Source organism: Prionailurus viverrinus, chromosome X (assembly GCF_022837055.1).
Source record: "Prionailurus viverrinus isolate Anna chromosome X, UM_Priviv_1.0, whole genome shotgun sequence".
NCBI classification, from domain to species: domain Eukaryota; kingdom Metazoa; phylum Chordata; class Mammalia; order Carnivora; family Felidae; genus Prionailurus; species Prionailurus viverrinus.
Window position 1 is genome coordinate 44,357,152 of NC_062579.1, and position 72,089 is coordinate 44,429,240.

Genomic DNA, 72,089 nt, shown 5'->3' on the forward strand with positions numbered 1-72,089 from the left:
CATGATTGTATAGTCAATTAATCTATGACAAAAGAAGCAAGAATATATAAAGGGGAAAAGACAGTCTCTTCAACAAATAGTGCTGGGAAAACTGGATGGCTATATGCAAAAGAATAAAATTGGACCATTTTTCTTATACCATACACAAAACAAATTAAAAATGGAATAAAGACCTAAATGTGAGACCTGTAACCATAAAACTCCTAGAAGACAACATAGGCAGTAATTTCTTGGACACCAGCTATAGAAACATTTTTCTAGATAAGTTTCCTCAAGCAAGGGAAACAAAAGTAAATTAAACTATTGGGACTATACCAAAATAAAAAGCTTTTGCATGGCAAAGGAAATCATCAATAAAGTGAAAAGGCAACCTATTGAATGGTAGGAGATATTTGCAAATGATATATCTGATAAGGGGTTAATATCCAAAATATATAAAAACTTACACAATTCCTCTCTCTCCATCTCTCTCTGCCTCTACTCCCCTCAAAATAAATAAATAAACATTTAAGAAATATAGGAGCACTTGTTTGGCTCAGTTGGTTAAGTGTCTGACTCTTAATTTCAGCTCAGGTCATTATCTCGAGGTTTGTGAGATTGAGCCCTGTGTTGGGCTCTGCACAGAGCCTACTAGGGATCCTCTCTCTCCCCCTCTCTCTGCCCTTCCCCTGCTCTAGATCTCTCTCTCTCTCTCAAAAATAAATAAATAAATATTAAAAAAGAACTTACACAACTCAACACCAAGAAAAAAACAATATGATTAAAAAATGGGCAGAGGACCTGAATAGACATTTTCCAAAGAAGACATACAGGTGGCCAACAGACCTATGAAAAGATGCTCAATATCACTAATTATCAGGGCAATGTAAATCAAAACTTCAATGAGATATCACCTCATACCTGTCAGAATGGCTAGTATCAAAAAGACAAGAAAAAAACAAGTGTTGGAGAGGAGGATGTGGAGAAAAAGGAATTCTTGTGCACTATTGGTGGGAATGCAAATTGGTGCAGCCACTGTGGAAAACAGTATAGAGATTCTTCAAAAAATTAAAAATAGAATTATATGATCCAGTAATTCTACTAGTGGGTATTTACCCAAAGAAAATGAAAACACTAATTCAAAAAAATACCTGTACCCCTATGTTTATTGCAGCATTATTTACAATAGCCAAGATGTGGAAGCAACCCAAGTGTCCATCAATAGATGAATGGAGATATATATTCTCACATCTTTTTTATTTTATTAAAAAATTTTAATGTTTATTTTTGAGAGAGAGAGACAGAGTGTGAGTGGGGGAGGGGCAGAGAGAGAGGGAGACACAAAATCTGAAGAAGGCTCCAGGCTCCACGCTGTCAGCACAGGGCCTGAACTCATGAACTGTGGGATCATAACCTGAGTTGAAGTTGTATGCTTAACTGACTGAGTCACCCAGGCACCGCTCACATCTTTTTTCTTTTAATGTTTTCTATTTATTTTTTAAAGAGATAGAGTATGAGAGGGGAAGGGGCAGAGAGAGAGGGGGCAGAGGATCCAAAGTGGGTTCTGTACTAACAACAGTGAGCCCGATATAGGGCTCCAACTCCTGAACCACGAGATCATGACCCGAGCCAAAGTTGGACGCTCAGCCAACTGAGCTATCCAGGCTCCCCTCACATCTTCTTTATATATATACCACATCTGTGAGTGTTCTGCAAGAGGAGGAAACATTTCTAATAAATTTTAACTTGATAAATGAGTGATGTCTTGCAATATGAGTAGTATGTGATGCAAAATGTCATATGATCACAACTGAGCTAATGGTCCGTCTCTCTTGCGTGTGCTCACTGTGGGGTTGTGGGTGATCATCTCCCATGCTTGGATGCTCAGCTCAGTTTCAGGCCATGGTGTTTGGCAGAAATCAGTGATTTTTCAGAAAGTTGGAAGGTGCCCACAACCGGCACTAGTGTATTTTTTGTCACTTCAAAGCACCTATGGACAGTCCTTTGCTTTTCCACATGAGTAAGCTTAGGAATGTTTTGCTTTATTCTAGGTCAGGCTGCCTGCAGATATAGACTCTTTCCTCTGCTGCCTTATTGCCAGTTACATTAAATACAGTATATGAAAAGAATTTATTAATACTGGACTGTAGTCAACATCCATGTGAGCATATACAATGGCTCCCATGCAGAAAAAGATTTCATTGAGCCAATAGACAGCAGTGATTCCATTAGTGATAGTGAAAGCTGTCTTATGCAATAACTCTCCTCTCTCTTGTCTCTCTCACACCAGCAATTAAGGTTTTCAAAGGTAAGTGCAGGTTAATTTGTTTTTCTTTATATTTTGTATTTTCTTTATTATTTTATATTATATTATAGTATTGTAATTATTTTTATATGAATATTTTTGGGTTGTGGAATAAATCATCTGAGTTTCCATTATTTCTTATGGGGAAATTCACCTTGATATACAAGTGCTTTGGATTAAAAGCATGCTTCTGGAAAAAATTATGCTTGCAAACCAAGGTTTTACTGCATAAATACAAGTATATAAAAAATATATATATATATATACACAGTATGTATATATATTTGCATGTTACATATATATATATTTGCATGTATATATGTACATATATCTCACATCTTCTTTATATATATCTTTATATATATATACATATAACATCTTATTTATACACACACACACACACACACACACACACACACATAATGGAATACTATGTAGCCATAAAAAGAATGAGATCTTGCCATTTGCAACAACATGGATAGACCTAGAGGGTATAATGCTAAGTGAAATAAGTCATTCAGGGAAATACAAATACTATATTTCACTCACCTGTGGAATTTAAGAAACAAAACACTTGAACAAACAAAAGAGACAAACAAACAAAAACCCCAGACTCTTAAATACAAAGAACAAACTGGAGGTTGCCAGAGGGAAGGTGGCTGAGAGGAAGGGTGGAATAGATAAAGGGGATTAAGAGTACACTTATCCCAATAAGCACTGAGTAATGTATAGAATTGTTGAATAATTACATTGTACACCTGAAACTAATATAACACTGCATGTTAATTATACTTCAATAAAAAACAAATGAAAAAAAAAAAAACCCTGGTAACTGCTGAGGTGTGTATGGTGGCAACCAGGTGGAATGGACAAGAATGACACTTCTTAAATTATAATTTTTATATGGTTTTGATTTTCAAATTTATGTTTATTATTTATTCAAAAAGAAATAAATTTAAAATATTCACAATAATAGGAAGAATTGCAAAGCAATTTGGAATTAAATTAGTAAAAACACAAAATTCTAAAGAGAAAACTTGAAATTCTTAATAAAGAACCCAGATAGGTGAATTGAACAAATGAGATATTTCATGTTCTTGGATAAGATGAGTTAATATTTTGACGATGTCAACTCCCTCAATTTAATCTATAAATTTAGTGTGATTCTAATAAAAATTCCAGGTGGATTTCTGAAGAGCTTGATAAACACTTTCTAAAAATTATGTGGAGATATAGCTAAGACAATACTAAAAGAAGACTACAATGGAGGTACTTGCCCTATTAGATGTTATGATATATTACAAAATATCAAAAATAAGTTAGTATTAGTAGAAGAACAGAAACAGATTTGTGTGTGTATGTTTCATAATATGTGACAAAGGTGGCACAGCAAATCAGTGAAAAAGTAAGAATTGTTGAAACATGGCTCATTGTGCAGAAAAAATAAAATTGCATCCTTACTTATCACTTCATATGATAGTGGATTCTAGATAGATTAAAACCTAAGGGTGAAAGGTAAAACCATAAAGTTAATGGGAAAAGAAGTAGGAGAATATCTTTGTGATCTGGGAGGAGGGAAATACTTTTTAAATCAAACCCCCAAACCAAAAACCATAGAGCAAAAATTTGATGGATTTGATTATATAACCATTTCTGTTCAAAAAAAAAGGTTAACAAGGACAAAGTTAAAATAGGGAGAGAATATTTGCAGTGTCTGAAACTGATAGGATACTAATAGCTAGACTATATAAGGAACTCTAGCAAATAGATAGGAAAGATAGGAATCTCAATGGAAAAATGGGCCAACTATACAAGCAGGCAATTTACAGAAGAGGCATTTAACACACATATAAAGAGATGCTAAAAAAATTCATTAGTAATCAGAGAAATGCAAACTAAAAATAAGATATTACTTTATACTTGTTATACTGGCAAAAACTAGAAATCTGGAAAATGTCAAGTGTTAGTAAGCATGTAGGGACACAGGAATCCTTGTACATCGATGGTAAAACTGTGGACTGGTGTAGCTCTCTCAGAGAACCATCTAGCAGTATGGATGTTCTTAGTCAAACTAAGTACATGCACACTTTATGATGCAATCATTCTGGTTCTGAGTGTATGTTCTAAAAGAAATTCTCATACAGGCCAATAAGGGGACATGCACAAGAGTGTTCATCACAGTATTATTTGTGGTATCAGGGAGCTGGAGGCAATCTTGCTGTCCATCACTGGGGGAATATTCAAGGAAAATAGGAAGGCACACTGTAGTTAGCATGAGCAAGTAGAGCAATGGATTGGATGTGTACACAGTCATATGGATAGACTTTAAAAACACAAAGCCAAATGAAAAAAATAAGAAACGAGATACCGTTTATATAAAATAAAAATGCACACATAAAGCTTCCTCCATAGTGGCACAACCTGATGTTATGTTCCTCTTGAGGTGATACCATATGAAACAAATGATTATTGCTGGAAATATTTAACCTGAATCTAATCATGTCAAAAGAGCAGATGAATTTAGAATGTGGGACATTCTGCAAGAAACTGCCTGGACTCTTCAAAAACATTAGTGGAATACAAAACGCACAAAATATAGGAGTACTATTCTATATTAAAAGAAGTTAAAGCAATACAACAACCAAACATAATGCATAAAATTTGGTTAGATCCTGGGATCAAAAATGATTAGATCTAAAAATATTTTGGCCACAATTTGAAAATTTGAATATAAGTTACCTTTGATGGTATTATTGAATTGTTGTTAAATTTTCTTAAGTATGATAAGGGTATTGTAGTTGAATAGGAGAATGTCCTTATTCTTGTAGATGTTGCCAAAGTATTTAGGGGTGAAGTGTTACATTGCCTGCAACTTTTAAATGGCTCATCAAAAAAGAAAATGTATACATACACATAAAAAGAGAAGTAGAGCAAGTCTGGAAAAATATTAAGGGTATATGGGTTTTCATTGTACTATTCTTTCAAGTGTTCTGAATTTTAAAAATGTGAAACATAAAAATTTGGGGGAATTACATGAACATAAAACAGCAATACATATTTTGCAAGAACACATATAAAGAAAAAATCTGCATAAAATACCATAGAATGGATGCCTACAGGCGGGAAATAAGAGTTTGAAGTAGAGATTAAGGTGAATTAAATAAAAACAAAACAACAAAAACCTCTCCGTAAAGTAGATCATATTCATTGACTACATAGAAAACACAGAAAAGCACAATAAAGACAACAAAATTCACCAATAATCTCATTTTCTCTGTCAGTAGTTCTCAAAATATGGTACTTGGACAAGCAGCAGCTGCAGATGATTCTCCTCTTCCTCCCCCTCTTTCTTCTTCATCATCATCATCATCACTTGGAAACTTGTTAGAAATTCAAATTCCTGGGCCCTACCAGACTTAGTGAAACAAAACCTGGACGTAGGGCCCAGCAATCGGTGTTCTGACAAGCCCTCCTAGATTTAACCATCATTAATTTTGTTATAGATACTTGTAGTCTTTCTAAAAAGATTATGTAATATTTCAGGCATACAAATAGGTATAGAGAATAACATAACACACACCCATGTACTTACTACCTGGATAAAATATTGGATAAACAATTGAAATCCTCTGTGTATCTCTCTCTCATTCTGTTCCTTTGTTTTCTTCTCTGGACCTAATCACAATTCTGCATTTGGTATTTAATTCCCTTGTCTTAAAAATATTGGTTATATATTTATATAATCTATAAATAACACACTGCATTGTTTTATAGATTAAAAAAAAACCAAACTATATATGGTCACCTGGCTGGCTTAGCTGGTAAAGAAAGCATCTGATTCTTGATCTCTTGCGGTGAAAAGTTCAAGCCCCATGGTGGGTGTAGAGATTACTTAAAAATTTATTTAAAAATCTACATATCCTTCTACAATTTGTATTTTATCTCAGCACTGTGTTTTTGAAATTTATCTGGGTTGAAATATGCATCTGTTTCATTTTTTTGCTGCTGTATAGCTGTACCACAATTTATTCATTCTGTTGGTGAACTTTTAGATTGATATTTCTTCTCTATTACAAACAGTTATGCAATGAATTTTCTTGCACATGCCTCCTTGTGCATATGCTTAAGAATTTCTCTAGGACAGGGGCACCTGGGTGGCTCAGTGGGTTAAGCATCCGACTTTAGCTCAGGTCATGATCTTGTGGTTCATGAGTTTGAGCCCAGAGTAGGGCTCTGTGCTGACAGCTCAGTGCCTGGAGGGTGCTTTGGGTTCTGTGTGTGTGTGTCTCTCTCTGCCCCTCCCCCACTCTCACCTGTCTCTGTCTCTCTCTTTCAAAAATAAACATTAAAAAAAAAAGAATTTCTCTAAGAGTCTAGAGGTTATATACATCATTACCAGTAGAATTCCTGGGTCCTAGGGCCCATCTTTAACTATTCCGGATAACTTGCTAATTGTTTTCCGAAGTAGTAACACCAATTTTCATTCTTATCAAAGATTTCATTGCATTTTCCCCTTATAGTTTGCACATTTGGGACTTTGTTGAAAAAGTGTTTCCCCAGTTGTGGGTGACAAAGATACTCTTCACTATCTTATGTGGAAATAAGTCAGGATCCAGTTTTATTTCTCTGTTTATGGTGAGCCAAATTTCCCAGTGCTATCTACTAAATTGTCCATTTTCGATTGATCTGTGGTGCAGGCCTATAAACTCACCCATTTCACATATATTTGCTGAAGTCTGCCTTGTACCAGTCTTGTGCTGGGTCTTGTTGAGGTCTTGAAGATATATGGCCCCTAGTCTCAGGAAGTGAGACTGCATTTCCATTTGTGCAGCCATATAAATGATTACAGTATTAAGAGATAAGTGCAGGGGCGCCTGGGTGGCGCAGTCGGTTAAGCCTCCGACTTCAGCCAGGTCATGATCTCGCGGTCCGTGAGTTCGAGCCCCGCGTCGGGCTCTGGGCTGATGGCTCGGAGCCTGGAGCCTGTTTCCGATTCTGTGTCTCCCTCTCTCTCTGCCCCTCCCCCGTTCATGCTCTGTCTCTCTCTGTCCCAAAAATAAATAAACATTGAAAAAAAAAATTAAAAAAAAAAAAAAAAGAGATAAGTGCAGAAAGGTGTTCTGAGTTTCTAACTCAGCTGTGAAAGTTCACAGAAGTGACCAGAGTTAGGTCTTAAACAGGAAGAATTTGCTAATGCAGGAGGAAGGGTCAAGGTGGTGAGGGCTGGTTTGGGGTGCAGAGTTTTGTGTGTCTCCAGGGTGAGAGGATAGAAGACACAATGAGTAGTGCATATGTAAGGGGTAGGAGTAGACAGAGGGAATCAATTTCTTCTTGGATACTTTTGAGGTGGAGGAATACACACCCGAGGTACTGGGGGCTTGGCCCCACACCCAAAGTTTAGGTTTGAGGAAAAGAAGGGGCTGCAATTAAATTATCACAAAGAAATCATTGTCAGACTAATATTTACTATTTTTAAGGGGAGACCTCATTCTCCAGCCAGGTCAGGAGCTTCTCAAGATAGTTTCTAAAGAAATCCTTATTTGTACCCACTTCCGAGATATACATTCATTCCTTTCTTCATTTGCCGCTCTGGGGCCAAAGATAAGGAGGGAGGAGGAGGAGGAGAAGAGGGCAAACGGGTGGGAGAGGCTTCCAGTTGTCCAGCTCCTGGGCCTGACCATGCATTTGAACTTCGGCAGAAAGCGCTGGGAGGGGCTGTCTCAGGGTTTGTCTGGGACCCTACAAGCCAGGAAGAAGTTGGGAACGGCTAACCAAGTCACTTTTAGGTGGGGAGCACTCGGCAAGACATGTGACCTAGGCGGCCATTTTCTCACACCCAGCCCGTCGCCATCTTCCTTTGTAGACAAAGGGACTGACCCCCACCCTTGTATGATGCGGTCATGGTGATTGCTTGGTTACTAAAATTCGGGAACACGCATATTTGGGCCCAGGCAGAGGTCATCGGACAAGCTCTTGGCTTACAAGTAGGTTATATGGCCACACTAGTCGACCCGGCCGCTCGGTCCCCCGCCTACCCCTTCTCGGCTTTTTTCTCACCGCACGGGGAAGCTGGGAGGCGGGACCAGCGCGCCTGCGGAGTAGGGATGGGCGAGCGCGAGCCGTCAATCCGAAGCAAGGCGGGCGGACCGGCGCCGTAAGGCTGGGATCCGGAAGTCGGAGCCTATCCGCGTTAGCTCAGCCTGCCGACCAACCGTATCGTGGTGCCATTCTCTTCTCTTTGATCCCCGCCGGAAGTGGAGGTAAGAGACGACTCTCCTCTTTTCTCGTTGTGAGCGCTCTCCCAGCCAGCCGCGCGTTAAGGCTCGTGTATTTGAGGTGGAAACTAGAGGCGTCCTCCACTCTGAAATAGAGAGGTAGAGAACCAGCTCTCATCCAGGGTAGAAGGGCCCAGGTGAGGGACAGGGATCACTCCGCACATGGGCATGTGCCCAAATGCACTCTTGCTGGGTAGAGGGGCACGGCCTCACCCCATCTAGGCAGATGTAGAGCCCTGGACATACTGTGTAGAAAGTCACAGACCTCACTTGTGTGGAGAAGCATCGAGTGCCCTCCTCTCTTCAGGATAGCGAGGCTCCATTCTGCACCCCTTCAGGGTAGACAGGTGTCTCCGTGTGGCGACATCGATCCCACGGTTATAGAGACATACCTCCCTCCCCCAAAAGCTGAGCGACTCGGGCCTTTACCGGCGCTAAGGCACACAGATCCGCCTTGATGCAACAGTTCCCCTTGGACAGAGGCTTTGGTGTATTACTACTCCCTTTGCACACGTCCACTCCCGCCTACCCTGGCTGGACCGCCAGTACAGGGGAGCTCAGAAACGTTTAATATACCGAGGTAGAAGAGCTGGGGGACTTCCCTGCCTAGCCCCCTTGTAACCAGTTGCAGAAGCCCCGCCCCCGCTACTGCAGAGATGTTAGATCACCCCTCCTCAGTGGTTTGAGGCATACCTCTCAGCCCTTAGAGAACACGCAGATCTTCCTCACCTTGGCTAGAGTGAGACCCCATTGTGGAAAATAAGACTTGACTCCTCCCCCCACCCCATAAGGAGGCACTGGTTTACCGAATTTGTAATGGCCCAGCTCCCCAAATGCCCTGCCGCGAAGAGAAACAGACCATAACCCAGGAATGCTGTCAGATCTGCCCCTGGTGCCTGCCTTCCCCCGTCCCCTGGTAGAGGGGCTCAGATTTGAGAGATCATCCCTCTCCTACTCTTCCCTCAAGGATTTAGAATCACCAAATGTAGCAAGGAGAGACCCCCAAGGGAGCAGAGAGGTGCAGCTCCCCCTCCCCGCAGTGTTGAGAGGCAATGACATCACCGATCATCCTACCTTTGATCCAGATGGGCTCCCCCCTTACCCAAGGTGGAGGAGCTCAGATCTCTTTCTCCATCCAGGGTAAAAACACAGACACCCCTGCCTGCCCAAAGTGTAAGGGCTGATCCACTGAACTTATAGCTGTGTCCCTACCCGCCACTCCTGTACGGAGAACTAGAGGTCCTATTCCCTTCAGTGTTAGCACAATGCTGACTTCAACCCATTTAAAAGATAAACACATCGTCCCCCATCCCACCTCCCATGGAAGGGTCCGGAATAGCTCACTACAGGCAAAGTGCAGACCCTATTCATGCAAAGCTGCATGATTCCCCCCCTTCATTAATGTGGCAACTAATGTCACCTTGTAGTGGAAACAGGCACATCATTTTCCCCTCACCCCAGCCCTCCGCAGGGCAAAGAGACCCAGGACTTCTCCCTGACCACTTACAAATATACAGCCCTTCACTTCTCTCCCATGCACCAGAGATGCACACAACCACTGTGCTGGTTTTCCCAGTTGCTCTGCACCCCATAGTAGAACAACAGAAGGCATCTCCTCACCCCCATTCACTAAGGAACTGATCCCAACCCATACATGCAGGTATAGATTCCCCGCCCCCAAGATTTTTCACTGACCTCTTGGCCTCAGTATAACATAAACACAGATTAAAAGTATTGTTCTGAGGTCCCTTTTCCCTAGGGTAGACTTCTGGTATCTCTCTTTTCCCCACTTCCAGGGTAGATCAGAACCCTCTACTTGAGAAAAGAGGTACTATTAATATCCTATACAGAAACAGGTCATCCTTGTATACCCTCTCCCCTCAGCATAGAGAAGTTTAGTACTAGGGTATATAATATTACAGGATGGAGGATTGAGGGCCAAGGACCCCATCTGATACATCGAGGCAGTGACTCCACCCAGGAAGAGGCGTTTAGGTATAGCCTCCTTTTGGGTAGTATGATGCTGCCTTCCCTGTGTAGATTCAGCTATACCAGGCCTCAACTCTATTATAGCCCCTTCTGGTTCCTCTAGTTGTTAGGACTTTCTTATCATGTTCTTTAACATTTCATTTTGCCTACAGGGGGCTCAGAAGGGAGCTTGTGGCATTGTAGTTCCCCTCTCTGTCTTCACATTGGTTCTTCTTCCATTCTGACAGGACGAAAGCCTGCAGATTTGAACCTACCTGCTTTCAAGTCAGTTATCATGATGAAACATAGACACAGTGAGTTTCTTTTACTATCCCCTCTCAATGCTAAGCTTTAATGAATATTTGTAGTATTTCATGGCAACTTAAAAAATTATTATCTTTTAAAAATTTTAATTCCAGTAGAGCTAACATTGAGGGTTATATTAGTTTCAGGTGTACAATACAGTGATTTAACAATTCTATATATCACCCAGTGCTTACCAGGACAAGTACACTCCTTAATCCCCATCACCTATTTCACCCATGCCCCCAACCCACCTCCCCTCTGGTAACTATCAGTTTATTCTCTTAGTTAGGAGTCTGTTTCTTTTTTTTTTTTTTAGTGTTTATTTTTGAGAGAGAGACAGAGCAGGGGAGGGGCAGAGAGAGAGGGAGACGGAGGATCTGAAGCAGGCTCTGTGTTGTCAGTGCAGAGCCCAGTGCGGGGCTCAAACTCATGAACTGTGAGATCATGACCTGAGCTGACGTCAGACGTTCAACCAACTGAGCCACCCAGGTGCCCCAAGAGTCTATTTCTTGGTTTGTCTCTTTTTTTTTTAACTTTGCTTATTTGTTTTGTTTCTGAAATTCTGCATAGGAGTGAAATCATATGGTATTTGTCTTTCTCTGACTTATTTTGCTTAGCATTATACTCTAGTTCCATCCATGTTTTTACAAATGGCAAGATTCCATTCTTTTTTATGGCTGAGTAATATTCCATTGTATATATACATTACATCTTTACCCATTCATCAGTTGATGGACACTTGGGCTGTTTGCACAATTTGGCTAGTGTATTGTAGATAATGCTGCTATAAACATTGGGGTGCAAGTATCCTTTCGAATTAGTGTTTTTGTATTTTTTGGGTAAATACTCTGAAATGTGATTATTGGATCATAGGGTAGTTCTGTTTTTAAAAAATGCTCAGTATGGCATGAGGGGATGAGCAAAATGGGTGAGGGGAGTGAGAGATACGGGCTTTCAGTTATGGAATAAATAAGTCATGGAATTAAAAGGTACAGTATATGGAATATAGTCAGTGGTACTGTAGTACCATTGTATGGTGACAGATGGTGGCTATGCTTGTGTTGAGCATAGCATAATGCATAGACAGACTTGTTTTGTGGAATCACTATGTTGTACACCTGAAACTAGTGTAACATTATGTGTCAAATATACCAAATTGTTTAGTCTTGTCTTTTATGTATGGTATCATTGTTGTCTTACCAACTTCTTGGAGGTAGTGTTCCCCTTATCCCCCATTCCCATTTTACAGTTGAGGAAACAGGCTCAACAAGGTTAAGTGACTTGATCTGAGGTGAATAGTAGTATATACCAGACAGTGGAGACAAATTGTTGTTCTTTCTGCCTTTGAGACTCTTTTCCTCCCTTTTTCCTCATTCTTCAACTGGATAATCCTTGCTTGTTTTTCAGATTTCAACTTACACATCACTTACTTTAGGAAGCTCTCCCATTAAGCTCCTCCCTTGGTTTCTACCATCTGCGCCCACAGGAACTGGAACTATTGATACTGTATGATCGAGTCTGTCTCCTACACTGTGCTGTTAATTTCTCACCCACATTTCGTTTATCTTTGTGTCCCAAGGACCCAGCATGACCAGGCATAGCTGTTTGGTACTTACTGTGTGCCAGGCACTAGAATGTCTCAGTGTGATAACTCAATTCTTCCTCCTACCACTATTCTTTTATAGCCTAGAGAGAGAAGACAAATGTGATGCATGGACTCTCCCTTATAAGAGGAAAGGCAAGAGCATTAAGGCAGGTTTGGTTCTGTGCTTCCTGCCTTTATCTTGCTGTAGTCCACATAGAAAATGACATTATAGACTGGACAAGAATTATGCAACCCAGTGACCCCATATTCTGTGTGAATGGTGGCCCTGCCTATGTGGGCTTGGTGAAAAAAAATTCAGTATATTTACTTTATATATCACACAAAAATTTCAACAAGAATCAGACTGTGGTTATGTGAATACCAAAAGTAAATAATTTTTTTCAACACAAGAAAAATGAACAAAATTAATTATACTTTTAAGAATATCAAATACCAGGGGCGCTTGGGTGGCTCAGTCGGTTGGGCGTCCGACTTCAGCTCAGGTCACGATCTCGCGGTCCGTGAGTTTGAGCCCCGCGTCGGGCTCTGGGCTGATGGCTCAGAGCCTGGAGCCTGCTTCCAATTCTGTGTCTCCCTCTCTCTCTGCCCCTCCCCTGTTCATGCTCTGTCTTTCTCTGTCTCAAAAATAAATAAACGTTAAAAAAAAAATTAAAAAAAAAAAGAATATCAAATACCAGATGATAATAAAATTATTGATACTGATGGAAAAGACAATAATTAGCTGGTTAAATGAAGTGGAGTGTATGCATACAAAAGAACCCTAGCAGTTTAAAAGAAATGAAGTATTATAATAAAAAATAAATGAAGTATTATATGGAAAGATTATATATAGAGAATATTGTATGGAAAAAAATTAGATGAAAAGATCTCCAATATTTATTTGTTAAATGAAAAAAGCAAGTTGTCAACAGGAAGACATACTATGTTATTGTCAGTGGGAGCAAATGGGGGGAAATAAGATTATATATATTTGCATTTGCATTGATAAAGTGGTTTCTTGTTGCAGTGAGGAGAGTGCAGTGGTTAGGGACAAGTGTGGAAGATCTTTCAAAATACACCTTTTTAGTTTGGAACCATATGACTTATTACCTGTTACAGAACAATCATATTGTTCTACCTGAGTGGGAAAAATGGTGAATATTAAACAAAACCTTTACATGTATTCACAAAACACAGACTTTGGTAAATTGCAGCTAAAGTAATGATCATACTAACTGGAATGACTGCAATGGAAGATAGGGGAGGTGCCTCATGGTGCAGCCACCCTCACTCTCAGTCATACCTTGGACCCAAATGGTAATGATAATGATTAAATCTGGGGAGGTTATTGAGGAGCCCTACAAGGAGTGGTTAAATACAATTTTAATTGTACATTTTTGAATGGTTATTAAAAAGGAGGATGTGTTTTGTCATTTAAAAGATTTATAGCTGCCAGGGCACCTGGGTGGCTCAGTCAGTTGAGTGTCTGACTTTGGCTAAGGTCATGAGCTCACAGCTCGTGAGTTCGAGCCCCGTGTTGGCCTCTGTGCTGACAGCTCAGAGCCTGGAGCCTGCTTCGGATTCTGTGTCTCCTCTCTCTGCCCCTAACCCACTCGCATTATGTCTCTGTCTCTCTCAAAAATAAATAAACATTAAAAGATTTATAGCTGCCTGTGGCTGGTGGCACAGGTATGTAATCCATTGTAATAGACAAATGTGTGCTGCGCAGGGAGGGAGGGTAGGGGTATGGCTGATGAATAAGGAACAGAGTGGAGACTTCACTTTGGAAGACTCTAGGGGGTGAACAAATGAGCTTGAAGATGACTGAGAGGGATGTTTGAGACTGCTATGTGAAGTCCAGTCAGTTACAGATGATGATCATAGGCATCACCACTGCAGTGGGTAGGCAGGTGACTTCATGGAGTGGGGATGTCGAGGAAGTGTGGAACCCATATTGGCAGGGGCCCTGGGGTCACCAAAGTTACCCAGGTTGATGATGGCAGGAGTCAGATTGAAAGTAAAGCTATGCGCCAGGTGTGTCAATAAATGAGGAAAAGTGACTCATAGGTGACAGGGATAGTAGCAGTCTCAAAAAGAGCAGGGTTTCCCCCCTCTTTTTTTTCATTTCTTTGTTTTAACAAGAAGGAGAAGTAGTTTTAGTTTGGCAATGGTGAGTCCAGAGGACACCTCCTCCACCTGTTGGCCCACAAAGTATTCGTGTACCTGAGGAAACAACAGCCACCTTTCCAGAGGTAGGAAGGTGAAGCAGGAGAGCTGAGTCTCCATTAAGGGAGAAGGTTGGGGAATTGTTTCCAAGGAGAGATGGAAGAATTAGGGTGAGAGATCTGCCTTTAAGTAGTGGTGGGTGGAAAAGTTGAGGCTTACAGAGACTTAAGAAAATTCTTCAGGGTCATGTAGCTAGGTAGCTGTTGAGCCAGAATGGAAACCTAGGTCTGGTTCTGGCTGTCTACAAAGTGATAGTTGTTTTCTCTCTGAAGCTGTTACAAGACAGGTTAACCATGGCTCCTTGAGTGCTGCGGTGCTGTGAGTGATGACTGTGTCCTTCCTTTCTTCTTCACTTTGCATTCTCTCTTCCTGCCTTCCTTCTCCCTTCTGAAGCAGATGTTTTCCCCGTCACTAAGTGATATATTTTCTTTTATTGTGTGCCTGTATCCAGCACAGGGCCCCAGTTTCTAGGGAAGTTAGGCAGATGGAAATTGTTGAGTAAAATGGCCAGTCCTGGTTCATTCCCAACCTCACATTCTTTTCATTGCAACATGAGTACTTTGAAAGAAAAGGAGACTTGAGGTCTGTTGTTGTTGTTGTTGTTGTTGTTGTTATTACAGGGAAATTTGATCCATTAACATTCATCATGGTAACTAATATGTTTGGTCTAATTTCTGCCATATTATTTTATATTTTTTGTTTGTTTCCTCTTAGTCTCTTATTTATTTACTTTTCAAGCTCAAAAAAATCCTCCACCAGTAATTAAGGTTATGGTAGTAATTGCATTCATGTTTATGTCAAACATAATTAAACTTGAATATCTCTGTCACTTTACCAAAATTAAATAATAACTATTTTTATCCTGCCCTTCCAAAGTAAGACATTAAGCATGCTTTCATGATTTTGCTTTTCCAACCCCTATTGCTTGATTCCAGGATTTTGTTGAAATGATTTGATACTTTGATGCTGAGCTATTTCCTTATGATATGCTTCCTGGACTTTAAAAATCTTTTCTAAATATGTGTTACAGTTCTTAGCTACATTAGTAGCGTTTTAAAAGATTTAATGGTTTTTCTGTTATTTTTTCAACTTAAAGCTTTAATAGATTTTCTGCCCACTATTTGTTTCCTTTAGCTTGAGATCTTTATCTGAGTTAATTTTTATTTTTACTGGTTTACTTCCTCAAGTATAGTTTACCCTTGAACAACTTGGGGGTTAGTGGCCTCAAGCCTCTATGCAGTCAAAAATCCACACATAACTTTTGATTCCCCCAGAACTTCACTACTAATAGCCTACTGTTGACCAGAAGCCTTACCAGTAACATAACAGTCAATTAACATGTATTTTGTTGAATGTGTTATAAACTGTATTCTTCCAATAAAGGAAGCTAGAGGAAAGAAAATGTTAAGAAAATCATAAGGAAGAGAAAACACATTTACAGTACTGCACTGTATTTATATAAAAAATCTGTATAAGTGGATCCATGGAGTTCAAACTTGTGTTGTTCAAGGGTCAGCTATAGTTTTACATGAATTCAGGTGCTACTAATCTTTGCACATCTGAAAATGTCTTTCACCTTCATGTAAAAGAAGGTTAGGTATAGGAATTCAGCTTGTGTCTTGTTTCAGAACTTTGTAATTGTTTTTCTGTCTTAAATGTTCAGAGTTGTAGATTTGAGAAGGCTGTCTGCTTCTCTTCACTTCTTTGGAAACTCCTGTTTTGAAGTTTATAAGATTTTCTCTTTATCCTTGGAGTTGAGAAATTTCATTAGAGTATGCCTATGATGTGTCTTTTTTGTTAATCTTGGTGCTTCATGAGTCTTTCTAATCTGAAACCTCAAGCCTATTTTCAATTTAAGGAACTTTCATCTATCATTTAAAAACAAATGCCTCTCATTTATACCTTTTTCTCATTCTGAAACTCCTGTTATTTAGATATTAGCTCTCCTGAGTCTATTCTCCATTTTGTATTTTTACCCATAATTTCCATTTCTTTAGAGTTTTGTTTTAAGCAAGCTCTTCCCTTGATCTTCCAGCTTGTTAGTTTGGTTGTTAATGATGTCTGTGCTGTTTTTCACTACATCTATTGAATTTTTATTTAATATTAAATTTTGGGAATTTTTTTTCTTACAGTTCTTTTGAAGTATCTTCTTGAATCTCCTTAAGAATTTACAATAGTATTAAATTCTCTGTTTCCTTTGTTAACTCTGCTTTGGTGTGAACCACCTTATGTGATTGGGGAGCCTCTCTCTGGTAATCCCAAGCTGCCCCTATATTTGTTTGTATATATCCTGACCTTCCAGAACTTCCCCCTTTAGGAATTCCTTTAGCTCCCTTGCAGGTGGTAAGAATTAGGAAGCCATTGTTTCTCAAGAGGCCAGCTGTGAAGAGGATGACAGATGGGACTTCTCATGAAGAGGGTGAGGCCTCTTAAGTTTTTGGGCTTTGTTTAGATGTGATTGAAGAAGGTGAGCTCTCGCTTCCTTATAGCCAACGGAGACCTCAGTTTGGCTAAATAGGGCAAGTCCTTTTGGAGGTAATGGCCAGAGCAGGATCAGCAGGAAGGAGCAGTTCTCTCCCTGTGTGCTGAGGGTATCTGCCTTGGCTTAGCCACCTGGGACTCCTCAGATTACCTTCCCATGCTGTCAGTGCCCAACTTCAGATTGGTGTGGCAATTGGTGAGTTGCCCCCAGCCAAAACTTAGGGGAGAGAGAGGAGTCACAAGCATGCATTCAGGTCACTTTTCACAGAATTCCCATAAGCATTATTTCAGTTTGCATTAAAATAATGCCTCAAATATTTTATCCATTACTTCCTCTGACCCTGTTGCTGCCATCTTCATGTCTTTCTTGTTCTGAGCCTGGACAGACATGGTATCTGAGTCCTCCTTAGGTTCCCAGTGTGACTTGACTTTGATTAAGGTATAAACAGATGTTGGGTAGGTGGATAATGGCTTTTTTTTTTCTTTTGTAGAAAATAAAAAACCAGGTAAAGGTTCCAAAGGCTGCAAGAAGGTAAGTTGGCTCCACCCTCAGGTAAGCTATACCCATTGTTGTGGGTAGTTCAGGACTGCCTGCCCTGGAAGAGGCCTACAAATGCCAGTAGATGTTGGATCATTCCAGATAGAGCACCACATTGGAATTAGAGGATCTGGCTTTTCCCCCCTCTCTGGTTGGCTGCAGTACAGAGTCAGCGTTTATTAAGTTTCCACCACAAGCCATGTACTGCTTTGTGCTTGAGTTACCCTGGTGTAGGGATTGCCATTGTCCCATTTTTAAGATGAGGAAACAGCCTTAGTGAGAAAGTTCCTAGGTTCAAGGTAGCACAGCTATAACTTGAGTATGTCTGGTTCCCAAGTCCCAATTGCTCTTGTTGAGGAGGGAGGCCAAAATATAATCTTTGGCTCTAGTACCTGGTCCTGCTAGGAAAGGTGTAGACAAGTAAGATGGTCCAGAGCAGTGTTCTTAAATTTTAGTGTGTTAAAGTTCTCACACTTTTTTAGTTTTGGGTAATTAACTGGAGGGCTGGTTAAAACACAGATTGCTAGCCTCCAGCCTTGAGTTTCTGATTCAGTAGGTTGTCATGGCCTTCCATAATTTACATTTATAACAAGTTCCCAGGTTATGTCACTGCTGTGGTCCAAGAACCACACTTTGAGAGCTACTTAGCATTTCTCTTGGCCTTTAATTGGGAAACTTTTCCATTTGTCTCCACCTTTCCTGGGGTTCCTCAGTCAACCCCCGCCTAGGAGAGGGAGGGTCTCTCTTGAGCCAGATGGGCAGACCTGTGGGAAAGGAGACTTTCTTTTTGCTTACTTTTGAGCAACCCTCTAGGATGGGTGATTTCCATGGATTCATTAGCTCTGTTTGATTGTTTCCTCTTGTGTGGTGACCAGCCTACAAAGCAGAATGGAAAGAAAGCAGCTTCCAAAGTAGCCTCTGCTCCCCAGTTTGTTCACTCCAATGATCATGCCAGTCGGGAGGCTGAATTAAAGAAGAAGAGGGTAAGCCCTTGACCTTGGGGGAGAGAGAGGGCCTGTCCTGACTGCCAGGTCCACAGAAGTGGTGAAGGGAAGGGCAAAGACCAGAGTTGTTAGGGTTGTTGAGGCTGTTTGCAGAATAAAGAAGAGAAGGTAGTCACTTTGATACTTGATTTAAGTGTCTCCATTTGCTCACCTCCCCATCCATTGTTGCCCTGCTGCTCCACTGAATCCTGTCAGCCTCACTGTCTGCTCATTCTCTGACATCACACTCATGGATAGTTTCCTTCTGTCATCTCATCTGAATTCTCAGGATTTGAGACCATGCTTTCTTTGAAACACCCTCCCTTTGACTTTCTTGTCATTTCACTCTCCTAGATGTCTTCCTTCCTCTTTTCCAGTCTCCTTGGCTGCTGCTTCATTTTCTTGCTCTTTAAATGATGGAGCATCCCAGGAGCTTGTCCTCTTTTCTCCCTCTGGTCTTAATTGGTTCCCTTTTCCCAGAACACGTTCTCAGCTTCACATGCCCTCTTTCCTTTGTTCTCTGCCACACTTTCCCTTCCTTCGTCTCTTGTTTCCTTTCTCTCAAGCCCCTTATCCCCTGCTGTTATATCTGTTTTCTCCCTGTATCCCTGTTCCTCCTACCTCTGCCATATCAACACTGTTTCTTCCCTCTGTCACCTGCTCCCTGTTATTCGAGGTCTCCTATCCCTCCCTTAGGCTACAGATCTAGTCAGCTGTAGTCCTGGTGTGTGTTCACTTGTTAGGTTGAAGAGATGAGGGAGAAGCAACAGGCTGCACGGGAGCAAGAGAGACACAGACGTAGGACCATCGAGAGCTATTGTCAGGATGCCCTGCAACGCCAGGAGGAGTTTGAGCACAAGGTAAGAGAGCAGCCTTTGCTTCTGGGTCAGACTGGTTTGGGTTTGCTCAGAAGCATCTTGAAAGGGAAAGAAGGAGGATGTGAGATTGTTGGAGGGGAAGTAGGGAATTAGTGCAGTGAAGATGGGAAACTGTGGAAAGGGAAGAAGGGAGGGATGAGAGGGAGGCAGATGGCCATTCAAGCCTTATCTGTGACTGGAAAACCCCTAAGCTGGAACCCAAATATGGGGTTGGGAGTAGGAGAAGGGAGACCTAAGACCAGGGGACAGTGGGGGAGAGAAGGTATAAGTGTGAAGGAAGTGTTAACAGAAAAGTGCGTGTGAGGGGGGTGCCATCTTCCTTCTTGGACTTCTTACTGCCCTTTTGGCACGTATTCTCATCTCACAGAATATGCACTTTCCAATTCAAAGTTCCTTTTCTAACATAAAGTGCATATTTTGCCTCTTCCATCCCATGTTCCCCCCACAGGTTGTTTTTCTCACTTATACCTCCCTCTCACATTCTTTCCTTACATACACAGATGCATACTCAGGTCTCTAGCTAGTACTTGAGCACATACTTACACACAGGCACATACATGCACCATGTAGCTCTATCCATTCTTCCAGTTCCCAGCTTTATTGGCTAGTCAGAGTTACTCTTTGGTGGGCTGGGATTCCCATGGCTCCCTCAGCCTGTCATGGTTTCCGAAGACCTGACTTTCACTCCCTCTTTCTTCCCTGGACCGTTCTCTCTCTGTTTTTTTCCCTTTAGGAGGAAGTTTTGCAGGAATTAAATATGTTTCCTCAATTGGATGATGAGGCTACAAGGAAGGCTTATTACAAGGAGTTCCGTAAGGTATTGGGACCCATTTCTTAAGGCTCTTTAGGGAGGGCACCAATCCTGTCCCATCTCTTCTCCATTTCTGTTTTTCCTGACTGAGATGGAGACCTTTTCTTTCCTGGGCCTTTGTGATTGATACCCAATGCTTTCCTTGCCTTCATCCTCTGTCCTCTGCTCTGAAGGTGGTGGAATTCTCTGATGTGATTCTGGAAGTCCTGGATGCCAGAGACCCATTGGGCTGTCGCTGTTTCCAAATGGAGGAGGCTGTCCTGCAGGCAGAAGGCAACAAGAAGCTGGTCCTGGTCTTGAACAAGATTGGTAGGTGTTGGGCAGAATTGGATAAGGCAGGGCAGGGACCAAACCTTGAAAGACTAGCTCCAACCAGACCCTGAGACTCAGCAACTCAAGGGTAGTTATAACAGTTTTGCAAAGAAGGAATTCTTATCCAGTTTTTAAAGCCGGGAATCCGAGAGGTAAAGTTAATTGTTGAAAGATACACACACACACACACACACACACACACACACCGTATAACAGAAGTTGGGAGAGTTCCTGTCTACCCTAAGCTGGAACCCAAAGACTAGGGCACAAGATCACATGGACTCAAGAGTCACTGAGATCTGAGTCTTATCTCAGTTGTACTGTCATTTTCACTAGGATCTTGGACAAGTCATGTCACCTGAGAGCTTCCATTTCTCTAGCTGTATAGTGGGCTGTGATTGTTCCAGCCTCATAGGGTTGTTGTGAGAATTCATGATAAAATGCTTGGTATATGCATGGTTAGTACTCCACAAATGGTAGCCATCTTCTCTTCAGAGTTATTCTTGACATTTGGCCCAACCTAGAATGATCCACAGAGAGGATGGGAAACACAATCTTCAGGAAGCCTTGCTTGGAAGGAAGGCATCTGGGACCAAACAGTTAATTTGCCCCTTTTCCCTAAGGGACAGAGGTCCCCTCAGGGAGGGCCAACTGGTCCCCTAGAGTAAATTGTCCTTTCTAATTCTAACCTGGGAACTGGACAGATACTGGTAGGGTGAGGGAGAGACATCTGTTGGCAGGAGGTGGGCCTAGCCTTGGTGTGGGTGGATGTATATTTGGAGTGAGCCATCAAAGTGATGTTCTCCTTACTAAGTCTTATGTTTTTCTATTTTCCCCAGACTTGGTCCCCAAAGAAGTTGTGGAGAAGTGGCTTGATTACCTTCGGAATGAGCTGCCAACGGTGGCTTTCAAGGCCAGCACACAGCATCAGGTCAAAAACCTGGTAAGCTGGAGCTAGGGGCATTTAGCCTCTTTCAGGGTAGCCTGGGGCCAGGGTTGGAGGGTCATAACTTGGACTATGGCTTCCAGCCCTTTAGTAATTGAACTGGGCCTCAACTTTGAGCTTTTTGCTTTACTAGATGACTTTTTAATATTTGTTTCACTTTACTCCTTTCTATATTTTAGATTTTTGGAAAGTCTTTTTTTCCCCATATATAAGGATAATACATACTGTCCCTAGAAAATTTGGAAAATATAGCTAACTATTTGTTAACTTTTTAAAAAAGTCTCCATTTTTCTGTTTAACACAAATCACACTACTTTCTAATTATATCATTAACACAGAAACACAGTTTTGTTGTAAAATGTTAAAGTATTATAGTAACATGGTTGCTTCTGAGGAGAGAAACTGAGTGTTGCGGGACATGTTTTCAGTTTTGCACTAGGTGCAGAATTTCCTAAAGTAGAAAAAATAAAAGCAATTATAGATAGGTTAAGTAACTTTTCACCAGTATCCTTAATTCCAATTTCCTTTATCCATACCCAGAGGTAACCACCATTGTTAGCTTGGTGGCTGTTTTTTCAGATGTTTTTCTTTGTTTTATATATATGTAGATGTATATATAGAGAGAAATAGAGAAGGAAGTGTTTGGAAGTGTCATTCATATGTGTCATCCTGGGGCTTGCTTTTTTTTGTGGCAAATTTTTTGTAGAGGTGTACTTTTCTTATGCTAAATAAAGTTAGTTTCTAATTTTTAATCATTCTAAGCAGTACTTTAACACACACCCTTGCCCATGTTATCTTGGCTGGTGGGTGAGTGTATAGGTTGGGTACTAAGAGGTGGAATGGCTAGGTCATATACTTTATGTATTTTACATTTTCCCAGACACTGACAAATTGCCTCTCTTCTAGTGGCTATACCAATTTATCTACCTACCACTGGGGTAGATGAATGTGTGAGGGCTTATTTCCCTACATCCTTTCCAACATTTGATATCATTAAACCTTTTAATCTTTACTCATTTGGGAGAAACCTGATATCTCATTTATAATTTTTGGCCTTCTTTATGGCAAAAAAACTTGGTGAGCATCCTTTTCTGACATCTCTCTTTCATTTGTATTCCACTTTAAGGATATATTTCCTTAACCTATTTCTTACTGATGGATATTTAGCTTAATTCCTATTTTGCATTGCTGTGTTGGATGAGTAAGGAAAGAGGAAGAGATGGAAGGGCATCAGGAGTAAGGAGTTGGAGGCTGGAGTGGCTTTGTCCTATGTGAGGGATCAAGGGAAAGTAGGCTATGGGCCAGGCACTATTTTGCCAGCACAGGCAGGGAAGGTAGTTTACCTGTTTTGTGGATGAGGGCACTGAGGCCCAGAGAAGGGGAACAAGATTTGATGCACACACACCTGTGAGAGGCAGAGCTGGAATTCAAACCTGGCTTGACTAGAGGCCAGGATGCCATCTTTCCCCTGCTGAAGGAGGCAAGAGATCTGTGTGTCTAGAGAGAGGGAGGGACAGAGAAGACTGAAGATGCAGTGACAGTGGAGAAAGAGGCCTTGTGCAAGCAGGCAAATGGCAGGTATTCAGGACCTGTGTGAGAAGCCCTCAGTTTCAGCCTTGGGGATCTTGGTGATCACAGGGAGGTGGCCCTGAAAGTTTCACTGAAAGCTGGAGATCTGGACTCAGACCACATTTCCCACCTGATGCCTCTTCTGTAATAACCCCTCATTTTCCAGAATCGTTGCACTGTACCAGTGGATCAAGCCTCTGAGTCACTGCTGAAAAGCAAAGCCTGCTTTGGAGCTGAAAACCTCATGAGGGTTTTGGGGAATTATTGCCGCCTTGGTGAAGTGCGCACCCATATTCGTGTGGGTGTTGTGGGTAAGGCCTAGAGGGAGGTCATGGGGCTCAGGCTCCTTCCTTGGGCAGGGGGTTTGCTGGGTGAAGGACTCTGGGAGCTTCACGTTACCCTTCTGGGGAAGAGAGGAGCAGTTCAGGAAGGGTTTTGTGATTTGTGATATGTATTGGTGAATGTAGAAGGCATACTCAGAATCACCACCATGCATTGAGTATTAGAGCTATGGACCAAATACACAGGGCTATGCTTGGTGTTGGTGCCATCTCATCCTACCAGAACTGTTGGGGGAGGGAGGGGTGAACATATCTCTTTTACAGATAAGAACACTGAGGCCCAGATAAGGGAAAGGGACTTGTGGGGATCAACCCTGTGTGAGGCAAGGTAGGCTGATGCTCAAACTTGGGCCTGTATGGAACCCAGGGCACTAAAGGAAGGATGATGGGGAGAGAATAGGGAAATTGAGAGAAAAAGAGATAGACTGTCAGGGAGAGGAAGTAAAGCCAAGAGAGAAAGACATTGGAGAGAGTTGGACACTGAGAAAAAGGTATAGATATACAGACCTGAATAGACCTAGAAAAAGAACTGGGAAATGGTGGGATTGGTGGGGAGTAGAAAGGAAAGATGGATTTAAATGACAGAGGCATGTAGAGAGAGGGAGATAATGAAAACAAAAAGATACCAGAAGCAACATAGAGACAGACATGTGCACAGAGACCTGCAGAAAGACACATAAGAGGGCTAGACACTCCATGCATCTAGAGAGACAGACCTCCATACCAAAGAAAGAATGAGAAAGTCAGATACAGGGATAGAGACTGAGAGGGAGGTACACATGGAAAGAGCCAGGAACAAAGAAGTAGACATGGAGGAACACACACACACACACACACACACACACACACACACACACACCTGTGAACACATGCAGGTCCACAAATACATGTACAGATTTATACTTGTGCAAACATATCCAGACCCAGAGGCAAAATATATGCAAACCAGGTTCTTCCTACACACTCATCCCAACTTTGCTCCCTGCAAAACGAATAGAGGCACAGAGAGACACGTGCCCATATACACTTAACCCTCAGACACAGTCACATATTCAGTCATAGAAGGAGACAAATATACAAACATGTCTATGATGAGATAGATGTATATTCATAGAGAAATAAAGATAGAGAGAGGGGTTAGGGATGTAGACAGGGAGACAGAAGAAGACATAGTGAAACACGTACAGAGGGATATACAGAGACAAGCCCATGGAGAGAAGGAACACCAAAAGAGACTGGGAGAAGTTAGCATAGAGGGAATTAAAAAGAGGCAGAATTGGTGGGGTAAGGACAACCAGAAAGGACAATGGCTAGAATGAGACATAAGGAGACAAATCAGCAGAGAAATAGGTGTTTAGATAGAGATACACAAAGAAAGACATATATGATAGAGAAAAAGACTGAGTGGGAGAAAGTAAAAATGGAAAAGTAAATAGTAACATTTAGAATGAGGACAACCGAGATATGCATGAGTGTGTGTGTGTGTGTGTGTGTGTGTGTGTGTGTGTGCATGTGTGTGTGTGTGTGCACGCACGCCTGTGCATGCGCGCACGCACACACACATTGATGTACAGACTTCTATGTATGAGGAGTACATATACATAGGCACATCCATGAGAGAGTGATCTGCGTATAAATTCTAGCACAGAGAGAAAGATAATGGTGAGAATGAGAGACCTGGTGAGGGAGTAGCACACAAAGACATCCACAGGCCTAGAGGTGCTCACAGATGCTTGAACAGAAAAACATGCACCACAGGCAGACAGTTGCACTGAGAGACTGACATCTGAGGAGGGCCCTCCCATTCCCCACCAGGTGAATTTACACCAGGACAGATGGTTCTCTGTTTCACGGACATGTCCTGATATCTACCTTCTGTTGGATCATGTTACAGAGGCCTTGCATTGAGCACCTTTCCCAAGCTGGTTGTAGGTGGGAGGTGAGTGTCACATCTAGAGAGTGACATGTTTACCCAGTATGGTCACAAATGGAGGAAAGGGTTAGGAAGGCCATGTTGGGGCTTGGCCAGGGCCTGGGATGGGAAGGCAGGAGGCCAGGCCCTGTTTTTGGCTTCCCCATGGCTTGGTCATTGTTCCTGCCTGGACACAGGCTGGCCCAAGTGTTCCTGAGGGCCTTTCCTGCCCTGAGCCATCTGTTGTTCCTTTATAGGCCTTCCCAATGTTGGGAAGAGCAGCCTGATCAATAGCCTGAAACGCAGCCGTGCATGCAGTGTGGGAGCTGTTCCTGGGGTCACCAAGTAAGCACCTGCCTGCTCCCTGACTCCACAGCTCCTTGACCCTACCATTCCTCCATCTCCCATGACTTCAGCCCCTGCCCCTTTCCTTTTCTTGGCCCAGTCTCTGATTCTTCCTCTGGGCATGGGAGTCTCACTAACAGCCCTTGGTGTGGGCCAGGTACTGAGCTGGATGCTTTCCCCCTTAGCTCCTTGAAGTCTCTTAGCAGCCATGCAAGATTGGGCTACAGATAAGCAACTCTATTTCTTTGATGAAGCAACAGAGACTCAGAGAGTCAGAAGCTTATCCATGGTTCTACAGCTTAGTCCTCACTGCCAGGGACTAGACTAGAATTAGTCCCAGGTTTGTAGGCTGCAGAGCCCCAGCCCCACATCTCTTCATCTTAATCTGTATGCTATCTTCCCTTCACCCCTCTCCCAGCTGTGTACCTGGGGCCTAGAGGATACCAGACACATCCCTGCTCATCAGTGTCTTGTGTTCTCTCTTCTCTCTTTTCTGTCCTAGGTTCATGCAGGAGGTCTATCTGGACAAGTTCATCAGGCTGCTGGATGCCCCAGGCATTGTCCCAGGACCAAACTCAGAGGTGGGCACCATCCTGCGCAACTGCATCCATGTACAGAAGTTGGCAGACCCTGTGACCCCAGTAGAGACCATCCTGCAGCGCTGTAACATGGAGGAGGTACAGAAGGCTCTAGCTCATACCCTGCCTCACTCCAAGGGCCCCTCAATTTTCCTCATTGTTTCTCTTCTTTCTTCACCAGATTTCCAGCTATTATGGCATCTCTGGGTTCCAGACCACTGAGCACTTTCTGACTGCAGTGGCTCACCGCCTGGGGAAGAAGAAGAAGGGAGGTGTATACAGTCAGGAACAGGCAGCCAAAGCTGTTTTGGCTGACTGGGTGAGGTGAGGAGGGGGCTAGGTGTCAGGGTGAAACCTGCTGAGAGTCATGCTCCACAAAGGGGTGCATCTGTGTTTAGTGATGGGCAGCATGACATCCTGGGTCCTAGGGCAGGGGAAGGCTGAGGCACCAGGTCATGTTCTGACCAGGAATTTATGGCCAGTGGTTATCCAGAAACTCAACTTGTTGTTCTGAAGCTACTGTGGGTTTTCTTGTTGTTCCTCATTGTTTCTGACTTGGGAACTCATCCTCTCTTTGGTCATTTGTTCTCTTAATGACATCACCGATTTCCTCCCACCTCCCAATGCAGTGGGAAGATCAGCTTCTATACACTGCCACCTGCCACCCACACTTTGCCTGCTCATCTCAGTGCTGAGATCATTAAGGAGATGACTGAAGTCTTTGACATTGAGGATACCGAGCAGGCCAATGAAGATACCATGGAATGTAAGTGGGGGCAAGTGGAATGGCCTGCCCAGCACTTTGTCTTGCCCTGGGTGGGAGCCACACAGACCCAACAACAAATCCCATGTTTGATCCCCGCCCCTGCCCTGGCCCTACTCTGGCTTTGAGAAAATTGTTTAACCAACTCTAAGCTTAATGTTTTCTCTCACAAGGTGGAGAGTTCTAATCTGGACCATGGGGGTGGTTGTGGTCTTTTGGTAGATAGGAAAAAAGTCAGCAAAGTACTATGTACACAGTGGGGTGCTCAGGAAATATGAGGGTCCTTTCCCTATCTCTTGGGACCTGGAATGGACTAAGACACTCCTATGCAAAACCCCTTCTCTCTTGTTGCCCTAGGCTTTGCCTCAGCCATTGCATGTCCATTTCTAGATTTTCATTCTTACCCCCATTGGCAGGGAGACATCTGAGTCACAGAAAGGTGATACTTGCTGAATGGTGCCCGGTCAATGGCAGGCAGAGGTGGCATTTAAAGTAGCTCTTCTGCCCTGTGGTCTAAGACAGTCCTAGCCCAGTGTAGCTAAGTGGTTAAAAAATGGATTGCCTGGATTCAAATCCAAGTTTTGTTTCTTGCTAGCTGTGTGATGCTGCATAAGTTACTTAATTTTTCCATGTCTCAATGACATCATCTGTAAAATGGGGACAGTGGCACTCACCCGATAAGTTGTTCGTGAAGACTTACTTAATATGTAAAAACACTTGGAGCAGTGCCTGGCTTATAGTACATGCTTGGTGAGTATTAGGTGTTATTAAGATGATCATTTGCTGGGGTTCAGAGGTGTGGCTTTCAGAAATTTCTGTAGGAAGTTTGTTCTTTTCAGAACTACTATTTGCAAACTTGGCTTATGGCTCCTCCCCCCATCTCTATCTCACCTAGGAAAGGTGCCCAGTGTTCTCTGGACCTGCCTGGGGTAGTGGAAAAAGCCCTAGCTGGCCTGCCTTCTGGTTTCTCTGTTTCTCTTGAGGGCCACTTGCTTTCCTTCTCTGGGCCTTTTAGTGTCCTTGGAGTTTAGATGAGGACAAGGAGACTTGCTTTCTCTAGAGTTTATTCTCCATGTGGCTTTAGGCATGTCCATTCCCTTTCAGAACTTTACTTCCCTCTTCTACCAAGTGGGCAGTTGGGGGAGAATTAGAGCTCACGTTCTTATGATGATGCTTGACCCTGGCTGCATGTGAGGGCAAAAGGGGCTCCATCACTGAGAATGTGCTTTGGCAAAATATTGAGGTCTGGGAAATTGAGGAGAGGGAGAAATTAATGGTGAGAGTTTCCTAGAGGAGTTGGTCCTAGTGTTGTATCTTGAAGAGTGAGTAGGGATTAGAGGAAAGGGATAGGGGCAAAGTTTAGAAGTAGGTGGGATAATGTGGGCCCAGGGCAATGGGTTACATTAATGGTTTTCAGTGGAGACCAACTCCAGGCAAGGGGCCAGAGCGAGGGGGAGAGAGGCCTGGTCCTAGGGAGGGAAACCCAGTGGCTGCCATTTACTGAGCAGTGTCTCAGACCAGTGCATTTCAGGCATCCTCTGCTGTGACAGCAGCCTTATGTCATAGACTTGTGGTATTCTCATTTTCCAGATGAGGAAGGTAAGGCTCCAAGAACAGCTCCCAGCAGGTGAATTTAATCCTCACATGCCTTTAATCCTTTGACATGTGTCCTCCCAGCAGGAATGAAAGAGTCTTCCTTTCCAACTCCCTTGGGCAGTGTCCACATATCCTTTCCACTGAGGCCTAATCAGTGGGGATCAGGGGGCTGGCCACAGGAAGGAGCTAGGGCCCTTGACAGTGGTTTTGGTTGTGTTAAAGGCTTGGCCACTGGAGAATCAGATGAACTGTTGGGTGATGTGGACCCGCTTGAAATGGAGATCAAGTGGCTCCATTCTCCGATGATGAAAATAGCAGATGCCATGGAAAATAAAACCACCGTGTATAAGGTACCCATCCTCTTTATTCATAGCAACCCTCTCCTCTACCCAGGGCTCTGGGAAGTGGTTGGTCCCTTCTGCTTGGCTCCCACAAGGTTTGCCTATAATGGTGGGGAGATGTAGGTCATTCATTCACTTCCTGTGGGCTCCCTGGATGTCAGGTGGTGTGCATCCTTTGCCAGGCAATGGCAGGTCCAAGGAAGAGGCATATTCTCTCAAGGAGCTTTGCCTGCCTGGCTCCAGCCTAGAGAATAAGTATCCCCATTTGGCCACCCAGTTGTTCAAGTTGAAAACCTGGTTATCCTTGACTCTTCTCTCCAACTAGCATCCAGTGTCCCATACAGTCAGTAAGTCCTATGGCCTCTCTCTCCTAAGTCTCTTGAGAAACTATCAGCTTCTTTTGATCCCTACCCATTCTATAACCCTAGTCTAAGCTTCTAACCTTTTCTCACTTGGACATATGTCCCATGGTTTCTAATGGCCCAGTCTGACCATGTCACCTCCCCTGTTACGGCTCCCCAGCACCTACATGATCAAGTCAATATGCCATGCTATGATTCCTGGAGGCTCTTTTCAGCTTCTTCTGCTAGTCCTCCTATCTCTGCCCTTTGAGAGGTCACAGTTTAGTGAGTTTTAGATACAGACATCTGTACTGTTATGGGAGACACAGTCTAGAGGTGGGGGCAGAGGTTGGGAAAGCATGGATCTGAGGGCTGTAACTATGCTACTTGTGAATCAAGGAAGTCTTGCTGGAGGCCTTGATGCTTGCGTCACCTCTTGGAGGCTGAGGAATTCTCTGGGCAAGTGGCAGGGGGTGGGGGGCAGCAGCCGATGGCTAGGAGCTCAGCCAGTGCTTATGCCGAGGCCCAAAAAGCAGATAGTGTGGTGTTTTAGGGAAATCGTTTGTGGTGCAGAGTGGTTGGAATGAGAATGGAGGCAAGGAAAGATGAATCTGGAATCAGATTACAGCAGTCCTTGAGTTTGACTTTAAGCCATGGGTATTAGGAAAACACTGAAAGTTGGTTATTTTTTTCTGTCAAAGCATTTTCCTTTTTTTCTGATTTTATTTAAAATATCTTTTCCTTACATTTATATTTCGACTAGGTAATATGTGTACATGGCATAAAATTTAAAAGGTACTAAAGGGTATGCAGTGAAAAGTTTCTCTGGCATCTGTCTCCCAGCCACCTTGTCCCCTCCTTGGTGACAGACTTGAATGTCCTTTCATAGCTATTCCGTCTTTATGCACACACATATATATGTGTAAGGAGATACAGAGATCTGTTTTAGTTCAAATAATAGCATAGTATTTATATTATTCCATATTTTGCTTATGTCACTTACAAAATCATCTTGTAGATTGTTTCACATGATTACTTAAAGAGCTGTCCTTTCTTTTTGATGGCTACATACCATCTGGAAGGGTTTCTTAAGCAAAGAAGTGGCGTGGTTAGGTTTGTGTACTATAGGTATCACTCTGGTGGCCAGAGTAAAAATCAGGTTAGAAAGAAAGGGAGCAGGGTAGAGGCAGGGGTTCAAGGAAGGAAACTGTCATCTGTATTCTATAAGAGATGATGAGGCCTGCACTGAGGTAGTGGCAGGAATCATGCCATTCTCATCCTCACACAATTTTAAACATTCCCCTGGTGCTTACAGAAAAACCAGTGTAAAGTTGTGTGTTTAAGGCCATCCTCTGGTAATACTTCTTAATGAGCCCATAAGCCCCAGGACATACCATTTTTCCTCAGGGACCTATAGTAGTTCCCCACTCTATGCTACAGGTTTCAGACTCAGGTTCAGGGAACCTGCGTAGGACCACTTCATTATACAACTCTGGGAGATACCATTTAGATGTGCTATATTGTGAATGGTGCCCCCGGCTGCAACCCCAGAATTGTGTAGTTTGGTAGTCTTGCCTTTTCTCCACTATAGGGAGGTGAGTAGTCATACATACATATAAGTGTGACTGCTAGGGTTCGTATTTATTCCACTATTTACTAGTTGTGTGACCTTAGGTGCCTTGTTTGTCATAGCATTGTTACAAGGATTAAATGAGTTAATACGTATATGTGTGTGTATATATATATACATACATGAAAAGATGTTCAATATCACTCATCATAGGGAAATAAAAATAAAAACCATAATGAGATATCACCTCACATTTGGCAGAGTGGCTAAAATTAACTCAGGGAACAACAGATGTTGGCGAGGATGTGGAAAAAGGGGGAACCCTTTTGCACTACTGGTGCGAATGCAAACTGTTGCAGCCACTCTGGAAAACAGTATGGAGATTCCTCAAAAAATTAAAAATAGAACTACCCTATGACCCAGCAATTGCACTGCTAGGTATTTATCCAAAGGATACAAAAATGCTGATTTGAAGGGACACATGTACCCTAATGTTTATAGCAGCACTATTGACAATAGCCAAATTATGGAAAGAACCCAAATTTTCATCAACCGATGAATAGATAAAGCCGATACAATGGAGTACTACTTGGCAAAGGAAAAGAATGAAATCTTGCCATTTGCAACAACATGGATGGAACTAGAGGGTATTATGTTAAGCGAAATAAGTCAATCAGAGAAAGACAAATATGATTTCAGTCATGTGGAAACAACAGGTGAACATAGGGAAAGAGAAGAAAAAATAAGATAAAAGCAGAGGGAGGCAAACCACAGGTGACTCAAATACAGAGAACAAACTGAGGATTGCTGGAAGGGAGGTGGGTGGGGAATGGGTTAAAGGGGTGATGGGCATTAAGGAGGGCACTTGTTGAGATGAGCACTGGGTGTCATATATAAGAGATGAACCGCTGGATTCTACTCCTTAAACCACGACTACACTGTATGTTAATTAACTTGAGTTAAAAAAAAAAAAAGGAATCATCATAATACCAATTGTCATTAATCAAGTAACTCATTTTTTAAATTTTATTCTTGTAAAAGCCATGCAAGCTACCCATTGTCTATCCCATTTGACAGATGATCAAACTGCAGCTGAGAGATTAACTGAAGCACCTTCTAGTTTGTGATAGAGCCAGACTTGGAGCTTAGTTCTACCTGTTCTTTTTTAAGTTTATGTATTTTGAGAGAGAGAACACAAGCAGGGAGGAACAGAGAGAGAGGGAGAGAGAGAATCCTAAGCAGGCTCTGCACTCTCAGTGCAGAACCCAACATGGGGCCCAAACTCACAAACCGTGAGATCTTGACCTGAACCGAAATCAAGAGTCAGATGTTTAACCCTCTGAGCCACCCAGGTACCTACCCCAGGATTCCTATTCTTAAGCAAATTTGTCCCTGCCTCCTCTGCAGAAGTCTTTGGAGGACCCAGACCTTACTGTTGCCCTCTCTCTCTCCAGATTGGAGATCTTACTGGGTATTGCACCAATCCAAACCGTCATCAGATGGGGTGGGCTAAACGCAATGTGGACCACCGCCCCAGGAATAATAGCACTGTGGACATCTGCCCTGTGGACCGCCGTCCAATGCTGCAGAGGATCATGGAGACAGACCCCCTGCAGCAGGGCCAGGCTCTGGCATTTGCCCTGAAGAATAAGAAGAAGATGCAGAAGCGTACTGGTGGGGGCACCTGACCATACCCCTCTTACCCATGCTCCAAAAATGCCCACTTAGGCCTTGATTAGGGGCTCTTGAGCGAACATTTACATGTGTCCAGCGCAAGGCTAACCCTGGTTAGGGGGCATAGGTTTGGAGGCTCACCTATTAGCACAGTGGTTGTCAAACTTTATAGCTTATTATTAGAATCACCTGGAAGGCTTGTTAAAACACAGATTACTGGAACCCACCCCCAGAGTTTCTGATTGAGTATATTGGCCATAGCATTTGAGAATTTGTGTTGCTAACTGGTTCCTGGTGGATGCTGATGTTGTGCCTCTGGGAACCACACTTGGAGAACCTAGTCTGTGTATCAAATAGCTACCATTTATGTATTAGCTGCTTTCTACGGAATTTACAGATTATATATAATGTTTACTTTATCAGTAGGCAATGTACTCAAAATCTGAAAGGTACAAAAGGATATACAGTGAAATGTTTCTCTCCTTCCAATATCCTAGACATCTAGGGCTTCTCACAGAGGTGACCAGTTAATTTCTTCTCATTCCTGAGATAGGTACACAGGCAAATAGCTGCATATTTTTTATTCTCTTTTTCTATGCAGATGCTAGTCAGCTGATCACACAGTTTTGCCATATCATGTTTCCATTTAATATGTAATGTAAATTCATAAAAGAACTTCCTCCATTTTAATGGTGGGCTGTTGTGTGGTTGGCCAATTTAGGTCTTCATGCTGTACTAATCTTCACTAACTCATTGCAAGCCTTATCCCGATTTGGTAAGTGAGGAAACAGGCCCAGAGACATTAAATGATATACTCAAGGTAAAACAACTAGGATTTGATGGAGCCAAGATGTAAACCTAGGATTTATTGACCCCATAAGCCCAGTTCTTTGCTCTTGGCCTGGTTTCACACTGAGTCCTGGGAATCCGGAGATGAAATACCCTTGAACTCCTGGTCTTATTATAAGGGAGTGAGGAAGAGATAAGAAAACAGACATTGGTCACAGAGAAAGAAGAGTGGGGAAACCTAACCCAGCCTGGTGAACCTAACCCAGATGGTGGTGGGGTAGGGATGATCAGAGAAGGCTTCCTGGAGGAGATGTTATCTGAGGGGAATCCTGAAGAACAGGCTGGAGGCTGGAGGATGGGAGGTGAGCATTCAGGCTCAAAGACCCTACTTTATGCTTCCCCTTTGCTGTGAGAGCTTTAACAGTAGTAGCAGAGTGCTAAGCTCAGCACAGTAAAAGAAAATTGCTGTTTTGATACTAGAAAGGAAAAAAAAATACCTGGAGCCCAGTGAGTTGACACTCTGAGATAGACCCTATGTTGGGGTGATCATTTCACAAGTAGATAAATGAGTCTACCTGTGAGCTTGTGCACTGACTGCCAACACCCCCCCACCCCCACCGCCCAGTTGTTTTGTATAGTGGTGGGGGTAAGTGAGCCAGTTTGGGAGTTTGATGTAGATCAAGATAGATATAGGCCAGCTCTGGCAGGCCCTCCTGCTGGCAAGCCACCCATTAAGTGAATGCTTGTATTTCTCCCTTCTGCAGATAAACTCGCCAGCAAGTTGTCTGATTCCATGATGTCTGTCCTCGACCTCTCTGGCAACGCTGATGACAGTGCTGGTGACTGATCGACTAATCTCACCCCCCTTTCCCCTCCAAGCACCAGTTCCAGTGGGATGATGGAATACAGATGAAATGGTGTGCTTCTCCCTGAAGCACCTGCATATTAAAAGAACTCCTCCCCCATCATGTCCCCTTCTCACTGTTCCCTCCATTTTTCAAGAAAAAAGAGTCCCAAGTTGCCGGAGCTGGCAAACCTAATACTCTTTATTTAACCCCTACTCTGTTTTTCAAGGGAAATAAAATTATCAGCAGATCCCTGATGCTAACAGTTTATCCCCACCCTGTAGGTTAGGATGGTTAGAAGACTGACCCTCACAAAACCCTCTTGAATAGCTAAATGTGCAACTATAGGTGAGGCTTTTGGTAACCTGGTGGTCCCTAGGAGGGTGATGATTTCTTTATCAGTCGGCAACATATTTCAGTGGCAAGCCATTCCTGTGGTGGGCTGTAGGCTATTCATCTTCCTCCCACCAAGTCTGCAGATCCTCTTCTGTATGGCAGTGACAGTAGGGGGAGAAGTGATGAGCCTTGTCTGTGGAAGGGTCTGGGGATAGGATAGAGAGAAGAAGAGAACACAAGCCTGGCTGTGGTAAACACTACCTTGTTTACATGAAGGGAAAACAGGATGCTTGTTGGTAGCATGGCTACATGGCGGGGGGGCAAGTCACACATTCGGGCATTTCTAGGCAGATTGGGTTGGAGGAATCCCCTGAAGTGAGACACTCTGGCTGGGCCCAACCCTTGCATGATCATTTCTCATCCGGCACCAGCTTTGAATTCTGAATTCCGTCATTCAAAGGGATCTGGTGCCATTAGCTGCTGTATTAGGGGTTCATTGGTTGAAGTCACTATACCCCATTAAAATATAATTAGCCACCTGCTCTGGGAAAGCCTACCCCATCAGACAAAGATAGTGTCAAGGGGCCCTCAGAAAGGGACTGGAGTAGATGGCAGCAGATAAACAATCTGACTTTACCAGAGTTTGGGCTGTGCACATGACATCTGTCCCAGCAATCTACTGGGAACAGATTTGAAGGGATTGGCTGTTACATCACTTCAGTCTTTGTCCTCTACTCCAAACTTCCACATCATCTTTGGATCCACAGCCACATCTTAGTCTTGCCTCATGCTGTCACCCCCTAATTTGCCATTCAAATCCTAAGAGCAGAATCACATGATGGACTGGCAAGCCCTTGGCTGCAGGCTGATTGGTGGGGAAGTGCAGACCACTCCTGCATTCTGGGGCAGCCAAAAAAGAGAATTAAGTACTACTTGAGCACACACTGCACCAAACCCTGGAAACCTCTTAACTCCTTTAATCCTCAGTACAGCTCTTCCAGTAAGGGGTTAGTCTCCCCATATGAAAGATAGGCTAAGGAAGTTGTTAGGATGTACCCAAGACAGTAAGTGCCAGGATTGGAACCCAGATATGATAAAAAACGCATGTAGGTTCTTTCCTCTGCATTGTGCTGCCTCCTTAACACTGATTAAATGCCTACTCATGTGCCAGCTTTAGATACATGCTTTTTTCAGTAAAATAAGAGTCTTACTAAAATTCTACTTCCAAGTCCCTTTGCATGGAGTACAACTTATTTCACAGTATCTTATCAAACTCTCCTGGCAGGTAAATAATGTTACAATGAAAAATTGGATCCCAGGATAGCTAAGGCCATTTTAAAACTTATATGGCATTTCATTGAACTTTGTGACATTTTCTAGAGGTGTCTGGGTGGCTCAGTTGGTTGAGCGTCTGACTCTTGATTTTGGCTCAGGTCGTGATCCCAGGGTCATGGGATTGAGCCGTGTCAGGCTCTGCACTGAGCGTGGAGCCTGCTTGAGATTCTCTCCCTTCTCCTATTCACCCCTCTCTCCCATTCACAGTCTCTTTCTAAAATTAACAAAAAATGAAAATGTTTTCTAGTACTCCTAAGAGATACTGGAAACTAAGCACTGGACATACGAGGTATCTCAATGAGTAAGAAGGAGCATGGGAGGAGCACCTGGCTGCCTCAGTTGGTAAAGCATGCGACTTAATCTTGGGGAGTTCAAGCCCCATGTTGGGTGCAGAGCTTAATTAAAAAAAAAGCATGGGGATGTGATTTGCCTAAATCAAACAGAAGAACTAAAGTAGTCATGTCGGGATAAGAATTTGGGACTCCAGATTCTCTACAATGTATCACAACCTAAAAAAAAAAAAAAAAGCTCTTTCTTGAGTCATTTCCCTCATTTAAAAAAATACTAAGATTTGATGTATATACAATAAAGTTCACCCTTTATAGTGTAAGTTATTTCACTTTGGACAAATGTATACAGTAGTGAACTACTAATACAATCATGACATGGAATAGTTCTATCACCCCTGAAACACTAGGGCCTTTTGTAGTTAACCCTTTTATTCCTACCTTCAGATTCTGGGAACCACTGATAATGTTTTCTGTCTCTATAGTTTTGCTTTCATGTGAATGTCATGTGAAAAGAATCCTACAACATGTAGGCTTATTTTATGCCTATAGATTTTTAAAATTGTATTTAAAAAGTTACATAGAATAAAACTCCTCTTGGTGTACATTTCTATAAGCTTTGACAAATGCAGAGTTGTGTAAACAACACAATCAAGGTGCAGAACAGTTCCATTATTTCCTGCCCTCCACCAACAAAGTCATTCCTGCTACTTATAGTAAAAACCTCTCTAACCCTAACTCCTGGCAACCTTGATTTGTTTATCCTTATAGTTTTATCCTTTGGAGAATGTCATACAAGTTGAATTATACTATATGTAGCCCTTCTTAAAGTTTAGTTTTGAGAGAGACAGCACGAGTGGGGGAGGGGCAGAGAGAGTGAGAGAATCTCAAGTAGGCTCCATGCTGTCGGCACAGAGACTGATGGCGGGTCTCAAAACCACGAAGCTGTGAGATCATGACCTGAGCTGAAACCAAGAATCCAATGCTTAGCCAACTGTGTCATCCAGGTGCTCCTACAGTATGTAACCTTTTGAGACTGGTTTCTTTCAATAAGCACAATACACCTGAGATTCATCCATGTTGTGGGGTTTATCAGTAGTTCCTTATATCCAAGCCATACTCCATTGTATGGATGTACCACGACTTGTTTATTCCCAAGTTGAAGGGACATTGGGTTTCCAGTTTTGGGTGATCACAAATAAAGTTGCCATAAACATTGGTATGCAATTTTTTGTGTTTTCATTTCTTGAGAGAATACTTAAGAGCTGGATTACTGGCATATGTGGGAAGTATGTGTTTAACATTCTCAGAAACCGCTACGCTGTTTCTCAAAGTAGCTGTACCGTTTTTCATTCCCATTAGTGTGTGAAAGTTTAAGTTGTTTTACATCCTTTCCAGCACTTGACATTGTCCGTTTTTTGACATTAGTTATTGTAGTAGGATGTAGTGGTATCTCATGATTTTGATTTGCATTTCTTTACTGACTAGTGAGTTGAGAATATTTTCATGTGCTTATTTGTCATCCATATATGTTCTTTGGCAAAGTGATCGAACCTCTTGCATATATATATATATATATATATATATATACACACACACACACACACACACACACACACACACATATATATATATATATATATATATATATATATACACACAGTGCTATTTCTTTATCATATATGCTTTGTAACATTTTTACCCAGCTTGTGGTTTTGCTTTTCATTCTCCAAAAATTTTTTTCCATTCCAAAACTCTTAAAAAAATTTTTTTAAACGTTTGTTCATTTTTTGATAGAGAGAGACAGAGTGTGAGTGGGAGAGGGGCAGAGAGAGAGGGAGACACAGAATCGGAAGCAGGCTCCAGGCTCTGAACTGACAGCACAGAGCCAGACGTGGGGCTTGAACTCATGGACCTGAGATCATGACCTGAACCGAAGTCGGATGCCCAACTGACTGAGCCACCCAGGCGCCCCCCAAAACTCTTTTAACAGATTTTTTTTATTTTTAAAATTGTGGTAAAATACATGTAACATAAAATTTACCACCTTAGCCACTTTTTCCCAATGAAATAAGTTTGCTTTATTTAAAAACAGTAACTTCCTTATGTTGGAGCACAAAATTCAATACTGATACAAATATGAATTTCTCAGGAGGTCAAGATATATGTCAAGCAAATTTTCTGAATTTCTTCTTTTTAAATTTTTTTACTGTTTTATTTATTTTTGAGAGTGACAGTGTGAGCAGGGGAGGGACAGAGAGAGGGCAACAGAAGATCTGAAGCAGGCTCTACACTGACAGTAGCAAGCCTAATGTGGGGCTTGAACTCACAAACTGAGATCATGACCTAAGCCAATGTCAGATGTTGAACCAACTGAGCCATTCAGGCTCCCCTCTGAAATTCTTTTAAAGGAAGAATTTTTAAGCCATATGAAACAATGTACATCAACAACATGTATAAATAAGCCACAGTTCAAATTTAAGCTGAATAATCAAACCATGTAAATGACCTCAACTACTATTTGCTAATATTTACAACACTGTACATATTTTCAATAAGTTAAGTGAATCATCTATCACTCTTCCCATCTCCCAGTCTCCTCAGGACATACATTTTTTTTTCACTAGATTTAATCCAAAAATTTGCTGAGGAGATTCAGGCATTAACTATAGCTGAGTTCAACAGAAATATAGAAAACCACAAAGATTTATTGAGCATTCACAAATGATTACAGCAATTCCTTAGAAACCCTCTATGTTGTCCCCTTCCTTCCTTCCTTCCTTCCTTCCTTCCTCCCTCCCTCCCTCCCCTCCCTCCCTCCCTCCCCTCCCTCTCTCTCTTTCTTCCTTCCTTTCTCTTTCTTTCTTTCTTTCTTTCTTTCTTTCTTTCTTTCTTTCTTTCTTCTTTTTAAATTTAAATCCAAGCTAGTTAACATATAGTGTAATAATAATTTCGGGAATAGAATTTAGTGATCCATCATTTACATATGAACCCAGTGCTCATCCCAACAATTGTCCTCCTTAATGCCTCTTGCCCACTTAGCTCATCCCCCCAACCCAACATCCCTCCAGCAACCCTCAGTTTGTTCTCTGATTTAAGAGTCTGTTTTGGTTTTTCTTCCTGTTTTTATCTTATTTTTGTTTCCCTTCCCTTATGTTCATTGTTTTGTATCTTAAATTCCACATATGAGTGAAATCATATGATATTTGTCTTTCCCTGACTATTTCGCTTAGCATAATACATTCTAGTTCCATCCATGTTGTTGCAAATGGCATGATTTCATTCTTTTTGATTGTCGAGTAATATTCCACTGTGTATGTGTATGTATATATATATATATATATATATATATATATATATATATACCATTTCTTTATCCATTCATCAGTCGATGGACATTTGGGCTCTCTCATACTTAGGCTATTATTGATAGTGCTGCTACAAACATTGGGGTTCATGTGCCCCTTCGAATCAGCATTTTTGTATTGGATAAATACCTAATAGTGCAATTGCTGGGTTGTAGGGTAGTTCTATTTTTAATTTTTTGAGGAACCTCCATACTGTTCTCCAGAGTGACTGCACCAATTTGCATTCCCACCAGCAGTGCAAAAGGGTTTCTCTTTATCTGCAGCCTCGTCAGTATCTTTTGTTTCCTGAGTTGTTAATGTTAGCCATTCTGACAAATGTGAGGTGGTTTCTCATTGTGGTTTTGATTTGTATTTCCCTGATGATGAGTGATGTTGAGCTTTTTTCATGTGTCTGTTAGCCATCTGGATGTCTTCTTTGGAGAAGTGTGTATTCATGTCTTTTGCCCATTTCTTCACTGGATTATTTGTTTTTGGGTGTTGAGTTTGATAAGTTCTTTGTAGATTTTGGATACTAACCCTTTATTTGACATGTCATTTGCAAATATCTTCTCCCATTCTGTCGGTTGCCTTTTAGTTTTGCTGGTTGTATCTTATGCTGTGCAGAAGCTTTTTATTTTGATGAGGTCCCAATAGTTCCTTTTTGCTTTTGTGTCTCTTGCCCTGGAGACATGTCAGGTAAGAAGTTGCTGTGTCCAAGGTCAAAGAGGTTGTTGCCTGTTTTCTCCTCTAGGAATTTGATGGCTTCCTGCCTTATATTTAGGTCTTTCATTCATTTCGAGTTCATTTTTGGGTATGGTGTAGGAAAGTGGTCCAGGTTCATTTTTCTGCATGCCACTGTCCAGTTTTCCTTGCACCATTTGCTGAAGAGACTGTCTTTATTCCTTTAGATACTCTTTCCTGCTTTGTCAAAGATGAGTTGGCCATATGTTTGTGGGACCATTCTGGGTTTTCTGTTCTGTTCCATTGATCTGAGTGTCTGTTCTTGTGCCAGTACCATACTGTCTTGCTGATTACAACTTTGTAATGCAGCTTCAATTCCAGGATTGTGATGCCCTAGCTTTGACTTTTTCAGGATTGCTTTGGCTATTCAGGGTCTTTTATGGCTCCATAGAAATTTTAGGATTGATTTTTCTAGCTCTGTGAAGAATTCTGGTGTTATTTTGACAGGGATTGCATTGAATATGTAGATTGCTTGGGTAATATTGACATTTTAATGATATTTGTTCTTCCAATCTATGAACATGGAATGTTTTTCCATTTTTTGTGTCTTCTTCAATTTCTTTCATAAGCTTTCTATAGTTGTCAGTGTATAGATTTTTCATCTCTTTGGTTAGGTTTATTCCTAGGTATTTTATGTTTTCTTGGTGCAGTTGTAAATGGGATCGATTCCTTGATTTTTCTTTCTGTTGCTTCATTATTGGTGTATATAAATGCAACCAATTTCTGTACATTGATTTTATATCCTGCCACATTGCTGACTTCATGGATCAGTTGGAGCAGTTTTTTGGTGGAGTCTTTTGGGTTTCCCACATAGAGTATCATGTCATCTGCGAAGAGAAAAATTTGACTTCCCCCTTGCCGATATGGATGCCTTTTAGTTCTTTGTGTTGTCTGATTGCTGAGGCAAGGACTTCCAACAGTATGTTGAATAACAGTGGTGAGAGTGGACATCCCTGTCGTGTTCCTTACCTTAGGGGGAAAGCTTTCAGTTTTTCTGCATTGGGGATGATATTAGTGGTGGGTCTTTTGTATATGGCTTTTAAGATCTTGAGGTATGATCCTTCTATCCCTACTTTCTTGAGGGTGTTTATCAAGGAGAATGCTTTATATCATCAAATGCTTTTTCTGCATCTATTGAGAGGATCATGTGGTTCTTATTTTTCTTTTATTAATGTGATGTATCTCATTGATTGGTTTGTGGATATCGAACCAGCCCTGCATCCCAGGAATAAATCTCATTTGATCGTGGTGAATAATTCTTTTAATGTATTTTTGGATCTGGTTGGCTAGTATCTTGTTGAGGATTTTTTCATCCATGTTCATTCATCAGGGAAATTAGTCTGTAGTTCTCCTTTTTAAGTTGGGCCTTTCTCTGGTTTTGGAATCAAGATAATGCTGGCCTCATAGAATGAGTTTGGAAGTTTTCCTTTCATTTCTGTCTTTTCAACAGCTTCAAAAGAATAGGTGGTAACCCTTCTTTAAATGTTTGGTAGAATTCTCCTAGAAAACCATCCAGCCCAGGACTCTTGTTGGGACATTTTTGATTACTGATTCAATTTATTTACTGGCTATGGATCTGTTCAAATTTTCTATTTCTCCTTGTTTTGGTTTTGGTAATTTATATGTTTCTAGGGATTTTTTCATTTCTTCCAGATTGCCCACTTTATTGGCATATAATTGTTCATAATATTCTGTCATTATTGTTTGTATTTCTGTGGTGTTGGTTGTGATCTCTCCTCTTTCATTTGTGATTTCACTTATTTGGTCCTTTCCTTTTTCTTTTTGATCAAACTGGCTAGGGGTTTATCAATTTTGTTAATTCTTTCAAAGAACCAGCTCCTGGTTTCCTTGATTTTTTTTCTACCTTTTTTTCCCTTAAATTTCAATGTCATTGATTTCTTCTCTAAACTTTATTACTTCCCTTCTTCTGCTGGCTTGGGGTTTTATTTGCTGTTCTTTTCCCAGCTCTTTAAGGTGTAAGGTTAGGTTGTGTATTTGAGACCTTTCTTCCTTTTTTAGGAAGGCCTGGATTGCTATATACTTCCCTCTTATGACTGCCTCTTTGCATCCCAGAGGTTTTGGGCTGTCGTGTTTTCATTTTAATTGGCTTCCATGTACTTTTTAATTTCCTCTTTAATTTCTTGGTTACCCATTCATTCTTTGGTAGGATGTTCTTTAATCTCCAAGATTAATGGTCTTTCCAAAATTTTTCTTGTGGTTGATATTGAGTTTCATAGCATTGTGATCTGAAAATATGCAAGGTATGATCTTGATCATTTTGTACTTGTTGAGGGCTGATTTGTGTCCCAGTATGTGATCTATTCTGGAGAATGTTCCATCTACACTTGAGAAGAATATGTATTCAGATGCTTTAGGATGAACTGTTCTGAATATTTCTGTTAAGTCCATCTAGTCAAGTTTGTCATTCAAAGCCATTGTTTCCTTATTGATTTCCTGCTTAGATAATCTGTCAGTTGCTCTACGTTGGGTGTTGAAGTCCCCTACTATTATGGTATCATTATCAATGGCTGTCTTTTGGTTTGTGATTCACTGACTTATATATTTGGTTATTTCATGTTGGGGGCATAAATATTTGTAATTGTTTGATCTTTTTGGTGGATACACCCCTTCATTGTGATATAATGCCCTTATTCATCGCTTGTTACAGTCTTTTTAAAAGGAATTACATTTATGTATGTATGTATGTATGTATTTATTTTCTTATTTAATGTTTCTTCATTTTTGAGACAGAGCGCACAAGTGGGTGAGGGGCAGAGAGAGAGGGGGACAGAGAATCCTAAGTAGGCTCTGTGCTAATAGCATGTAGCCCAATGCAGGGCTCAAACTCACGAGTTGTAAGATCATGAACTGGGCTGATGTTGGATGCTTAACTGACTGAGTCGTCCAGGTGCCCCTCTTGTTACAGTGTTTATTTTAAAATCTTATTTGTCTGATATAAGTATGGCTACTCCAGCTTTCTTTTGATGACCATTTGCATGATAGATGGTTCTCTACCCCCTTACTTTCAATCTGAAGGTGTCTCTAGGTCCAAAATGAGTCCTTTGTAAGTAGCATATGGATGGGTGTTGTTTTCTTACCCATTCCGATACCCTATGTCTTGTTTTTTTAATGTTTATTTGCTTTCGAGACAGAGAGATAGAGCGTGAGTGGGGGAGGGGCAGAGAGAGAGGGAGACACAGAACCTGAAACAGGCTCCAGGCTCTGAGCTGTCAGAATAGAGCCCAAAGTGGGGCTCGAGCCCACAAACCGTGGGATCATGACCTGAGCCGAAGTTGGACGCTCAACTGAGTACCCCAGGCGCCCCACCCTATGTCTTTTGATTGGAGCATTTAGTCCGTTGACATTTAGAGTGATTACTGAAAGATATGAATTTATTGCCATTGTGTCGTCTGTAGAATTCGTATTTCTGGTGGAGTTCTCTAGTCCTTTCTAGTCTTTGTTGTTTTTGGTCTTTTTTGTTTTGTTTTGTCTTTTCTCCACTCAAGGAGTCCCCCTTAAAATTTCTTGTAGGGCTGGTTTCGTGGTCGTGAACTCCTCTAGTTTTTGTTTATCTGGGAAACTCTTTATCCTTCCTTCTATTTTGACTGACAGCCTTGCAGGATAAAGAATTCTTGGCTGCATATTTCTCTGATTCAGCACGTTGGATATATCCTGCCACTCCTTTCTGGCCTGCCAAGTTTTTGTGGATAGGTCTACTGCAAACCTGATGTGTCTTCCCTTGTAAGTTAGGGACTTTTTTTCCCTTGCTGCTCTCATAATTCTTTCCTTGTCTGTGTATTTTGTGAATTTGTCTATGATATGTTTTGGTGATGGTCAGTTTTTGTTGAATCTAATGGGAGTTGTCTGTGTTTCTTGGATTTTGATGTTTGTGTTCTTCCCCAGATTAGGAAAGTTTACCACTCTAATTTGCTCACATAAACCTTCTACTCCCTTTTCTCTCTCTTCATCTTCTGGGACTCCTATGATTCAGATGATATTTGTTTTAACTAAGTCACTGAGTTCTCATGGCATCCATTCAAGATTGTGTCTTGGTTAGAGCATTTTTAATTTTGTGCTGACTAGACTTTATTTCTTTTATCTCAAAAACAAGGGATTCTATGCTGTTTTCAACCCCACCTAGGATTCTTATTATCATGGTTCTAAATTTTAGTTCAGACATCTTGCTTATATCTGAGTTGATTAAGCCCTGGCTGTCATTTCTTCCTGTTATTTGGAGTGAATTTCATCATTTTGTTGTTTTGGAGGAAGAAAGTAATTAATAAAATAAAAAATAAAAAAAAAACAAATAAAGGGAGCTAGATCTTAAGTGTGTTTTGTCTGCTTGTTGAAAGAAGCTTTATAGTATAGAGAAAAAAGGGAAAGAATAGAAAGAACAGAAAAAAAGATAAGAAGAAGTTTAAAAATTAAAAAAAAAGTATAATAAAATAGATGAATAGACCCAGTAATTATGATATAATGCCCTTCTTCATCTCTTGTTACAGGCTTTAGTTTAAAATCTAGTTTTTCTGATATAAGAATGGTTACTCCAGCTTTCTTTTGACTTCCAGTAGCATGGTAGATGATTCTCCATCCCCTCACTTTCAATCTGAAGGTGTCCTCAGGTCTAAAATGGGTCTCTTGTAGACAGCATATAGATGGGCCTTATTTTTTATCCATTCTGATACCCCATGTCTTTGATCGTAGCATTTAGCCCATTTACATTCAGTGTTATTATTGAAAGATATGGATTTAGTGTCATTGTGTTATCTGTAGGTTTCATGCTTGTAATGATGTCTCTGGTCCTTTGTAATCTTTGCAACATTCCACTCACAGATTCCCCTTTAGTGTCTCTTGTAGGGCTGGTTTAGTGGTGATGAACTCCTTCAACTTTTGTTTGGGAAAACGTTTATCTCTCCTTCTATTCTAAATGACAGGCTTGCTGGATAAAGGATTCTTGGATGCATATTTTTCCTATTCAGCTCATTGAAAATTTCCTGCCAATCCTTTCTGGCCTGCCAAGTTTCAGTAGATAGGCCTGCTACCACTCTTATGTGTCTACCCTTGTAGCTTAAGACCCATTTGTCCCTAGCTGCTTTCAGAATTCTCTTTGTATTTTACCAGTTTCCCAATGATATGTTGTGCAGAAGGTTGATTCCTGTTATGTCTGAAGGGTGTTCTCTGTTCCTCCTGGATTTCAATGTATGTTTCATTCCCCAGAATGGGGAAGTTCTCAGCTATGATTTGTTCAAGTACACCTTCCACCCAGTTCTCTCTCTCTTCTTCCTCAGGAATGCCTATGATATGGATATTATTACATTTTATTTAATCACTTAGTTCTCTAATTCTCCCCTCATGTTCTAGAATTTTTTTATCTTTTTCTCAACTTCATCTTTTTCCATAATTTTATCTTGTATTTCACTTATTCTCCCCTCTGCCTCTTCAATCCTTGATGTCACTGCATCTAGTTTGTTTTGCAGCTCATTTACAACATTTTTCAATTCATCATGACTACTTTTTAGTTCCTGATCTCTGTAGCAGTAGATTCTCTGCTGTCTTCTATGCTTTTTTCAAGCCCAGCGACTAATATTATGACTATTATCCTGAATTCTTGTTCAGTTATATTGTTTATATCTGTTTTGACCAGTTCTTTATCTGTCATTTCTTCCTAGAATTTATTTTCAGGAGAATTCTTCCATTTTGTCATTTTGGCTAGTTTTCTGTCCCTTATTTGTTTTAAAAGCTTGTTATGTGCCCTGAACCTGCGAGCACTCCTATATTAAAGAGGGGTCATACATTGTCCAGGGATGGCTCTTCAGGAGGTGTTTTTTGGAGACTGTTACTTGCTCTCTGTTGTTGTGACTTTGGTTATTTTATCTCCCTACTTGTAGTGATGTTTTGAACCCTCCACCAGGTATGCTTTGATTTGTTCATTGAAGTAGTCCTGGAAAGGAAAACAAACAGATAAACAAACAGAAAACAAAAACACACAAATTAAAAACAAAAACATAAAACCAGAAACACCAACTACAAGTAAGCAACAGGGTGGAGGTGGTGCCGATGGATCAGGCCTTATCCCATACACAGGCAGAAATGACATGGGCGGGGAAAAGGAAAAAATAAACATTTACCAGGCAGAGAAACTATACAGCTCAATCTAGAGAGTGAGAAAGGAAAATAAAGAAGGGGGGGGGGGAATGAAAAGAAGACAAAGTTGCCCAGACAGAGAAACTGTACAGCTAAATTATCCCAGAGAGAGAGAAAGGAAAATAAATAAGGAAGTGTAGAACATGTATAAAGAGAATGGATTAAATATGTCTGCTTAAGCAGCCAACAACCAGAGTAACTAGACTAGATAAAGGAAGAGATAAGAAGGAGAAAAGGAAGGAAGAGTATATCTATATAATAAAAATTGTCTGAGAATTAAACCAGGCAATGCAACAGCACTGGTCTAAGGGAGGGCTGTTTGGTCTTCAGCATCAATCCCGCTCCAGTAGATATCAGTTACCAGGCGTGGAGGGGTGTGGTTTGGGGTAGGAGGGTCCCGCCTTCACTGTGGGCCCCGTTGTCTGATCCCTAAGGCCCCACCATGGTGGTGGTGGGGAGGAAAATGGCAACACCCCAGTCTCTCCTCTACAGACCTGGTGTCCCAAACCACACTGTTCGAGCTGTCCTCACTGTGCCGTGAGTGCAAACGAGGCAGTTTTTCCCACTCCGCTGACTCCCATGCCTTAGTACTTGGCTGGGATTCAAACTCTCACTCTGTGCACCCTGGTACTGGGTAAACACCACTCCACATAGCCCAATATGTGGTCTCTGGCTAGTGGATGCATGTAGGCTTTGTTCTGTCCCACAGAACTCCAGGGAGGGGAATGCTTTCCCCTACTGTGGACTGTGCCCCTCTCCTAGTCACCCAGCCTGGGGCTGGCTCCCCTCCTCCCCAGGTGCATGATCAGGGCAGCTGCCCCCAGTCTGGAGAAAGCCCCTCAGTTAGAGATTGGATCTTTCTCTGTCCCAGTCTGAGGTTTTTCTTTTGTCCAGATACAGTCCTATGCTTCCTCAGCCTCTCTTTCTCTTCCCTTTGTCTCTCTGTAGAAGGCAAGCCCTCCCCTCTGCAGAAGGGGATCCTTCCCCTCCATTCGTTTTATCTCTCCCAGATTGCAATCATTCACCTATGGCCCATCTGGTTGTCCTGGTGGGTCCCTGGAAGTGACTCTGTCTCTGTTCCTCCTGGACTCTTGGGGTTCAAAGTCCTTTGGCTTCAACATTTCTTTGTTTGACAGAAGAAGGAACTTTGGATTCCCTTAATTCTCTGCCATGTTTTTTGATATTTTATCAAGTTGGCCAATGCCTTGGGCAAATAGACCTCAAAATTCTCAATACATAGAATGTGCCTGGGAATTTTCTGCTCTATGTTTAGAACTGGGAAGCATTGGGTGATATTTCTATTTTTGATTTTTGTGGAACCACCTTACTGTTTTCCACAGTGGTTGCACCAATTTATAAACCTACTAACAGTGTGTGAGGATTTCCTTTTCTCTACATTCTTGGCTTTTCTCCACATTTCTTGAATAACTTTATTGTCATTTCTTGTCTTGATACTAGCCATTATGACAGATATGAGATGTGATATCTCACAGTGTCTTTGATTTGCATTTCTCTGATGATTAGTGACATTGAGCATCTTTTCATGTGATTTATGGCCATCTGTATGTCTTCTTTGGAGAAATATCTATTGAGGTCCTCTGCCTAGAATTTATTATTATTAATTATTTAATCAATCAATTAAGTAATTAATTTTATTTTTTAAAAATTTACATCCAAGTTAGTTAGAATATAGTTGAACAATGATTTCAGGGGTAGATTCCTTCATGCCTCTTACCCATTTAGCCTATCCCCTCTCCCAAAACCCCTCTAGTAAACCTCTGTTTGTTTTCCATATTTAAGAGTCTCTTATGTTTTGTCTCCCTCCCTGTTTTTATATTATTTTTGCTTTGCTTCCCTTGTGTTCATCTGTTGTGTCTTAAAGTCCTCATGAGTGAAGTCATTTGATATTTGTCTTTCTCTGAATGACTAATTCCACTTAGCATAATACCTTCTAGTTCCATTCTTGAAGTTGCAAATGGCAAGATTTCATTCTTTTTGATTGCCGAGTAATACTCCATTGTATATATCCACCACAACTTCTTTATCCATTCATCCATCAATGGACATTGGGTCCTTTCCATACTTTGGCTATTATTGATAGTGCTGCTATAAACATTGGTATGCACATGCCCCTTCGAAACAGCATACCTGTATCCCTTGGATAAATACCTAGTAGTGCAATTGCTGGGTCATAGGGTAGTTCTATTTTTAATTTTTCGAGGAACCCCCATACTGTTTTCCAGAATGGCTTCACCAATTTGCATTCCCACCAGCAGTGCAAAAGAGATCCTCTTTCTCCGCATCCTCGCCAACATCTGTTGTTGCCTGAGTTGTTAATGTTAGCCATTCTGTCAGATATGAGGTGGTATTTCATTGTGGTTTTGATTTGTATTTCCCTGATGATGAGTGATGTTGAGCATTTTTTCATGTGTCGGTAGGCCATCTGGATGTCTTCCTTTGGAGAAGTGTCTATTCATGTCGTTTGCCCATTTCTTCACTAGATTATTTGTTTTTTGGGTGTTGAGTTTGACAAGTTCTTTATAGATTTTGGATACTAACCCTTTATCTTATATGTTGTTTGCAAATATTTTCTCCCATTCCGTTGGTTGCCTTTTAGTTTTGCTGATTGTTTCCTTCGCTGTGCAGAAGTTTTTTATTTTGATAAGGTGACAATAGTTTATTTTTGCTTTTGTTTCCCTAGCCTCTGGAGATATGTTGAGTAAGAAGTTGCTGTGTCCAAGGTCAAAGTGGTTTTTGCCTGCTTTCTCTGCGAGGATTTTGATGGCTTCCTGTTTTACATTTAGGTCTTCTTTAATTTTGAGTTTATTTTTGTGTATGGTATAAGAAAGTGGTCCAGGTTCATTTTTCTGCATGTCACTGTCCAGTTTTCCCAGCACCATTTGCTGAAGAGTTTGTCTTTATTCCATTGAATATTTTTTCCTGCTTTGTCAAAGATTAGTTGACCATACGTTTGTGGGTCCATTTCTGGTTCTCTATTCTGTTCCATTGATCTGAGTGTCTGTTCTTGTGCCAGTACCATAGTTTCTTGGTGATTACAGTTTGTAATACAGCTTGAAGTCCAGGATTGTGATGCCTCCTGCTTTGGTTTTCTTTTTGAAGATTACTATGGCTATTCGGGGTCTTTTCTGGTTCCATACAAATTTTAGGATTGTTTTTTCTAGCTCTGTGAAGAATGCTATTGTTACTTTGATAGGGATTGCATTGAATATGTAGATTGCTTTGGGTGGTATTGACATTTTAACAATATTTGTTCTTCCTATCCAGGAGCATGGAATCTTTTTCCATTTTTTTTTGTGTGTGTCTTCTTCAATTTCTTTCATTAGCTTTCTATAGTTTTTAGTGTATAGATTTTTCACCTCTGGTTAGATTTATTCCTAGGTATTTTATGGTTATTTGTGCAACTGTAAATGGGATCAATTCCTTGATTTCTCTTTCTGTTGCTTCATTGTTGGTGTATAGGAATGCAACCAAATTTGTGCATTGATTTTATATCCTGCCACTTTGCTGAATTTGTGAATCAGTTCTAGCAGTTTTTTGGTAGAATCTTTCGGGTGTTCCATATAGAGTATCATGTCATCTGCGAAGAGCAAAAGTTTGACATCCTCCTGTCTGATTTGGATGCCTTTTAGTTCTTTGTGCTGTCTGATTGCTGAGGCTAAGTCTTACAATACTATGTTGAATAACAGTGGCAAGAGTGGACATCCCTGTCTTGTTCCTGACCTTAGGGAGAAAGCTTTGAGTTTTTCCCCATTGAGGATGATATTAGCATTGGGTGTTTTGTGTATGGCTTTTATGATCTTGAGTTATGCTCCTTCTATCCCTACTTTCTTGAGGGTTTTTATCAAGAAACGATGTTGTATTTTGTGAAGTGCTTTCTTTGCTTCTATTGAGAGGATCATATGGTTCTTGTTCTTTCTTTTATTAATGTAATGAATCACATTGATTGCTTTGTGGATACTGAACCAGCCTGCATTACAGGTATAAATCCCACTTGGTCGTGGTGAATAATTTTTTTAATGTATTGATGGAGCCGGTTGGTTAGTATCTTGTTGAGGATTTTTGTATCCATGTTCATCAGGGAAATTGGTCTATAGTTCTCCTTTTTAGTGGGGTCTCTGGTTTTGGAATCAAGGTAATGCTGGCCTCATAGAAAGAGTTTGGAAGGTTTTGTTCCATTTCTATTTTTTGGAACAGCTTCAAGATAATAGGTATTAACTTTTCCTTAAATGTTTGGTAGAATTCCCCTAGAATGCCATCTGGCCCTGGACTCTTGTTTTTTGGGAGATTTTTGATTACTAATTCAATTTCTTTACAGGTTATGGGTCTGTTCAAATTTTCCATTTCTTCCTGTTTCAATTTTGGTAGTGGATATGTTTCTAGGAATTTGTCCATTTCTTCCAGATTGCCCACTTTATTGGTGTATAATTGCTCATAATATTCTTTTATTATTGTTTGTATTTCTGCTGTGTTGGTTGTGATCTCTCCTATTTCATTCTTGATTTTATTTGCTTACTTTCCTTTTTCTTTTTGATCAACTGGTTAGTGGTTTATCAATTTTGTTAATTCTTTCAAAGACCCAGTTTCTGGTTTCATTGATCTGTTTTACTGGTTTTGGTTTCAATAGTATTAATTTCTGCTATAATCTTTATTATTTCCTGTCTTCTGCTGGTTTTGGGTTTTATTTGCTGTTCTTTTTCCAGATCTTTAAGGTGTAAGGTTAGGTTGTGTACCTGAGACCTTTCTTCCTTTTTTAGGAAGGCCTGGATTGCTGTATACTTCCCTCTTATGACCACCTTTGCTGCATCCCAGAGGTTTTGGGTTGTGGTGTTATCATTTTCATTGGCTTCCATGTATTTTTAATTTAATTTACTCTTTAACTTCTTGGTTAGCCCATTCATTCTTAGTATGTTAGTTAGTCTCCAAGTATTTGTTACCTTTACAAATTTTTTCTTGTGGTTGGTTTCGAGTTTCATAGCATTGTGGTCTGAAAATATGCACAGTATGACCTCGATCTTTTTGTACTTGTTGAGGGTTGACTTGTGTACCAGTATGTGGTCTATTCTGGAGAATGTTCCATGTGAACTGGAGAAGAATGTATATTCTACTGCTTTAGGATGAAACGTTCTGAATATATCTGTTAAGTCCATCTGGTCCAGTGTGTCATTCAAAGCCATTGTTTCCTTGTTGATTTTCTGATTAGATGATCTGTTCATTGTTGTAAGTGGGGTGTTGAAGTCCCCTACTATTATGGTATTATTATCAATGAGTTTCTTTATGTGTGTGATTAATTGATTTATATATTTGGGTTCTTACACATTTGGAACATAAATGTTTACAATTGTTAGGTCTTCTTGGTGGATAGATCCCTTGATTATGATATAATTCCCTTCATGTCTTCTTAGTCTTTATTTTAAAGTCTAGATTGTCTAAGTATGGCTACTCCAGCTTTCTTTTGTTCACCATTAGCATGATAGATGGTTCTCCATCCCCATACTTTCAGTCTGAAGATGTCTTTAGGTCTAAAGTGTGTCTTGTGTAAACAGCATATAGATGGATCTTGTTTTTTTATTCACTCTGTTACCCTATGTCTTTTGAGTTTAGCATTAGTCCATTGACATTTAGAGTGAGTACTGAAAGATATGAATTTATTGCCATTATGTTGCTTGTGGAGTTGGAGTTTCTGATGGTATTCTCTGGTCCTTTTTAGTCTTTGCTGCTTTTGGTATTTATTTATTTATTTATTCAACTTTTTTCCCCTCAGAGAGTCCCTCTTAAAATTTCTTGCAGGGCTAGTTTAGTGGTCACTAACTCCTTTAATTTTTGTCTGGGAAACTTTTAATCTCTCCTTCTATTTTAAATGATAGCCTTGCCAGGTAAAGAATTCTTGGCTGCATATTTCTCCGATTAAGCATGTTGAAGAGATCCTGCCACTCTTTTCTGGCCTGCCAAGTTTCTGTGGATAGGTCTGCTGCAAACCTTATCTACCTACCCTTGTAAGTTAAAGACTTTTTTTCCCTTGCTGCTTTCAGGATTCTTGCTTTGCCTCAGTATTTTGTGAATTTGACTATGATATGCCTTGTTGATGGTCGGTTTTTTTGAATCTAATGGGAGTCCTCTGTGCTTCCTGGATTTTGATGTCTGTCTTTACCCTGGTTAGGAAAGAGTTCTTCTATGATTTGCTCACATAACACTTCTACTCCCTTTTCTCTCTCTTCATCTTGGGACCCCCATGATTCTGATGTTGTTCCTTTTTAATGAGCCACTGATTTCTCTAATTCTTAAATTGTGCTCTTTTGCCTTAGTCTCCCTCATTTTTTCTGCTTCATAATTCTCCATAATTTAGTCCTCTATATCGCTGATTCTCTGTTATGCCTCATCCATCCTTGCCACTGTGGCATCAGTTCGAGATTGCAGCTCAGTTATAGCATTTTTTATTTCATCCCGGCTAGCTCTTACTTCTTTTATCTCCGCAGAAAGGGATTCTTATCTATTTTTGACTCCAGCTAGTATTTTTATTATCATGATTCTAAATTCTGGTTCAGACATCTTGCTTGTATCTGTGTTATTGAAGTCCCTGGCTGTCATTTCTTCCTGCTTTTTCTTTTGGGTTGAGTACCTCATTTCATCATTTTGAAGGAAGAAAAGGGATTAATGAGGTTAAAATAAATTTAAAAAAATAAAGTAAAAAAATAAGTTAAAAAGGTAAAAACAACAAACACACACAAAATAATCAAATAGATGATGGTAGATCCTAGGTGTGTTTTGTTCTTGGTGTTGAAATGGGCTTCATAGATTAAAGAAGGTGAAAGAACAAAAAAAAAGAATCATTTGAAATTTGAAAAAATGCATACACTGAAATAGAATAAAATGAAATGATGGAAGTAAAATAGAATTTGAAAAAATTTACACACAAGTAAAAAATATAGTAGAAAAAATTAAAAATATTTTTAATACAAATTGAAAATAAAAGTGAATTTTTTCTCTTTCTGTATTCAAGAAAAATGAAAGAAACATAAACGTGAGAAAAAAAAGAAAATTGAATTGATGGACCAGCGAACAGACTGAAATATGATTGAAATTACTTCTATTTCACCTAGAAGTCAAACTATGAAGGGCTTTATAGTCTGTAAACTAAGCAGGCGAGAGACTTATGTTCCTGAAGAGCGAGGTTGGTCCAGTTGGGTGGGACTTAGTGTAATGGCTCCGTTCTCCACTAGATGGAGCTGCTTAGGTTACTGGGGTGGATTGTTGTGGCATTTGTAGGTGTGTATGCGCATGCGCGGGAGCGGTGAAAATGGCATCACCCAGCTACCCAGTCTCTAGTATCGGAACTCTGTACTCCCCGATCAGCAATCATGCATCTGTCCTTTGTCTCTGGCTTCTGTCCAGTACCTGCTTTTACACTGTCTGTGACCAAACCCCAGGCAGCACCTGAGTGATATCTCAGAAGCGGCTGTGTTTTCTGATCCCTTACTTCTGAGGGACTGCTGCTTTCCCCCATTCTGCCCCTTTGCAGGAGGGTCTCACTGCACAATGGCCAGGTGCTGGCCACACCCAGGAACGTTTGTGATTGTGCTGCTGCCAATGCCCAGAGACTGTGGCTGGGTTCCAACCTGCCCCAGAAAATGTTCATGTGATTGTGTAGAAGCAGTGTTTCAGGGATAATGGCAAATCTCAACATGCATCTGGCAGCAGGCTCCACCCCCAGTGACCTTGTTCCAGCACCAGCAAGTGTGGTTGTTTTCCACTGGGGCCTTTGCCTTTGGTGGAGCCATGCAGCCTCTACCAGATGTCTTCACAGCAGTGGAACTGCCTCTCCCCATGTGGCCCGAAGACCCCTGGAATTCACTCTGCTCCTGGGGCTTCTCCCTTCCCACCAGAGTGCCACCAGGTATTGAACTGTGGAGTTTCAGATTCTGTGCTCCCCCTGTTTATAGAGTCTTAATGGAATTTAAACCCTTTCCTTTTTCCTTTCTCCATTCAGTCCCTGTGGATGTTTCCACTTTTCCACTTTCTCTCAAGCTGCTTTTGGGGGAGTGCTTTTCCTGTATTCTCCCCCCATCTCCATCTCTCTCCACATACAAAAACAGCTCCCTGCCCTCCGCAGCTTCTCTCCCTCAGTTCACCTCTCCATGCCTCATACTTGTTCAGTTCTGTGGTTCAGGTTGTTGTGTTAATCCTCAAATCAGTTTTCTAGGTGTGCAGGAAGGTTTAGTGTTGATCTGGCTGTATTTCGTGGATGCAAGACACAAAAGTGCCTAGATTTTAATCACATTTTTTTGTTGAATATATTTCATATTTTTGAAGCCTATTATAAATGGTATTTTAAAAATTTCAATTTTCAGTCATTTACTGCTAGTATATATAAATACAATTAATTTATGTATATAGATATTATATATTGAAACAGTGCTAATCTTAGTTCTAGTAACTTTTTGTAGATTTTATTGGACTTTCTTTTTCAATTTATTTTTTTATTTTTTAGAGAGAGAAAGAGAGAGAGCAATTGGGGGAGTGGAAGAGGGGGAGAGGGAGAGAGAACCTTAAGAATACTTCGTGCTGAGCATGGAGTCTAGTGTGGGGCTCAATCCTATCACCCTGGAATCATGACCTGAGCTGACATCGGGAGTTGGACACTCAACTTACTCAGCCACCCAGGCACCCCATAATATTTTTTTGTAGAGATAGAAAGAGTGAACATATGAGCAGGGGAGATGGGCAGAGGGAGAGAGAGAGAAAGAGAAAGAAATAAAAGTTAGAGAAATGAAGAGAGGATCTCACACAAGGTCCATGCTCAAGACCGAGCTGTACACAGGGCTTGATCCCACCACCCTGGGATCATGACCTGAGCTGAAATCAAGAGTCATGAGGTCTACTGAATGAGCCACACAGTGCCCCTGGACTTTCTACATAAACAATCATGTCAACTGTGAATAAAGACAATTTGACTTCTTCATTTCTAATTTGTACAACTCTGTTTCCTTTTCTTGACTTATTGTGGTGGGTAGAACTTCCAGTTCTATGTTGAATAAGAAGGGTGAGTGTAGGTTTCCCAGGATTTTTCCTAATATTACAGGAGAAGCATTTGCCCTTAACCATTATGTATGTTAGCTGTAGCTTTTAAAAATTACCCGTTAGCAGCATGAGGTGCCAAATTTTTTTTTCAGGAATGGAAGTTGGATTTTCTCAAACTGTGTTTCTACATCTACTGAGATAATCACATGTTTTTTATTTTTTCTTTTTCTTTTATAATGAGTTACATTGGTTAATTTTCTAATGGGAAACCAAGTCTGCATTCCTGTGAGTAAATTCCACTTTATCATGATGTATTATCCTTTTAATATATTTCTGGGTGATTTATTAGTTTCCTAATTCTCTTGTAACAAATGACTACAGACTTAGTGACTTACAACTATGAATGTTGGAAGTCCCAAGTGGCTTTGATTGGGCCAAAATGAAAATGTGATTAGGGCCATACTCCCTCCTAACTCTAGTGGAAAATCCATTTTCTTGCCTTTCCAGCTTCTAAATGCTTCTTTGATTCCCAGGTCATTGCCCTTCCCCCATCTTCAAAGCAGAAATATAGTACCTTCTCTCCCTCTATGACCTCTGCCTCCATCCTTACATTTTCTCTCTCTGACTCTGATCCTCTTGTTTTCCACTTATAAATAACTCTTGTGATTATACTGAGTGCATTAGGATAACCTAGGATAATCTCCACATCTCAAAATCCTTAACTTTGTGACATATGTGAAGTCCCTCTCACCATGTAAAGTAACATGTACAAAGGTTCTGGGAATTAGTACTTGTATATCTTTGGGGGATGGGAGCATCATTCAGCCTGCCACAAATGAAATTTGATAAATTTTTGGTTAGAATTTTTGTATCTATGTTCATAACAGATATTGGTCTGAAGGGTTCTTTTGCTTAATGTCTTTGTTTTTGGTATCAGGACAATGCTGGCCTCATAGAATGAATTGGAAAGTGTTTCCTCATCTTCATTTTTGGAGAACATTTTTTGTACAATTGGTTTCGTTCCTTCTTTAAATGTTTGTTAGAAGTGATCAGTGATGCTGTCTGGTCTTAGAGTCTTCTTTGTAGAATGTTTAAGAATACAATTTAAAATTTTAAAAATAGATATAAGGCTATTCTGGTTATACTTATTCTTATATGAAGATTGAATTGTTTTCAAGACATTTCTTCATTTCATGTTATTTGTCAAATTTATTGTCATGACCTGGTTAATAACAGTCTCTTATTATCCTTTTTGTATAAATTGTCAAGCTGATCCTAAAATCCATACAGAAATCGAACTTAGAATATTGCCAAAACAATTCTAAAGAATAAAGGACTAACAATACGTCACCTTTCTCATTCCTGATATTGGTAATTTGTATCTTTTTTTTATGGATCAGGCTGGATAAAAGTTTATCAATTTTTTTTTTAGGGAGAGAGGGAGAGAGAAAACATGATAAGTAGAGGTAGAGAGAGAGAATATTAAGCAGGCTCCATGCCCAGTGCAGAGCCTGATGCAGGGCTTGATCTCATGACCCTGAGATCATGACCTGAGCCCAAACCGAGAGTTAGATGCTTAACTGACTGAGCCACCCAGATGACTAAAGTTTATCAATTTTATTGATCATCTCAAAGAACCACATTTTGGCTTAATTGATTTCTTTATTGTTTTTCTGTTTTCTAGTTCATTTGTTTCTGCTTTAATCTATATTGTTTGTTTTGGTTACATTGGATTTAATTTGATCTTCATTTTCTAATTTATTAAGAAAGAAGCTGAGGTTATTGATTTGAGATCTTTATTCTTTTCTAATGTAGACATTTAGTGTTATAAACTTTCTCCTAAATATTTCTTTAGCAGCATCCCACAAATTCTTATATGTTCTGTTTTCATTTTCATTAAGTTAAAAATACTCTGTAATTTCCCTTTTGATTTCTTTTATGATTTTTCAGTTATTTAGAAGCATGTTATTTAGTTTCCAAAGATTTGGACAGATTCCAGAGATCTTTCTGTTCTTGATTTCAATTTATTTCATTGTGATAAGGAAACATAAAGTCTATGGATTGAATACTATAAAACATGTCAAAAGTTGTTTTATGGCCCAGAATATGGTCTATATGTCTAAAATGTTTCGTATGTATTTAAGAAGAATATGTATTTTTCTGCTGTTGGATGGAGTGTTCTATAAATGTAAAACATGTCAAGTTGGTTGATAGTGTTGCTTATGTCTACTGTACTTGCTGATTTTATGCCTGCTTGTTTTGTCAGTTATTAACAGGGGAGTATTTAAGTCTCTAGCCATAAATATGATCTTGTCTGTTACTCCTTGCAGTTCAATCAGTTTTTGCTTCATGTATTTTGAACCTGTTATTTTATTACATTTTTTTAAAATGTTTATTTATTTTTGAGAGAGAGACAGACAGACAGTGTGAGCAAGAGAGGGGCAGAGAGAGAAGGAGACACAGAATCTAAATCAGGCTGAAAGCACAGAGCCTGATGTGGGGCTCGAACCCATGAACCATGAGATCATGACCTGAGCCAAAGTCGGATGCTCAACTGACTGAGCCATATAGGTGCCCCAGTTGAACCTCTTATTTTAAATGCATAAATATTTAAAATTGTCATGTCCTCTAGACTAATTAACCCCTTTATCATTATGAAATAAACTTCTTTATATTTTTTGTCTTGAAATGTATTTTGTCTGATATAAATATAACCACTGAGTTTCTTTTGACTAGTTTTGGAATAGTATATCTTTTTCATACTTTTACTTTTCTGCTTATTTGTGTGTTTATATTAAAAGTGCACTTCTCATAGGCAGCACATAGTTGGTTCTTGTTTTTAAAATTCAATATGATGATTTCTACCTTTTAGGTATTGTTTTGACCATTTACATTTAATATTGTTGTTGGTATGTTTAGGTTTGAGTCCACCATCTAGCTATTTGTTTTTTATTTGTCCCATGTATACTTTGTTCCACTTCCCCCCCTTCTTCCTTTTAGATTGCTATTTCTATGATTCCATTTGTTCTTCTTCCTTGGTTTATTAGTTGTAATGAATTATTTTATTTTAGTGGTTGCCATAGAGTTTATAGTATATATCTTTAATTCATCCCAGTGTATCTGCAAGTGATTTCTTGTCATTTTACATGTAATACAAAATGTAAAATCAGCATACTTCCATTTCACCACTCCTGCCTTTTATGCTATTGTCATATGTTTTACTCTTACAGATGTTATAAACCCTACATATTGTTATTTTTATGTTTTAAATTCTCTTTTAAAGAAATTTAAATAATAAAATATGATTATATACTTACTCATGCAGTTACCATTTTCGGTGTTTTTCATTTCTGTAGCTACATATTTTTTTTAAGATATCATTTTCTTTCTGTCTGAAGAACTTCCTTTAACATTTCTTGTATTGTAAGTCTGTTGGGAAGTGAATTCATTCAGCTTTTCTTTGTCCAAATACTCTTTATTATGCCTTTGAAAGATAATTTTCCCCAGTATAGAATTCAAATAAATAGGTTTTGCCTTTAAGTACTATAAAAATGTTTCACTGCCTTCTGATGTGTATTGTTTCCAATAAGAAATCTGATGTCATCCTTATTTTCCTCCTTCTAACCATAATGCTTTTATCTCGTTATTTTTAGATTTTCTCTTTATTATTTTTGAGCAATTTGGTTATAGTGTGTTCTGTGTTTTTTTTTATTTTTTTCCTTTCAAATTTTTATTTAAATTCTAGTTAGTTAACATACAGTTCAATATTGGTTTTAGGAGTTCAATTCAGTGATTCATCACCACAAGTGCCCTCATTAATACCCATCACCCATGTAGCTCATCCCCTACCCTCCTCCCTCCATCAACCCTCAGTTGGTTCTCTATCATTAAGAGTCTCTTATGGTTTGTTTCCCTCTCTATTTCATTCCCCTTCCCATATGTTCATCTGTTTTGTTTCTTAAATTCCACATATGAGGGAAATCCTATTGTATTTGTCTTTCTCTGGCTGACTTATTTTGATTACACTTTAGCTCCATCCATGTCATTGCAAATAGAAAGATTTCCTTCTTTCTGATGGCTGAGTAATAGTATTGATATATATACACACCACATATTCTTTGTCCATTAATCAGTAGATGGACATTTATTAGCTGACCATATAGTTATGGGTCCACTTCTGGGTTTTCTATTCTGTTCCATTGATTTATGTGTCTGCTTTTGGGCCTGTACCATAGTGTCTTGTGGATCATAGCTTTGTAATAAAGCTTGAAGTCAGGAATCATGATGACTCCATCTTTTTTTTTTTTTTTTTTTTTTTTTTTAGAATTGCTTTGGCTATTCAAGTTATTGACGGTTTTTATCAAGAATGGATGCTATTACTTTGTCAGATGCTTTTTTTGCATCTATTGAGAGGATAATACAGTTCTTGTCTTTTACTAATGTGGTGTTTCACATTGATTGATTTGTGAATACTGAACCACACTTGCAGCCCAGGAATAAATGCCACTTGATCATGGTGAATAATTATTTTACTGTACTGTTGAATTCAATTTGCTAGTATCTTGTTGAGAATTTTTGCATCCAGTTTCATCAGGGATATTGGGCTATAAGTCTTCTTTTTAGTGGGGGTTTTTGTCTGGTTTGGGAATCTACATAATGCTGATAGAATGAGTTTGGAAGCTTTCCTTGCATTTATATTTTTTGGAACAATTTGAAGAGAATAGTTATTAACTCTTTATTAAATGCCTGGTAGAATCCCCCTGGGAAGCCATCTGGCCTAGGACTCTTTATTTCTTGGGAGATTTTTGATAGCTGATTCAATTTCTTTGCTGGTTATGGGTCTGTTCAAATTTTCTATTTCTTCCCATTTGAGTTTTGGTAGTATGTGAGAATCTAAGAATTTGTCCATTTATTCCAGATTGTCCAGTTTGTTGCCATATAGTTTTTCAGAGTATTCTCTTATAATTGTATTTCAGTGGTGTTAGTTGTGATCTCTCCTCTTTCATTCGTGATTTTATCTATTTGGGTCTTCTCTATTTTCTTTTTGGGAAGTCTGACTAGGGTTTTATCCATTTTGTTTATTCTTTCAAAAAACCAGCTCTTAGTTTCATTGATCTGTTCTACTATTTTTTTTTAATTCTATATCATTTATTTCTGCTCTAATCTTTATCATTTACCTTATGATGCTGGCTTTGGGCTTTATTTGCTTCTCCTTTTCTAGCTTCTTTGGGTGTAAGGTTAGGTTGTATACTTGGGACTTTTCTTGCTTCTTGAGGCTGGCCTGAATTGCAATGTACTTTCTGCTTAGGACTGCCTTTACTGCATCCCAAAGGGCTTGGACTGTCATGTTTTCATTTTCATTTGCTTCCATATATTTTTTTTAATTTTTTTTAATGTTTATTTATTTTTGACAGAGAGAGAGAGAGAGAGAGAGAGAGAGAGAGACAGGGCATGAGTGGGGGAGGGGCAGAGAGAGAGGGAGACACAGAATCTGAAACAGGCTCCAGGCTCTGAGCTGTCAGCACAGAGCCCAACGTGGGGCTTGAACTCACAGACTGCGAGATCATGACCTGAGCCGAAGTTGGACACTCAACCGACTGAGCCACCCAGGTGCCCCTGCTTCCATATATTTTTAAATTTCTCCTTTAATTTCCTGGTTAACCCATTCATTCCTTAGTAGGACTTTCTTTATACTTCATGTATTTGAGGGCTTTCCAAAATTTTTGTTGTGGTTGATTTCAAGTTTCATAGCGTTGTGATCTGAAAATGTTCATGGGATGATCTCAATCTTTTTGTACCTGTTGAGGGCTGATTTGTGACCCACTGTGGGATCTATTCTGGAGAATGTTCCATGTGCACTTGAGAAGAATATGTATTCTGCTGCTTTAGGGTGAAATGTTCTGAATACATCTGTTAAGTCCATTTGTTCCAGTGTGTCATTCAGAGCCATTATTTCCTCATGATTTTCTGTTTGGATAATCTGCCCATTGTTGTAAGTGGAGTACTAAAGTCTCCTACAATAATGGTATTATTTTTAATAAGTTTTCTTAAGTTTGTGATTAATTGATTTATATATTTTGGTGTTCCACGTTGGGGGCATGGATACTTATAATGGTCAACTCTTCTTGATGGATAGATCCCTTCATTATGATATAATGCCCTCTTCATCTCTTGTTACAGTTTTTACTTAAAATGTAGTTTGTCTGATATAAGTATGGGTACTCTGGCTTTCTTTTGATGTCCATTAGCATGGTAGATATTTCTCCATCCCCTCAGTTTCATGTTTTTTTGGGAGATTTTTGATTACTAATTCAATTTCTTTTTAAAACATTTTTTAATGTTTATTTATTTTTGACAGAGAGAAACAGAGCATGAGTGGGGGAGGGGCAGGGAGAGAGGGAGACACAAAATCCGAAGCAGGCTCTGGGCCCTGAGCTGTCAGCACAGAGCCCAACGCGGGGCTCAAACTCACAGACTGCGAGATTATGACCTGAGCCAAAGTCGGACGCTCAACCGACTGAGCCACCCAGGTGTCCCACTAATTCAATTTCTTTACTGGTTATGGGTATGTTCAAATTTTCTATTTCTTCCTATTTCAGTTTTGGTAGTTTATATATATTTCTAGTAATTTGTCCATTTCTTCCAGATTTCCCACTTTATTGGCCTATAATTGCTCATAATATTCTCTTATTATTGTTTGTTTTTCTGCAATATTGATTGTGATGTCTCCTTTTTCATTCATGATTTTATTTATTTAGGTCCTTTCCTTTTTTTTTTTTTTTTTGATCGATCTGGCTAGTGGTTTATCAATTTTGTTACTTCTTTCAACGAACTAACTCCTGGTTTCATTGATATGTCTTACTGGTTTTTTTTTTTTTTTGATATCATTGATTTCTGCTCTAATCTTTATTTTTTCCCTTTTGCTGGTGGTAGGCTTTATTTGCTGTTCTTTATCCAGCTCTTTAAGTTGTAAGGTTAGGTTGTGTATTTGAGACATTTCTTCCTTCTTTAAGAAGGCCTAGATTGGTATATACTTCCCTCTTATGACTCCCTTTGCTGCATCCCAGAGATTTTGGGCTGTCGTGTTATCATTTTCATTTGGTTCCATGTACTTTTAAATTTCTTCTTTAATTTCTTGGTTAACCATTCATTCTTTAGTAGAATGTTCTTACATATCCAAGTAGTCATGGTCTTTCCAAATATTTTCTTGGGGTTTCATAGCATTGTCATCTGAAAATATGCAAGGTATGATCTTGATCATCTTGTACTTGTTGAGGGCTGATTTGTGTCTCAGTATGTGATCTATTCTGGAGGATGTTCCGTGTGCACTCGAGAAGAATGTGTATTCTGCTGCTTTAGGAAGAACTGTTCTGAAGATATCTGTTAAGCCCATCTGATCCAGTGTGTCATTCAAATACATTGTTTCCTTGTTGATTTTTTGCTTAGATGATCTGTCCATTGTTGTAAGTGGTGTGTTGAAGTCCCCTACTCTTATGGAATCATTATCAATGAGTGTCTTTATGTTTGTGATTCATTGATTTATATATTTGGTGTTTCACGTAGGGGGCATAAATGTGTACAATTGTTAGATCTGCTTGTGGATGGACACCTTAATTATGATATAATGACCTTCTTCATCTCTTGTTGCAATCTTTATTTTAAAACCTAGTTTGTCTGATATAAATAAGGCTACTCCAGCTTTCTTTTGATGACCATTAGCATGATCAATTGTTCTCCATTCCTTTACTTTCTTTTTTTTTTTTTAAATTAAAAATTTTTTTTTCAACGTTTATTTTATTTTTTGGAACAGAGAGAGACAGAGCATGAACGGGGGAGGGGCAGAGAGAGAGGGAGACACAGAATCAGAAACAGGCCCCAGGCTCCGAGCCATCAGCCCAGAGCCTGACGCGGGGCTCGAACTCACGGACCACGAGATCGTGACCTGGCTGAAGTCGGACGCTTAACCGACTGCGCCACCCAGGCGCCCCCCCCATTCCATTCCTTTACTTTCAATTTGAATGTGTCTTTAGGTCTAAAATTGGTCTCGTGAACAGCATATAGATGGATTTTGTTTTCTTATCCATTCTGTTATGCAATGTCTTTTGATTGGAGCAGTTAGTCCATTGACATTTAGAGTGAGTACTGAAAGATATGAAGTTTTTGACATTGTGTTGTCTGTAGAGTTGGTGTTTCTGGTGGTGTTCTCTAGTCCTTTCCAGTCTTTTGTTGTTTTTGGTCTTTTTTTATTTTGTTTCGTATTTTCTCCTCTCAGAGAGTCCCTCTTAAAATTTCTTGCAGGGTTGGTTTAGCAGTCACAAACTCTGTAACTTTTGTTTGTCTGGGAAACTCTTTATGTTTCCTACTATTTTGACTGACAGCCTTGCTGGATAAAGAATTCTTGGCTGCATATTTTTCCAATTCAGCATGTTGAATATATCCTGCCACTCGTTTCTGGCTTGCTATGTTTCTGTGGATAGGTCTGCTGTGAACCTGATCTGTCTTCCCTTATAGGTTAGGGACTTTTTTTTCCCCTTGCTGCTTTCATAATTCTTTCCTTGTCTGTGTATTTTGTGACTTTGTCTATGATATGCCTTGGTGATGGTCGGTTATTGTTGAATCTAATGGGAGTGGTCTGTGCTTCATGGATTTTGATGTCTGTGTTCTTCCTCAGATTAGGAAAGTTTACCACTATAATTTGCTCACATAAATCTTCTGCCCCCTTTTCTCTCTCTTCATCTTCTGGGACTCCTATGATTCGGACTTTATTCCTTTTTAATAAGTTACTCAGTTCTCTAAGTCTTGTATTGTGCCCTTTTGCCTTTGCTTTCCTCTTTTTTGCTGCTTCATTATTTTCCATTATTTTGTTTTTATATCACTGATTCCCTGCTCTGCTTTGTCCATCATTGCCATCATGGAGATTGCATCTTGGTTACAGCATTTTTAATTTTGTGCTGACTAGATTTTATTTCTTTTATCTCCACAGGAAGGTATTTTATGCTATTTTCAACCCCAACTAGTATGTTTATTATCGTGGTTCCAAATTGTAGTTCAGAGATCTTGCTTATAACTGTGTTGATTAGGCCCCTGGCTGTCATTTCTTCCTGTTCTTTCTTTTGGGGTCAATTTCTTTGCTTTGTCATTTTGGAGGAATAAAGATAATTAAAAAAATAAAATGAAAAACAAATATTGGGTGCCTGGGTGGCTCAGTAGGTTAAGGATCTGACTTTGGCTCAGATCATGATCTTGCGGTTTGTGAGTTCAGGCCCCACATGGGCTCTGTGCTGACAGCTCAGAGCCTGGAGCCTGTTTTGGATTCTGTGTGTGTCTGTCTCTCTGCCCCTCACCACTTGATCTTTCTCTCTTTCAAAAATAAATAAACATTATAAAAATTAAAAAAATAAATATTAAAAAAATTAAAAACAACACAAAAAATCAAGTAAAAGAAGCTATATCCTAGGTGTGTTTTTGTCTGGTTGTTGAAAGAAGCTTGATGGAATAGAGGAAAAAGGGAAAGAAAAATAAAAAGAAAAACAAGAACAAATTTGAAAATTAAAAAAGTATACAGTAAAATAGAGTAAAATGAAATGAAGAAAGTGACATAGAATTTTAAAAATTAGAAAAAAATACAACAAAAAGAAAAAATTTAAAATAAGGGAAATTAAAATAAAATATTATTTCTCCATGAAAAAGAAAAGAAAGGAGAAAAAGAGAAAAAACAAAAATGAAAACACAATTGAAACAAAGGAAAACAAATTGAATAGATGAACCAGCAAGAGAATGAAATACTAATGAAGTATCCAGTTTCCCCTAGATCTCAAACTATGAAGCACTCTATAGACTGTACACTAAGCAAGTGGAGAGACTTGTACTCTGGGGCATGTGTTTGTAGGTTGCAGTTGGGTGGTCCTTGGTGTAACAACTCTGTTCTCCACTAGGTAGCGCTGCTTAGCTTACTGGGGTGGATGGGTGTGGCATGCATGCACGTTGTGTGTGCATTTATGTGCATGTGCAGGAGAGGTGAGAGTGGCATCACCGAGCTTCCTAGTTTCTGGCACAGGAACTCTGAGCTATCACCAACCTGCAATCAAGCACCCCTTCTTTGTCTCGGGCTTCTGTCCACTGCCCACTTCTACACTGTCCACGTGCAAGCCATCAGCCTGCCAGGAGGCACCTCTCTCCCCAATTTTATCTCAGATGTGGTTCTGTTTCCAAACTCCTTACTTCTGAGAACCCAGCAATTTGGACACTATCCAACCCTCTGGGGGAAAGTGTCACTGAGAAATGGCCAGTGCTGGCTTCCCCTAGAGAATGTTTGTGTGATTACACTGTGACAGAGATTCAGAGAGGTTCAGCAGAAATTGTAGCTGGGTGCCTGCTTGCCCCAGAAGACGTTTGTGCAATTGCATAGTGGCAAAGGTTCAGAGATTATGGCAAATTACAACACAGCCAGTGCCAGGTTTCACTGGACTCTGGCATCTTTGTTCCAATACCAGCAAATGTGGCTGTTCTCCAGGGTCCGCTGAGACCTTTGCCTGTGGGGAGGCCATATAGCCTCTACCAAATGCCCTCCAAGCAAGGGATCTGCTTCTTCCCATGTGGCCCAAAGACCCCTTGGACTTTGCTGCCTGCTCCTTCGGATTCACCCTTCCTCCCCACCAAAGTACCACCAGGTATTTAGCTCCAGAATTTCCGAGTCTGCACTCCCCTCTTTATAGAGTCCTAATGGTATTGAAACCCTATCCTTTCTCTCTGTCAATGGTTTTTGGGAACAAATTTCTTGTTTAGTCCACCGTGAATGTTTCCACTCTTTCTCTTTCTCTCCAGCTACTTTCATGGTGAGTGCTTTTCCTGTACTCTCCAGATATTGCTGCACTCTCCCCCTTTACTCTGTCCTCTCTCCACACAAAAGCTCCCTACCCTCTTTGGCTTCTCTATCCCCCAGGTAACTCCTCCATAACATGTACCTGCCAAGTTCTGTGACTCACATTATGCAGATTGTTGTGTTAATCCTCAGATCAATTTCCTACTTGTCAAAAATGGTTTGTTGTTGATCTAGTTGCACTTCAGGGATGAGATGAGAGAAGCCAAGAACTTCCATGCTGTTCCACCATCTTGGTCCCCCATGCACTCACTTTCAGTCTGCAGGTGTCATCAGGTCTAAAATGAGTCTCTTATAGGAAAAATATAGATGGATATTGTTTCTTTTTAATTTTAATTTTTATTTATTTTATTTTTTTTTCAATATATGAAATTTATTGTGAAATTGGTTTCCATACAACACCCAGTGCTCATCCCAAAAGGTGCCCTCCTCAATACCCACCACCCACCCTCCACTCCCTCCCACCCCCCATCAACCCTCAGTTTGTTCTCAGTTTTTAAGAGTCTCTTATGCTTTGGCTCTCTCCCACTCTAACCTCTTTTTTTTTTCCTTCCCCTCCTCTATGGGTTTCTGTTAAGTTTCTCAGGATCCACGTAAGAGTGAAAACATATGGTATCTGTCTTTCTCTGTATGGCTTTTTTTTCTTTCAACGTTTATTTATTTTTGGGACAGAGAGAGACAGAGCACGAACGGGGGAGGGGCAGAGAGAGAGGGAGACACAGAATCGGAAACAGGCTCCAGGCTGTGAGCCATCAGCCCAGAGCCTGACGCGGGGCTCGAACTCCCGGACCGCGAGATCGTGACCTGGCCGAAGTCGGACGCTTAACCGACGCTTAACCGCCACCCAGGCGCCCCTATGGCTTATTTCACTTAGCATCACACTCTCCAGTTCCATCCACGTTGCTACAAAAGGCCATATTTCGTTCTTTCTCATTGCCATGTAGTACTCCATTGTGTATATAAACCAGAATTTCTTTATCCATTCATCAGTTGGTGGACATTTAGGCTCTTTCCATAATTTGGCTATTGTTGAGAGTGCTGCTATAAACATTGGGGTACAAGTGCCCCTATGCATCAGTACTCCTGTATCCCTTGGGTAAATTCCTAGCAGTGCTATTGCTGGGTCATAGGGTAGGTCTATTTTAATTTTCTGAGGAACCTCCACACTGCTTTCCAGAGCGGCTGCACCAATTTGCATTCCCACCAACAGTGCAAGAGGGTTCCCGTTTCTCCACATCCTCTCCAGCATCTATAGTCTCCTGATGTGTTCATTTTGGCCACTCTGACTGGCGTGAGGTGATATCTGAGTGTGGTTTTGATTTGCATTTCCCTGATGAGGAGCGACGTTGAGCATCTTTTCATGTGTCTGTTGGCCATCCAGATGTCTTCTTTATAGAAGTGTCTATTCATGTTTTCTGCCCATTTCTTCACTGGGTTATTTGGTTTTCGGGTGTGGAGTTTGGTGAGCTCTTTATAGATTTTGGATACTAGCCCTTTGTCCGATATGTCATTTGCAAATATCTTTTCCCATTCCGTTGGTTGCCTTTTAGTTTTGTTGGTTGTTTCCTTTGCTGTGCAGAAGCTTTTTATCTTCATAAGGTCCCAGTAATTCACTTTTGCTTTTAATTCCCTTGCCTTTGGGGATGTGTCGAGTAAGAGATTGCTACGGCTGAGGTCAGAGAGGTCTTTTCCTGCTTTCTCCTCTAGGGTTTTGTTGGTCTCCTGTCTCACATTCAGATCCTTTATCCATTTTGAGTTCATTTTTGTGAATGGTGTGAGAAAGTGGTCTACTTTCAACCTTCTGCATGTTGCTGTCCAGTTCTCCCAGCACCATTTGTTAAAGAGGCTGTCTTTTTTCCATTGGATGTTCTTTCCTGCTTTGTCAAAGATGAGTTGGCTATACGTTTGTGGGTCTAGTTCTGGGGTTTCTATTCTATTCCCTTGGTCTATGTGTCTGTTTTTGTGCCAATACCATGCTGTCTTGAGGATTACAGCTTTGTAGTAGAGGCTAAAGTCTGGGATTATGATGCCTCCTGCTTTGGTCTTCTTCAAAATTACTTTGGCTATTCGGGGCCTTTTGTGGTTCCATATGAATTTTAGGATTGCTTGTTCTAGTTTTGAGAAGAATGCTGGTGCAATTTTGATTGGGATTGCATTGAATGTGTAGATAGCTTTGGGTAGTATTGACATTTTGACAATATTTATTCTTCCAATCCATGAGCAGGGAATGTCTTTCCATTTCTTTATATTTTCTTCAATTACCTTCATAAGCTTTCTATAGTTTTCAGCATACAGATCTTTTACATCTTTGGTTAGATTTATCCCTAGGTATTTTATGCTTCTTGGTGCAATTGTGAATGGGATCAGTTTCTTTATTTGTCTTTCTGTTGCTTCATTGTTAGTGTATAAGAATGCAACTGATTTCTGTACCTTGATTTTGTATCCTGCAACTTTGCTGAATTCATGTATCAGTTCTAGCAGACTTTTGGTGGAGTCTATCAGATTTTCCATGTATAATATGTCATCTGCAAAAAGTGAAAGCTTGACTTCATCTTTGCCAATTTTGATGCCTTTGATTTCCTTTTGTTGTCTGATTGCTGATGCTAGAACCTCCAACACTATGTTAAACAACAGCGGTGAGAGTGGACATCCCTGTCGTGTTCCTGATCTCAGGGAAAAAGCTCTCAGTTTTTCCCCATTGAGGATGATGTTAGCTGTGGGCTTTTCATAAATGGCTTTTATGATGTTTAAGTATGTTCCTTCTCTCCCGACTTTCTCAAGGGTTTTTATTAAGAAAGGGTGCTGGATTTTTTCAAAGGCCTTTCCTGCATTGATTGACAGGATCATATGGTTCTTATCTTTTCTTTTATTAATGTGAAGTATCACATTGATTGATTTGCAAATGTTGAACCAGCCCTGCATCCCAGGAATGAATCCCACTTGATCATGGTGAATTATTCTTTTTATATGCTGTTGAATTTGATTTGCTAGTATCTTATTGAGAATTTTTGCATCCATATTCATCAGGGATATTGGCCTGTCGTTCTCTTTTTTTACTGGGTCTCTGTCTGGTTTGGGAATCAAAGTAATACTGGCTTCATAGAATGAGTCTGGAAGTTTTCCTTCCCTTTCTATTTCTTGGAATAGCTTGAGAAGGATAGGTATTATCTCTGCTTTAAACGTCTGGTAGAACTCCCCTGGGAAGCCATCTGGTCCTGGACTCTTATTTGTTGGGAGATTTTTGATAACCCATTCAATTTCTTCACTGGCTATGGGTCTGTTCAAGCTTTCTATTTCCTCCTGATTGAGTTTTGGAAGAGTGTGGGTGTTTCGGAATTTGTCCATTTCTTCCAGGTTGTCCAATTTGTTGGCATATAATTTTTCATAGTATTCCCTGATAATTGTTTGTATCTCTGAGGGATTGGTTGTAATAATTCCATTTTCATTCATGATTTTATCTATTTGGGTCATCTCCCTTTTCTTTTTGAGAAACCTGGCTCGAGGTTTGTCAATTTTGTTTATTTTTTCAAAAAAACAACTCTTGGTTTCGTTGATCTGCTCTTCAGTTTTTTTAGATTCTATATTGTTTATTTCTGCTCGGATCTTTATTATTTCTCTTCTTCTGCTGGGTTTAGGCTGCCTTTGCTGTTCTGCTTCTATTTCCTTTAGGTTTGCTGTTAGATTTTGTATTTGGGATTTTTCTTGTTTCTTGAGATAGGCCTGGATTGCAATGTATTTTGCTCTCAGGACTGCCTTCGCTGCGTCCCAAAGCGTTTGGATTGATGTATTTTCATATTCTTTTGTTTCCATATATTTTTTTAATTTCTCCTCTAATTGCCTGGTTGACCCACTCATTCGTTAGTAGGGTGTTCTTTTTTTTTTTTTCAACGTTTATTTATTTTCGGGACAGAGAGAGAGCACGAACGGGGGAGGGGCAGAGAGAGAGGGAGACACAGAATCGGAAACAGGCTCCAGGCTCTGAGCCATCAGCCCAGAGCCTGACGCGGGGCTCGAACTCACGGGCCGCGAGATCGTGACCTGGCTGAAGTCGGACGCTTAACCGACTGCGCCACCCAGGCGCCCCAGTAGGGTGTTCTTTAACCTCCATGCTTTTGGAGGTTTTCCAGACTTTTTCCTGTGGTTGATTTCAAGCTTCATAGCATTGTGGTCTGAAAATATGCATGGTATAATTTCAATTCTTGTATACGTATGAAGGGCTGTTTTGTGACCCAGTATATGATCTATCTTGGAGAATGTTCCATGTGCACTCGAGAAGAAAGTATATTCTGTTGCTTTGGGATGCAGAGTTCTAAATATATCTGTCAAGTCCATCTGATCCAATGTCTCATTCAGCGCCCTTGTTTCTTTATTGACCATGTGTCTAGATGATCTATCCATTTCTGTAAGTGGGGTGTTAAAGTCCCCTGCAATGACCACATTCTTATCAATAAGGTTGCTTATGTTTATGAGTAATTCTTTTATGTATTTGGGGCCTCCAGTATTCGCGGCATAGACATTTATAATTGTTAGCTCTTCCTGATGGATAGACCCTGTAATTATTATATAATGCCCTTCTTCATCTCTTGTTCCAGCCTTTAATTTAAAGTCTAGTTTGTCTGATATAAGTATGGCTACTCCAGCTTTCTTTTGGCTTCCAGTAGCATGATAAATAGTTCTCCATCCCCTCACTCTCAATCTAAAGGTGTCCTCAGATCTAAAATGAGTCTCTTGTAGACAGCAACTAGATGGGTCTTGTTTTTTTATCCATTCTGATACCCTATGTCTTTTGGTTGGCGCATTTAATCCATTTACATTCAGTGTTATTATAGAAAGATACGGGTTTAGAGTTATTGTGATGTCTGTATGATTTATGCTTGTAGTGATGTCTCTGGGACTTTGTCTCACAGGATCCCCCTTAGGATCTCTTGTAGGGCTGATTTAGTGGTGACAAATTCCTTCAGTTTTTGTTTGTTTGGGAAGACCTTTATCTCTCCTTCTATTCCAAATGACAGACTTGCTGGATAAAGGATTCTCGGCTGCATATTTTTTCTGTTCAGCACATTGTAGATCTCGTGCCAATCCTTTCTGGCCTGGCAAGTTTCAAAAGAGAGATAAGTCACGAGTCTTATAGATCTCCCTTTATATGTTAGGGAACGTTTATCCCTTGCTGCTTTCAGAATTTTCTCTTTATCCTTGTATTTTGCCAGTTTCACTATGATATGTCATGCAGAAGATCAATTCAAGTTACATCTGAAGGGAGTTCTCTGTGCCTCTTGGATTTCAATGTCTTTTTCCTTCCCCAGTTCAGGGAAGTTCTCAGCTATTATTACTTCAAGTACCCCTTCAGTACCTTTCCCTCTCTCTTCCTCCTCTGGGATACCAATTATGCGTATATTATTTCTTTTAGTGTATCAGTTAGTTCTCTAATTTTCCCCTCATACTCCTGGATTTTTTTGTCTCTCTTTTTCTCAGCTTCCTCTTTTTCCAGAACTTTATCTTCTAGTTCACCTATTCTCTCCTCTGCCTCTTCAATCCGAGCCATCGTGGTTTCCATTTCGTTTTGCATTTTGTTTAAACCGTTTTTCATCTCCTCGTGACTGTTCCTTAGTCCCTTGATCTCTATAGCAAGATATTCTCGGCTGTCCTCCATACTGTTTTCAAGCCCAGCGATTAATTTTATGACTATTATTCTAAATTCACTTTCTGTTATATTATTTAAATCCTTTT

The 72,089-nt window shown here is 40.3% G+C and overlaps 1 protein-coding gene across 3 annotated transcripts; it reads left to right on the forward strand.

Annotated features, from left to right (window-relative positions):
• Positions 1-8,390: 8,390 nt before the first annotated feature.
• GNL3L (G protein nucleolar 3 like) lies at positions 8,391-34,508 on the forward strand. 3 transcript variants are annotated; one of them, XM_047843932.1, is made up of 16 exons: positions 8,392-8,544; positions 10,776-10,841; positions 17,617-17,657; positions 18,539-18,646; positions 19,390-19,506; positions 20,258-20,341; positions 20,509-20,644; positions 21,487-21,590; positions 23,329-23,473; positions 25,673-25,760; positions 26,263-26,437; positions 26,520-26,662; positions 26,968-27,104; positions 28,920-29,047; positions 32,404-32,623; positions 34,177-34,508. In XM_047843932.1, the coding sequence occupies exons 2-16, from the start codon at positions 10,823-10,825 to the stop codon at positions 34,257-34,259; spliced, it is 1,728 nt and encodes a 575-aa protein (XP_047699888.1). In that variant the 5' UTR covers positions 8,392-8,544; positions 10,776-10,822; the 3' UTR covers positions 34,260-34,508. The 3 variants fall into 3 exon arrangements, with proteins under 3 accessions (XP_047699890.1, XP_047699888.1, XP_047699889.1); XM_047843934.1 differs by lacking the exon at positions 32,404-32,623 and having other exon boundaries at positions 8,391-8,544; XM_047843933.1 differs by lacking the exon at positions 18,539-18,646.
• Positions 34,509-72,089: the final 37,581 nt, after the last annotated feature.

Excerpts from the sequence above, each read along its gene's own strand:
- GNL3L (XM_047843932.1), top strand. Across the intron at positions 17,658-18,538 it reads GTTCCAAAGGCTGCAAGAAG|CCTACAAAGCAGAATGGAAA; the intron begins GTAAGTTGGCTC and ends TGTGGTGACCAG. Across the intron at positions 20,645-21,486 it reads CCTGGTCTTGAACAAGATTG|ACTTGGTCCCCAAAGAAGTT; the intron begins GTAGGTGTTGGG and ends TATTTTCCCCAG.